Source organism: Homo sapiens, chromosome 13 (genome assembly GCF_000001405.40).
Source record: "Homo sapiens chromosome 13, GRCh38.p14 Primary Assembly".
Lineage (NCBI taxonomy): Eukaryota > Metazoa > Chordata > Mammalia > Primates > Hominidae > Homo > Homo sapiens.
Genome location: NC_000013.11, coordinates 65,828,709 through 65,900,797, shown reverse-complemented (window position 1 = coordinate 65,900,797; position 72,089 = coordinate 65,828,709). Strand labels below are relative to the sequence as shown.

At 34.9% G+C, this 72,089-nt stretch overlaps 2 long non-coding RNA genes across 2 annotated transcripts, besides 1 other annotated feature; one reads left to right on the top strand and one right to left on the bottom strand.

Moving 5' to 3' along the window:
• Positions 1-22,578: 22,578 nt before the first annotated feature.
• On the bottom strand, positions 22,579-34,751 carry LINC01052 (long intergenic non-protein coding RNA 1052). The gene is made up of 3 exons (NR_132362.1): positions 34,555-34,751; positions 25,029-25,091; positions 22,579-22,941 (listed from the first exon to the last, which is right to left on the bottom strand). It is a non-coding gene; the product is annotated as a long intergenic non-protein coding RNA 1052 (long non-coding RNA).
• A 95-nt stretch (positions 34,752-34,846) lies between these two features.
• Positions 34,847-64,910, top strand: LOC105370241 (uncharacterized). The gene is made up of 2 exons (XR_942031.1): positions 34,847-34,967; positions 64,466-64,910. It is a non-coding gene; the product is annotated as an uncharacterized LOC105370241 (long non-coding RNA).
• Positions 57,266-57,785: an enhancer, noted in NCBI's record as "H3K4me1 hESC enhancer chr13:66417145-66417664 (GRCh37/hg19 assembly coordinates)". NCBI's record gives its function as "activates a minimal SCP1, AML or CMV promoter by ChIP-STARR-seq in primed H9 embryonic stem cells {active_cell/tissue: H9 hESC(primed)}" and the evidence as "EXISTENCE:reporter gene assay evidence [ECO:0000049][PMID:30033119]".
• Positions 64,911-72,089: the final 7,179 nt, after the last annotated feature.

Sequence of the window (72,089 nt, the reverse complement as noted above, 5' to 3'; positions counted from 1 at the left end):
TGTATTAAAATCACATCAGGTAACTTCTCTTACCACAATGGTATAAATATAGAAATCAATAACAGGAGGAAATGTGGAAAGTTCACAAATACATGGAAATTAAACAGTAAGCCCCGAACAAACAATGGGTGAATGAATATATTAAAAGAGTTAGTATAATTTTTTTCAGAAAAATAAAAATGGAAAGACCACATAGAAAAACACATGGGATATAGGAGAAGCAGTTCTAAGAGTGAAGATTTAGCAATAAACATTTGCATCAAAAAAAAAAACAACAAAGATCTCAAACAACCTAATGATGCACCTCAAAAAGCTAGAAAATTAAGAACATATTGAGTCCAATGTTAGTAGAAGGAAGAAAATATTACAGCTAAGAGCAAATAAAATGAAATAGAGATGAGAAAAACAATAGGAAAGATCAAGAAAAGAGTTTTTTAAAAGATAAAAAAACAAACTTCTACTAACTAGGAATAAAGAAAAAGAATACTCAAATAAATAAATCAGAAATTAAAAAGTGGCATTGAAACTGATGCAACCAAAATGTAAAATATCATAAGACACTATTATAAAATAGTATATACCAACACATTGGATGACAATAGAAATAAATTTCTTGACACATACAACCTACCAAGACTGAATTATGGAGAAATGGAAACTATTAACAAACCAATAATGAGTAAGAAGATTGAATCAACAGTAAAATGTCTCCTATCGAAGAATAGCCAAGGAACTGATAGATTCACTGCTAAATTCCATTAAACATTTAATAACTAGTACTGATTTTCCTCAAATTCTTCCAAAAAATCAGAGAGGAAGGAATACTTTCAAACTTGTTTTACAAGGTGAGCCAATATCCCTGATAAACATAGATGCAAAAATCCTCAACAACAACAGCAAAAACTAGCAAACCAAATTCAAAAGCACATTACAAAGATCATTCACCATGGTCCAGTGGGACTCATCCCAGGAATGCAAGAACGGTTCAATATATAAAACTCAGTAAATGTGGTATATCACTTTAACAGAATGAAGAGCAAAAACCATAAAAGAATTTAAAAAAGAGTAAAACCACTTAAGCATTTCATTAGATATAGAAAAAGCATTTGACAAAATTCTACATCCCTTCATGATACAACATTTCAACATATTAGGTATAGAAAGAATAAACCTCAACATAATAAAGGCTACATCTGACAAGCCCACAGGTAACATCATGTTTAATGGGGAAAAGTTGAAAACTTTTCTTCTAAAACCTTGAACAAGACATGGATGCCCATTATTGCCATTTCTATTCAATAGAGTGTTGGAGGTTCTAGCCCGAGGGCTTAGGGGAAAGAATGCAATTAAAGACATCCAAATTGGAAGGGAAGAAGTTGAACTGTTTCTGTTTGCAGACAGGATCATATATTTTAAAAATCCCAAAGACTTCACCAGAACTCCATTAGAACTAATAGAAAAAATCAGTAAAGTTGCAAGATACCAAATCAACATACAAAAATCAGTCGCATTTCCATGATTAAAAACAATCTGAAAAAGAGATCAAGAAGTCATCCTATTTACAATTGCTAAAATAAAAATATAATACTTAGAAATAAATTTAATTGAGAAGTTGAAAGATCAGATCTCTACACTGAAAACTGTAACACATTGGTGAAAGAAATTGAAGAAGACACAAATATATGGAAAGGTACCTGGTGTTCATGAATTGGAATAATTAATACTGTTAAAATGTCCATTATACCAAAAATGATCTATAGATTCAATGTTATCTCTATCACGATATCAATTATATTCTTTACAGAAATAGACAAATAATCCTAAAATTTCTACAGAACTACAAAATTCTCCAAATAACCAAACCAATCTTAAGCAAAAGGAGCAAAACTGGAGGCATCACACTATCTCACTTCAAAATGTACTACAAAGCTCTAATAACTAAATACAAAGTACTCGCATAAAAACCAGATACATAGACAAATGTAACAGAATACAGAACCTAGAAGTAAATTTATGCATTTACAGCCAACCCTCATTTTTGACAGAGGTGTCAATCAATAATTGGTGTTGATAAAACTGGATATCTACATGCAGAAGAATTGAAATTTGGCCCTTGTCTCACACCATATACAAAAATCAACTCAAAGTGGATGAAAGACTTACTTGTATGACCTGAAATTATGAAACTGCTAGAAGAAATCATAAGGGAGAAGCACCATGATATCAATATAGGTAACAATTTTTCTGTATCACCTTGAAACCACAGGCAAAAAAATAAAGCAAATATACACATGTACAATTACATCAAGCTAAAAATCTTCTTTGCAACAAAGAAAACAATCAACAGACTGAGGATTCAATGTATAGAATGGAAGAAAACATTTGCAAACAATGCACATCTGATAAGGCGTTAATATCCAAAATATATAAGTAACTCAAACAATTTAATAGCCAGAAAAAAACCTAATGAGTTATAAAATGGGCAGAGAATCTGAATAGACATTTATAAAAAGCAGACATACAGAAGATCAACAGATATATTTAAAAATGCTTAACATTACTGATTGTCAGGGAAAAGTAAATTAAAACCATGATGAGATATAACTTCACACCTGTTAGAATGGCTGTTATCAAAAATACAAAAAATAAGTGTTGGCAAGGATGTGGAGAAAAGGGAACTTACACACTGTTGGTGGAAAGGTAAACTATACAGTCCTTTTAAAAAACAATATTCCTCAAAAATAGGTTTCTCATAAAAGTAAAAATAGAATAAAAATATGATCCAGCAATTCCACTACTGTGCATATGTGGAAAATATATCTTCATTTGCATGTTAATTGTTGGATTATTCACAATAGCAAAGATATAAAATCAACTTTCATGCCCATTTGTTAATGGATGAAAAAGGAAAATATGGTATATACACATGATTGAATAATTAAATACTATTCAGCCATAAAAAATAAGGCTACAACATGGATTAACCTAATGGACATTATTTGCTGCAATATCAATGAGCCCGGAGAGTACGTTGTTATGTTATGTTATGTTATGTTATGTTATGTTATGTTATGTTATGTTATGTTATGTTATGTTATGTTGTGTTATGTTGTGTTATGTTGTGTTATGTTGTGTTATGTTGTGTTATGTTGTTGTGTTGTGTTGTGTTGTGTTATGTTGTGTTATGTTATGTTAGGTGAAATAAGCCAGGCACAGAAAGACAAATATCACACTTAAAAAGTTGCTATCATAGACATGGAGAGTATGATGGTGGTTACCAGGGGCTGACATTGTTGGGGTTTGGGGTTTGTGGTTTAAAGAAATATTGGTGAAAAAATACAAATATTCAGTAAAGACAAATAAGTTTAAGAGATCTATTGCAAAAAATTATGACTATAGTTAACATTTACTATATTCTTGAAAAACGCTGAGAGTGGATATAAAGTGTTCTCACAACAAAAATGACAACTATGTGAAGTAAAGTATATGTTAGTTTGCTAGATTTAGCAAAAGGCTGGTATATATACACAATTGAATAATTGTGTAAGTAAATACTATACATGTTATTCATGAATTAAATACTATTTATGTTTATATCTTCACTTGCATTAATGTGCAAGTGAAGATACAAATATATTTTGCTATTTATTTAGACTAAATATATATATAGCAAATGCCATCAACATTTAAATAGTACAAAATTACTGGCATATATATGTGGATATATATCTTTATATAATATATACATACTATATACTGTATATAGTAAATACCATCAAACATTTAAATAACTAGTACAAAATAACTAGCATATATGTGTATACATATACATACATATACTTCAAGTATATATATAAATATATATATAATATACATATACTTCAAAACAGTTATGTTGTACACAATAAACACGTATACTCTTATCTGTCAATTTAAATAAACATTTTCACCATAAAAATAAATTTCCGTAGAACTCATGTAAAGGTCTTAGTACTCAAATATTATTTTGTAGCAACAAATTAGTGCAAAACCAAATGATAATCATACTATGAATATAAGCTGAATAGACATGAATACTGCTAGTTTCTCAGAAGTAAGTTTATATTAGAATTTAGTTTTTTAATTTCTCAACTACCGGGATACAGGTTCTAATGGACTCTGGTGAGGAAAAAAAAAAAGTGATTTTTATAACAGAAGCAATTAAACATGCTTTATAACTAGTTATAAATGAATTTGTAGAAAATGCACATTGTTAATAATTGGAGAATGAATTCACACATTCTTGGTAGGTCTTTTTTAACATGAACGTGTTTTAGAAGTCTTTGAGATATTACTTTGAATTTTGTTCGGGAGGCTACTACATCACAGTTATAGTTAGGACTCCAGGATCCGAAGTGAATAAATCCAGTTAAAAGCACATCATATAGAATTCTGTATCAGCAAGACATTTCTTAGGGTATGGTATAACTTATCATTCACTGTGAATTCATGGTTTCTTTTGCCCATTTCCTTTGGCAGCTGCCAAAAACAGCAACTGTGACTTCTGAGTGTAGAAAATCATATTAGTAATACATATTGTGATATTCTAGTCTAATATGCTTTTTCATTTTAATTAAAAAAGAGAGGCTAAAACAAAACACTTGGAATAATAGCCAGATCTTATTCTTCTCTATTCTCATTAATGAGCTACCCAGTTTCTTTTACAATGCATATAAGGACTTTTAAAAGATGAAACTGTATTATAATACAGTGATGTTTCATTTCATAGATGCCGTTTCCATTTCCCAGTATTTCTGACAACCAATGTGGAAAGATTATAAAATTGAAGTGATTTTAAGCCTGGTATCCACTCTATAATCTGTTTAATGATACATTTCTACTGAAAAACCAAACCATTAGTGTTTTTGAATGATATCTGAGTGCTTTTACTTTTAAAAATGGAATGATTTTTAGGAAAGAATGTATAAGTAAATGGAAAAAGGGTATTATACTGTATCAAATGTATCTGTATTATCACAGTTCTGGATCAGATACAGAAGAGCGATTTAATATTTATATCTACAGGACAGACTTATTCAGGAAGCCCTGAAAAATTATCCAGTTCCTGTTAGTCAGATGCCTTACAGGAGTGTGTCTAAGGAAGATTTGACAACCTAGAAGCCTCCACCTGATTATAGGGTGGGCTGTTTTCATTCCCTATGAATGAAACTCACTCTTGATGAATTTATGTCCTCCCAGTCAGACATTTTTTTTGTTTAAATTATAAATCCACGGAATCATTTCAAAAATCTCTGGGGAGAAGCTACACATGTTCCACATATAAATAGTCTCAGAGCATTGTGAAGTTAATGTATATTCTATATATAATCAAAATAAATGTTACTGTTATGATATCAGAATTTTGTAATACTATCCATGAACCATGATCTACTTTCTGCAATTCTGAAAAAAAGAAACTTGAAGACTATCAAACCAGTTAAGACGATAGCAAGGGTTTAGTTAGTACTCTTAAAATATTTACATGTCAACAGATCCCAGACATTATGTGGATGAAAAAAAAAATTACAGAGGGCAGAGAAAAGGAAGGGAAGTCGACTTCATATACCAATGTCATCTCTGTTTTCACCCAACTGATAACATTAATTCCAAATTATTTTCTATATTTATTATTCTTTTCTCTCTTATCTCTCTCTCTCTCTCTGTCTCTCTCTTTCTCTCTCTCTCCCTCTCCCTCTCCCTCTCCCTCTCCCTCTCCCCTCCCTAACCCCTCTGTCCACTATGGATTAAAAGATTAAAATATTCATTGCAATTGTCAATGATCAATGTTCAGATATTACAACTATGTATTGACTAGGTCAAATGATTAGCTGAAATTATTTGGCAACTGACAATTGCTCTAGAAATCTTTAGTTTTAGAGATAAAGAGCCATGTTATGAGTTCGTTTTTATTTTCTGTTCTTATTTTACATACTATATTATATATAGTGCATGCACACACAACACAAATGTATATGAACACACATACACACACATATAGATATTGCTCCCACAGAGAGTTCAGAAATAAATGTATATAAGAAGTATACCTTCCTTAATTATCAAAGCATTGATAAGACTATGTCATCTGCGCTGTGATCATTTTAGTAAACTATTAAGAAGCATACAGTTTGAATATACATTAGCCAAAATACTTGGGTCCGAAAGTGTTTCAATTTTTTTTTCAGATTTTGAAATATTTGCATTATGCTTACTGGCTCAGCATCTGTAATCCAAAAATTTAAAATCTGAAATACTCCAATAAGTATTTACCTTGAGTGTCATGGTGGCATTCCAAAAGTTTCTGGTTTTGGAGTATTTCAGATTTTGGACATTTAGATTTGGGATATTCAACACTTATACAATTTTTTGTACTGAATAAATTACATTTTATTTATAAATTTTCTTTCTCCAAGGCATGCCAAGCCAATCCTTCCTATTATAGTACCTAAGCTATTAATCACTACGTATATACTATTTTTTTACAATTGTTGACATAATTTTATGTGCCAGCAGGTTGGTTATCTATGTAGAGAATGCAATATTACACATTATTTACATAAATACTAATAGTCACAGGAACCACAAATTGAAATATAGAGCAGAAACTAAATACGTTAGTCAGTAAAAGAGCAATATTGTTAATTTTTCATTTAAGACCTACAACATATTTTGATATATGTATTGTTGTGAAATGATTCCCTCAATCAAGCTACCTAACATTTCCTCACATACTTACTTTTTCTTTTTATGAGAATTAAGATCTACTGGTCTTAGTAAATGTCAAGTATACAAGTTTATTATTAACTACATTCACCATGCTGAAACATTGCTAATTTAAAAATAAAGTGAAATATTGTACAATCCTGTACATTTTATTGTCTCTGATAAGGTTACAGGACCTGATACATTACATTTCACATTTACTTCAACTGTAGGAAGAATCTGTAAAAAGTTTGAAAATTATTTGCCATACCTTTTCTGGTTTTAGAATAGGAAGTTCAACAAGAATAGCAAAATGTAGTTAGCACTTAAATGTAAAGGATTCTAATTTTTGTTTTTGACTTACAATAAGCCCCCAGATTTTAATCAAACCCATTATTTGAGTGTCAAATAAAATTTCTGTTATTTTTCAATAACAGCTGTCAAGTATGTGTTGTCTCAGAGTATTTACTCCCAAAGGTAATCCTTTTCAACTGAGAAGGTCATTGGGGAATTAGGATCTGAGCTCCTATTAGACTAAACACGTTATCTATTTTTGCAGTATATTTTATTTGCTGTGATTATAGTGACTGCTCAGATAACATGTCTCCATTTTTATGCTCTGCTTAAACATCTATGTGTCATCTTCTCCATAGAATGTCAGTGGCTGAGCAATCAGAAACGGAGGAATAAACAATTTCCGACCGTTCTGATGTAGTATTAGTGACTGTAGAAGATTATGTTTGAACTTACTGATATGAATTCAGAGTAAGCAATAGAAAGCAGAAGATGCTGCCTTAGCTAGTGCTTTTCTAGCCTAAGATTTACACACATGGGTGGTCAAGCTGAATGTTAATGTCATACAATCCAAGATTCAGAAGTAAGGACACAGGATATGCTTAGGCTGGTACCATTAGATAAGAAAAAGTATAAAGAGAGTAGGCATCTGCTCTGTTCATTGTCCAGCTAGTTTTTTCTGCCAATATTTTTGTGAAACTTGAAGGAAACAACTTAGTATTTCCTGTAACACTTTGATTCCATGAGTCAGCTTCCATTATTGAAAGGAGAGTGACTATCATTTCCATGCTACTACATCTGTCATCATGAGGTCTCATTTTGAAAACTCAGAATGCACTATCCATGCCTTAATGTATTCATCATCAGAAAAAAAAAGTTTTAAAAAATAAAACTTTAATTTAAAACAATTGCAAATGAAAATCTTTTTTCTTGTTCTGTCAATGACAGTTGAGAAACATTTGCATGGAAATAGTAAACAATTAACCTCCCCACCACCCACCATCCATTTCACCCTGTTGCTTACAATCCTAGCTTTCTTTTCTATGTGCTTATGTGCATGTGCTTTTAGGATTATTTTATTATCCTTTCAAAATGGCCATTCTGAAAGTTTTCTCTCAGTGAACAATGAATAAAGTTTTCTTTCTTCTTTGAACAATGAAGGTGTTGTTTAGTATGACATGTAAGGATATAATTACAATGTTATATAATAGCAGTTATAGACAAATATTTAAAACAATTTAATAAATGTTGTTTCTTCTTAATAACTGAAACCATTTATATAATATAGCATCTGTAGTAGCTGGTTTGAGAACATATCTGGGCTTTTTTTTCCCCCCACTTGGAGCAATGGAAAAAATGTATGTAGTACAACCATGATTACTTTCAACTTCATGTTAAACTAGTCTATACATTAAAAATGTATAAACTACATCTTTCCCTTGAGGAAGAGATTATAGATTAGGGTTTTGTGCTATGTGGCACCTTAAATTCCTCAAGAAATCACTACTGCAAGATTTTCTACCAATTTGTAGGCTTCTGAATTTGCAGGTTAAGAGAGCCAGCTGGTTCTTTATACTTTGCTGTTTTCCGGCTCCTCCGTGCTGTGCGCATCTGTCATACTGTGCTGAGAAGAAGTGAAAGAGATAGCCCAATGGTGTGCCCACCTCTCCACATGCTTTCAGGAAAAAGGCAGGGGTCCTCCCAAACTCCCAATCTCCCTTCCTCTTTCCTCCTGTGTTTATTAGTAAAGAGATGTCCTCCAAGAGTTAAGTAAACTGGTTTCTAAGGGGGAGACACAGAACTGAAAAGTGGCTCCGTACTTTTGTATTTGTTACTATGCCAAAAAGTGGCCATTATTAGTGTAATAATTTGTGAAGAGTTTTTAGTGCAGAAAAGTTTTGTATTTGTTTATTAACTTAAAAGTTTCTTTTTTACACTCAGGTAATTTATCACCAGTAAGTACATATAGTTGAATATTATCATAGGTAGAAATGTTAGAAGAAAATAGAGAAGAAAAAACGTAGGTATAGAAGACATAGCATGTCAATATAGGAAGATAAATGTATAGGGGGTCCTGAAAAATATAGATATTTCTATATTTGCATGTATAAAATACATATAATTTTCAAAGCTCAGATAAAATGCTTCCTCTAACACTGAAATTTCCTTAATCCTTGATATTTTCTGTGCCATACCCATCTTTAACAGAGTGGAGAGAGGGAGGCAGAGGGAGAGAAAAGTAGCTTGTACTTCTCTGAATATTTACAACACTTATATTTTCTGGAATTGAAGTGAACTGTTGAATTATTATCATATTTCTGTCCAATTTGTCTTTGTGTTACTCAATGAACTTACGCCTTATTGCTCATAGCTAACGCCCATTCACTATAATAATTGTGCAACATATTTGTGAAAAATAATAAGCAAATCTTTACATTAGTGATATAAACCTTTTCTCTTAATAAATATTCAAAATATTTTTATTCTTTCAGGATTTATTTTAAACTATTATGATAAATTCTCAACTTTGCTGAAGACAGTGAATGTAATATACCTTCCCTCTCTGTGTAGTTTTCTCTCTTTCTTATCAACTTGAGAAATATTGTGGCCAATTATACACCATGGTTATATTGAGTGGGGGGAAAAGCAGGGAATCTTTTTACTTAACTCTGATTATGGAAGTTCGATCTTGGAAACTTGGAATATTTGATCTAAAAATCACCACTATACTTAGCTGTTAATGGGATGGAGTATATGAAATTATAATTTTCAAAGGAAATCCAATATGTATGTCACTATGTTTGCAATAGATGTCAACTTATCCCTCAAGGCTTCCATCATAAATAGGGGAGGCTGAGATGAAGATATGGCCACTTCACTTCAAGGTTATATGTAGTGGCATTGAATGAAAAAAATGTGCCTACAGATTATAATATCAAAATGGTATTACATTCTAATCTTGAATATGTACTAAGTGGTGGCATTTGAATGGAACTTTCACCTATTCCATTAAAACTAATGCATTTGACACATTCTGTTATATTTATTAAGTTACACTGAATATTTAGAACCCATAATTGTCCCCTAGTTCTGTCTTTTCACTGTGTAGTAGCCACTATTGGTGGTCTATCTTTGCTTTCTGAATAAAAGAATTGTGGAGTTTATTGTGGAGTTTGTTCAGATATTAGACAATAACCTCTAGAGAATGAACTCATTAATTTTACTAATGATCAGTTTAGGGATGTTCAAAAGTCCACACCTGGAAAAGAAATAGAATGCAGTTTTAACGATGGAAAATGTTAATCTACTTGATAAAAAGAGGAGATGCTCAGCAAGCTGTCTCACCACCCCTTCATATCAGTCCTTCTTTCTGGACAATTTTATGATGCTTAGCAATGCTATAAGCCATATTTTAATCATGAGAAGATCAAAAACTTTTCAGACAAGTGGGCTCAGATCCTTGACATTATTGAGCCACTGAACAAACCTTGGAGCTATCAACCTATGTCTATATATCAACCTATATGTGTGTGTGTGTGTGTATTATCCTAATGCTATATATACACACATATATACATACACATGTATACATATATGTATGTGCATATGTATATATTCATATATGTATATGTGTGTATATATATAGTTAGAATAATAAACTTTTATACTTAAAAAATTGGATTCTCTGCTATTTGTAGCCAAAACCATGATTAACATAAATTGAAATTTTAGTATGTCTTAGTCCTATAAATAATCATTGATTTAAAAGATACTTGATACTAATTGAGCTAATCTGCAGCCTCCTGGATGACAAAACTTTAGAAACAATAACTACTGTAGTACAAACAAGATATAATTGTTTATATCTTTAAATGTCAAAGCCAACTTTGTAAAATTGCTAGTTGTTATTTATGGCAGAGGATCACTTCACACTAATTCTTGATTTTCTTACCATTTTCAATAGAATTTCAAGCTCAATAGGCATGTGGTCTCTTTTCCAAGTTCGTAATGATGATGAGTTACCAAATAATTTGTCCTTATGAAATGCTTAACTTTCCAATCACTGATATCCACTTTCTCACACTGTCTACCCATTAAGCCAGTGCTGCATTTTATTTTTAAATTACAGATTCTCCCCACTGTGCTATCAACATTGATGATAGAAGACTGAACAGTCACAAAGAATTTGGAGAAAGGGATGACTCGTATCTTGCTGGTGGGAATGCATACTTGCTTAGCCATTCTGGAAAACAACATATTTGTTTCCTTAAGAACTAAATATACAACTTCTATTTAACCGAGCATCGCATCGTGGACATATATTCAAGAGAAGTTAAAACTTGCATTCACACAAAATCCTGTACATTAATGTTTATAGCAGCTTTGCACATAGTAACCACAGTGATTTTTCCAAAAACTGGAAACAACTCAGTCTTCAATGAGCACATGGTTAAACAAACAGCACTATAACCATACCCTGAAATACTACTGAGCAATGTAAAGGAACTATTAACATATACAACAACCTAGACAGATCTCCAGAGAATTATCCTAAATGAAAAGAGTCCATTTCAAAAGGTTGCATACCTGAAGTCGCAAAGACCATGTAAAACTCTTCACTTAAACTAATGACTCAGCACCACAGAAAAAACGAAAGACAATTGTTTCACATTAGAGCTTATTGTTAAAGATTTGAATCCTTTTTTCAGATTGCCTAAGGTATCCATCACAAAATTAAGAAGTGCGGAAAACATGATGTAAGGAAGCAAAAAATAATAAACCAGACTTTAAATCTATGTACAGAGAAAGACTTTGAGTAAGGTAACTGTATATAGAAAAGACATCATGAAAAAAATTATACACACCAAAGGATTTTTAAATTTGGAAATAGTTATCTATATGCAGGCAGTTGCAAACATGGTAGAAATAAGTCATATGCATTTTCATCTGGTTTGTTCCAATGGCATCTTGCATAATTATTGTGTACTCTCAAAGCCAAAATTTTGACATTAGTAAAATGTACTTGTATACTTCTATATCACTTTATCATAAATGTAGATTTGGGTAGTCACCACAATCAAAATAATAAGCTATTTCATTTTTAAATTACAGATTATTTCCAATATGCTATCAATATCGATGACAAAGCTATTCCTCATACTACCCCTTTATAGCCACACCAACCTTACTCCCTTATCACTAACAGTTGACAAACTTTGATTTGTTTTTCACCCTATAATTTCATAATTTCAAGAATGTTATATAAATAGAATCTTCAGGTATGCGACCTTTTGAAATAGACTCTTTTCATTTAGGATAATTCTCTGGAGATCTGTCTAGGATGTTGTGTGTTAATAGTTCCTTTACATTGCTCAGTAGTATTTCAGGGTATGGATATAGTGCTGTTTGTTTAACCGTGCACTCATTGAAGAATATCTGAGTTGTTTCCAGTTTTGGGAAAAATTATTGTGGTTACCATGTGCAAAGCTTCTATAAACATTAATGTACAGGATTTTGTGTGAATGTAAGTTTTAACTTCTCTTTAATATATGCCCACAATGCAATACTTGGTCAAATAGAATTTGTATATTTAGTTCTTAAGGAAACAAATATGCTGTTTTCCAGAATGGCTGTGCAAGTTCACATTCCCACCAGCCACCAGCAAGATATGAATGATTCCATTCTCCAAATTCTTAAAAGATTTTGGTGATGTCATTATTATTATTTTTATTTTTTTAAGTAGCCATCCCTACAGGTATACAATGATTTCTCATTGTGGTTTTAATCTTGCATTTCTCTAATGGCTATTAATGCTAAACATATTTCCAAGTGCTTATTTGTCATTTGCATGTGCTCCTTTGTGAAATGGTTCTTTATGTCTTTGCCCATTTCCTAATTGGATATTTTTTAACTGCTGAGTTTTGAGAATCTCTTATGTATTCTGTTTCCTTGTGCTTTGTTAACTTGTATGTGTGGCTTTCAAATATTTTCTCCCTGTGTGTAGCTTGACTTTCCATCCTCTCAACAAAGGTTTTCATAGAGCAAAAGTTTTAAATTTTGATGAAGCAAAATTATTGATTTTTTTATAGATTGTGTTTTTGGCATCAAATTTATTGTATTGTTCTCAGGACCTATACTTCCTAGCTAGTCTTTCTTCTTCTCTCCTCTTTCTTGTCTTGCAATGTGTATCTTGTAGGTAATGGACAGGGTTTTGTGCTGCACATAGTTAACAGGAGAAATAGAGAGAAGTATGTCTAGTGCGTCTTTTCAGAAGCAGAAATTAGTCTTTACCAATTTTAAGATAAATTCTCATGAAAGAAACTATATGCTTTTTTTTTTTTAAAGCCTTTGATTCTTTGGTAAACCTTAAAACGACTTGCAGAGGAGGCAGGCTAAGAAGCTACCTATTCTCCCCTGTGCCCAATTTAAATATGGACATAGAAAATAATACATGCCCAAGGTGTCAACCCAAGGATTACTAGAACTATGAAGGAGCTATTTTGTCTGGAAAAGAGTATCCATTTCTATTAATGGCATTTCAGTTTCCCTTTAGGGTGTTCCAGATGTCACGTGTATTATTTTGGGCTGATGTTATTAAGAAGTAAGCCCTACTATCCCCATGCTTGCTTACTTCTTAAATAGTGACTTTTGAAGACGCACAATAATGGAGACAGTTTGGTAAGAATCTGATTTTTGGGATTGTCTTATAGAAGGTTGCCTACCGAAAATCAGTACTGGCTGGGCACGATGGCTCATGTCTGTAATCCAGCACTTTGGAGGGCCGAGGCGGGTGGTTCACAAGGTCAGGAGTTCAAGACCAGCCTGGTCAAGATGGTAAAATCCCGTCTCTACTAAAAATACAAAAATTAGCCAGGTGTGGTGGCAGGTGCCTGTAATCCCAGCCAATGGGGAGGCTGAGGCAGAATTGCTTGAACCAAGACGGCAGAGGTTGCAGTGAGCCGAGATTGAACCACTGCACTCCAGCCTAGGCGACAGAGTGAGACTACGTTTCAAAAAAAGAAAAAAGAAAAAAAGAAAATCAGCATTGAACTGACACATGAGTGAGGAGGAAAATTCCCCTGGCATTTATATATTATAGTAGTCATCCTTATCCTAAGTATCACAATGTCTTCAGTAATTATTACAGTTAGTAGCCATTTAGTTCTAAAATTCTCTCTCTTTTTTGCTAATAAATCTGAAGCTCCAGAAAGTTGATGAGCACAGTAACAAAATAGCAAGCATAGTTTTTTAAATGTCTGATGTTTTCTGTCTCAGTAGTGTTTAAATTTTCTTGCAATGTCTTCTATTTCTTTTATAAAATAAGTAAGCTTTCTTCCCCAAAGACTATATATATGAAGCATTCGACTCACTTTTCTTAACCATGTGTGAATAATACATAAATACTAATACTAAATAGTACATAAATACTAGTAGCTAAATTAATAGGATAGAATTTTTTTAGTATGTCTCAAGAAAATACAGAATGTATTATCTTTCCTTCTAGAAAATAAAACAAATCACTGTTATTGTCTATCTAAATGTCATATCCCATACCAGTTGGCGAACCTGAAGTAAGGGAAAAGTATAACCACTCTAATCTATGGAGGGCTATTCTTGCCCAATATAGCCTGATGTTGAAATAGTTTATTTCATTCCCAGTTATTCAATATATGTGAATGGAAGCTATTTGTTTTGATATACTGGACTAATAATGTTAATATATAAATGGTGCATCTTTTATTCCTAAAATAAAGCTTCATTAATATCACCTTTGGTCATATTGTTTTAGTCTGTTTGGCTTGAGGCTTAGTGTGACAGTCCTGCATTGATTTACATAGTGAAGACTACTTTTTGCTGCTGCAGGGGACTAAAACTTCATGTTTAAACATAGGCTTTTTGCAAGGAATAAGAAAAAAAAATGAATAGGTAGATTCCATAGACTTCAAATGACTATTGGATATAAAATACGTTCATATGTATGAAGGTTTTGTCTTTGATTAAACAATACATATCAGGTGCTCCCTAATTGTCAGAGATCATCATTAAACTGACAGAGATTAAAAATTAATGTTCTTAAACTCCTTTAGGATTAGTAATATTTAACAACCAGCTCTCAGAAAGTGAAACCCAACAGAATTACTCATATGTCTTTTATAAAACGTTTCTTATGAGTAAAACATCTGTATTTAACATTAAATCATGGAAAATTTCAAACTGTGAAAAAATAGAATGACTAATATAAAAAATTCAAATTGCCATTACTTGTTAATAACAATGACCAATTCATGGCCAATCTTGTTTTATCTATATTCTCAATCATTTCTCCTTCTCCTGAACTAATTTGAAGCAAGTCTCAGATGTGAAGAAAATTTTTTAAATAAATGGCTTAAGTCGAATTATAATTATGGTGAAAAAAAGACCATTAGACATTTAAAAAGTTAAAAGTACCTATATTTATTTAAAAATACATATATTTCAGAACAATATCCAGTTGAATTTGTATACTGCTTCCCTTCCTTAGAATTTTAGTTAATTGGGAATAATTATCACTTGTCAATCTACTATAACTCTTTATCATTACTAACTTTATCCCAGCTGGGTATTAATATCATTAATATCCCAGCTGCATATTAATATCATATATATAATTAATATATTAGTATTAATATCATTAATATCATTAGTTGCAATATATTACAAGAAAACCTTTGCCCTTCTGGAAGTCCTTCTCATGGAGATATATATATATATATATATAATTTATTTTTTAAAGTGAATTATGCAACTTCTGAAAATAATTTTTAACTGAGTTTTTTTTTTTTTTTGACATTTTAAAACTGACTCCCTCGGCCAGGTGTGGTGGCTCACACCTGTAATCCCAGCACTTTGAGGGGGTCGAGGCAGGGCGGATCACTTGAGGTCAGGAGTTCAAGACCAGCCTGGCCAACATGGTGAAACCCTGTTTCTACTAAAAATACAAAAATTAGCTGGGCATGGTGGTGCACATTTGTAACCCCAGCTACTCTGGAGGCTGAGGCATGAGAATCACTTGAACCTGGGAGGTGGAGGTTGCAGTGAGCTGAGATCATGCCACTGCACTCCAGCCTCGGCGACAGAGTGAGACTCTGTCTCAAAGACAAACACCCCCAAAACTGATAACTCAATATCTGTTAATATAAGAGAACGTACAAACATGACAGAATGAAGAAGTGGTACATTAAAAATGGCTTCACATTCTTAAACACTTCTTCCAATAAAAAGTGGGGTCTGTAGCCTCTACTTTTCAATCTATTGAGGGCTCCATGACTAATTAACCAAAAAGAATACAGAGAATGTGACACTGTTTCTGGACTGATTCCACATGGTATTGACATCTTCTACTTTCTGTCTCTTAGAATACCAACTGTTGCAACTCACTCACTATCTTGTGAGGAATTTCAAGCAGCCTCATGAAGGGGCCGATGTGAAGGGGAACCCAATCCGTGCACTAGCACCAGCAAAGATTCCAGCTGGGCTGACTGCCCCAAATTACCTACAATGTGAATGAATTATCTCCTTAAATCCAAGTAGAGACACTACATCCCAAAATGAGTAAAGCTGACATGAATGCTCTTGAACTGAAGATTCAGAAGCAAAATAATTGACTTCTATTGTCTTAAGCCACTAAGTTTTGTTTGTTTATTTGAAGCCACTAAGTTAAGTATTGCATAATCTTAGAGGAATAAATCTCCTTATAATTTACTTAAGATTATAGATATCTTTTAGTGCAGAGCTATCTCTGAAGTTCACTCTTTATTCTCAATTACCATGGTCAGTAGAACATAAAAGTGCTTGTTGAATGATCTATACCTTCCTTGAGGCCTTCACTATTCAAAATACCTTATTCTTTTTCCTGTATAGCCTATATTTCTCTTGCTTTAGTGTTTAACAAAAGTCATAATATGTGGCTGTTATATTTTCAGACTCGTATAATATGGTGTGAAGTTCTCCTCTACACAGAATATACAATATTTGAAAATAAATATCATGTTTTTCATCTCTTGAAGGATAATATTTGTCACATAACCAATGTTTATTCTTGAATGAATGAATGATTTAAGCACTGCGTTTCTTAAAGCTCTTATTTGGTGAGTCTATAAAGCTTTCTTCCTACCTAAATATAGCTAACTGTCATAACTTTACGAACTCTAATCTGTCCTTTTCAAATGCAATCACTTACAAGTAGATGATAATTAAAATGATTCATTTTTGTACAAATGATATATATTGAAATAAAAACCAGTAGGGCACCTGTAAGACAGAGCTCCCTTTCCTGAGGAAAATAATACAAATCAATCCTATATTTCAGTGTTTTCTAAGAAAAACTATAAGAGCAGGTGAGTTCAGGAGAGACATAACTTCCAATTTTTATCTCCCTAGTTGCTTCCACATAACTACCAGTAGCTAGGAGCTAATAGCCTGAAATAAAAAAAAAGTATATACGGTAGGATCCAGACAGAACATCTGAGACAACTTCATTATTTTAACAGAAAATTATATATATATATGTGTGTGTATATATATGTGTATATATGTATATATGTGTATATATATACGTATATGTGTGTATATATATATACACACACACATATATATATATATATATATATATATATATAATTGGAGGAGTGAAAAGAAAAAGAAAAAAGAGAGACAGTGAGAGAACACACAGATAGTAACTGCAGGACTCAGCTACCACCACTAGGGTGGGAAGTAGTTGGAATTATTAAACCTTGACAAATTGGAGTAGGGGCTTGTGGAACTCAAGGCTGGATCTCTGAAAAAAAGGCTCAGCTTGTTCTTCTGAGGGGAAATATGGAGACTTATTCTAAAAATATAGGAGAAACCCGAATCGGAACCAACTGCCACTGTAGGAACGAACTGCCACTGTCAGGGTAAAGAAATGTTGCTGGTTCAAAGAAAATAGATTGTTTTTTTCTTTCTCTTCTAACATTTAGGTTTCCTTCAAGTGCTCTTTCTTGAGTCTAAAGGAGCATGAATAAAGGAGCTAGGGAAGTAGAAATGTGTTTTACAGCGCCCCAGCCCTAGCCTCACCTCACGCAGCAGAGTAGAGAAGGGATGTTTCGAAGCTGAGGGAAAAGAGCTTAAAAAACAAGCCAAATGAGTTAGCAATAAAAATCACGACATCGTTTTGTCCTCTTTACATTTTCATTTATCAGGGTCTCATTCTACATTTCTAGTCATTGAATGCACCTCCTTCAGAAGAAGGATTCTCACACAGGAAGGGAGTTGAATATTATTTTCCCATAAACAAAGAAAGAAGTCTGAATTACAGATTTAATGAGTAATTATTCAGTTATTCTATCTAGATTTGGCAAAATTCAGTAAGCTTGGAGTAAATTAATAAGAAATTTGGATGCAGAAATACAGATGAAACCACCTTTGCAAAAATTATAACAGAAAATTATTATGTGAAAGAGATCTCACCTCACTGACTCCATCTTGCTTCTAACCTCCAAAGTGTCCTTATCCATTCCTGGGCATATATCAAACTAACTTTGGGAGGAACCTAGTTTATAGTTTAATTCTGAAACAAGAACAATAACAGCCATTTCCCGAAACAAACCCTTTTCTTATCTGGGAACTAGGCTGCCTTTTCAGGACTAAGAAATTAGACACGAAATTAGAAATCATGGTTTAGGAGTAACTGCTATAAAACTTGCAATGGGTTTTTGAGATATTTTGCAGACTGCATTCTGAGGCACCAGCTGATGTCACCCCAATTGATAAACTGGTTCATCTGGTCTTGTGGCTCCCACCCAGGAACTGACTAACTGTAAAAGACAGCTTCAACTCCCTGTGATTTTATCTCTGACTCAATAATCACCACTCTCTACTTTCTGTCCCCCTGCCACCCAAATTATCCTTAAGAACCCTGATCCTCAAATTTTGGGGAGATTGATTTGAGGTGCAACTCTATCTCCCATGTGGTGTGGGGGGTCTCTCATCACTTGAAGTCTTTCTTTACTGCAATGTTGTGGTCTTTATTTGTGCAGCAGACAGGAGGAACCTATTGGGTGGTTACAAAGGCAGAATTATAGTTTTATGTGTATATGTTTTGTCTCGGATGAACTTGTGGCTAGAGTTTCCCCAAAAGCAGTGGTAGGGGAGTTCCCACAAGAGAGTAACCCAAATTGTCCTGAAATGGGGTCAATTTAGATTGCAAAGAAAAGCACACTGGACACCAGGGTAATCAGTCAAAGCATTTATTAAGAGAACCTACTTACAGAGTGCTGCAGCATCTCTTTGGGCAGACAACAAGAAAAAGAGATGCTCAACCTAGGGCATGTCTGCCACACGGGTGTCAGGATAGGGAGTTTATATGAGAGTTTAAGGAATTTGGCTCAGGGCTGGGGCTAGTTTCTTTCAGTGTTTTGGGAAACTACCTAAACACCTTCCTCGGTGCCCAGAAATGTTCAAGGCACTCTTTGTTTCTAGGTCAGGACAAGAGAAAAAGCCAGGGGACCTGGGAGATCCTACAACATGTGTGCTTATTTGCACTAGCTTACAATTACAGGTGGAGAAGCAATGCATAAAAAAGACAAAGGTAAAAAGTGAAATATATAAATAAAACCGTGATCAAGTAGGAATAAGAAGCAGATACAAGAAAGAAAAATTTAGATTAACAGATAAGTTAAAAAGAAAACAAGAAACCCAGTGCAGAATTGATTTGTAATCTAAGTGCAAAGCATATCCTTAGCCCAATGTAAATATATTTTAAAAAGTGAGAAGGTCTGGAAAAAGTATAATCACTCTAACTTCTTCAGGATATGTTTGGTACTCTACTTCTATTTCTCTATTCCCAGAGGCTCACTCAACTGTTTATACTTAGATTGTTGTAGCTTTGCATTCCTTCAATTTGGGCATGTATAAGTAAGAGCATGTCTTCAGTATTTTTGCTTTACAGCAAAAATCACATTACTGGTTTAGTGAAAGTTGTGTTTATTTACTTACAGAATTTTACTCAGTGTAAGAATGCAGTAGATTTGTAAATCCATTAGGTATTAGGATGTTATTAAAAAATGAGAAAGGCTAGAGCTGAGTATAGTGTAATTTCTGCAAATACCTGCCACAAATGAATAGTCCACTCTCCTACTCATCTATCTATCTATCTATCTATCTATCTATCTATCTATCTATCTATCTATCTCTATCTCTTCTATCTTCCTATCTATAGCCATCTTTATAGTTATATCAATTAAATTTATGTACAATAACTCTTCATGTCCTTTGAGGACTTTTCTGTAATTATAGTGAACTATCATAAATTCAGAAAATAATTATTTGTATTTCCTAATTAAATTTTCTAGGAAATCGACCATATGGCAGAGCATAGTCCTTAGATGCTCCTTATTCTGGTCTGGATAGTGGCTCAGGGAATAAGGGTTTGACTGGCAGGTAGTGCTAAAGCAACCTAGGTTTAAAGCAGCACATAATCTGCTTTGTAACATAACTCACTGTTTCCATTATCACTCATGAGTTTAGTTTGTCATTTGAAAAATTTGTTGCTATCCTTACTAATGTTTTTCTTAGTGTACGTTAATACCTTTCCTTATCTTAATTTTCCCACCTACAAATATTAAAATAATAATAAATCTGTGTCTCAGTTATTTTTCTTGGCCATATATACTTTGGAGTCTAGTGTCCGCCCCAAATGTGTAAAACAAGTACAATATCCCTTCTCTACTACATATTATAATTTTAGTCTATAAAGCAATTGTTGTGGTTTGAATATGTTTCAAAATTCAGATATTGTCAATGTGATTGCATTAAGAAGTGAGATGTTGAGCGGTAATTAGACCAGGAGGGCTTCTCCCTCGTGGATGTCTCAAAGGCCCTTATTAGAGAGGCTACAGGCCACCTTCAGTTAGCTTACCATTCTGTCTTCCTGGGAAGCAGATAGCAGCCCTTACCAGACAACAGAACCTACCAGCACCTTGATCTTGGACTTTTCAGCCTTCACTCTATGAAAAATACGTTTCTGCTCTTTATGAATTACCCAGTCTCAGGTGTTCTATTACAGTGGCAAAAACAGACTCAAACAGCACCCAAATAGTGTTTATGTTCTTTTGTGTTCAATTACCTTGGTACTTTGACAAGAGAGAGTAATTATTGTATCAGAAAAGTAGCCTTTTTCAACTTCAATATTTAGCCAATAGAAGTCCCCAACTTTATATAGCAGGTACTCAAATAACATTATTACATTCAGTGTCATTTTGTTATGATATTGATGAGGAAATAATTAATTCTTGGCTGAGGCTACTGTCTGAATAGAGTGCATATTCTCCCCATGTCTACCTGGGTTTTTCCAGGTACTCCAGTTTCCTCTTACATCCCAAGGTATACAAATTGGGTGAATTTGTGTGTCTAGATTGTCCCATCTGAGTGTCTGTAGGTGTATGTGTGAGTGCACCCCAAGATGAGTCAGTATCTGGTCCAGAGCTGGTGCCTGCCATGTACCCCAAGCTGCCTAGATGGGCTTAGGTGACCCTCAACCCTGAACTGGAGTAACTGGGTAAGTAATTATTATACTTGTTTTTATTAATCTTTCTTAAATGTATGTATACCTTACATTAGTTTCAATGTTTAATATTAAAAGTGTTTTGGGTCATTTTTTAGGGTTTGATGATTTTTTTGTGACCCAGATATGACATGAGAACTTAACTCTGATATATACCAATTGGCTTATGGTAAAATAGATTTTATTATAGTTTTCAAGAATCTGTCAACAATGTTAAGTGAGGAATTACTGTATTTATAATTTTAATTGGGGGAAATTCATTGTGTTAAATAGTGAAACATCATTCATAAATTTAGGCCAATTTTGCCTATTAGTTTGATATTTACAAAAAAGTATATAAAAGTATATATATTATGCACAAAATGCTCCATTACTTATCTTATTTGCATCTGAAATATTAAGATATTTCAGAAATATGAAGCTCCAAAACATTAGTTACTCCAATGAGGGAGATGAGAAAGAACCCTGAACAGGCATTTTTTTTTTTTTTTGCTTTCAAGTTTATATTTTAAATGAAAACACAAATAAACATTTGAAACACACACAAAAAAAAGAGACAGAAAAAAGAAAATGAGGCAATGGAGAAAAAAAGGAAAGGAAAGAAATAAATAGAAATAAAAAATAAGAAGACAGTGGAAGAAAGAAGAGGGAGAAGAGGTAGGGAAGGAAGAAAATTATGAGGGATTATAATAAAAATTATATTTCAATAGTGTCTAAGTTTATATGTGCCTCACTACTAAATAGAAACTCTAGAGAGTCATAGGAAACCCATTGGCTTAGAGGTAGATGTACTTCTTTTTTTATTACCGAATTTTCTAATTTTCTTAATCAGCATGTAATTTTTTGTGCATAAAGCCATTCTGGTATTTTGAAGAGCTTTATATAAGTATTTCTATTTTTTCCAGATTCTAAAATTTTACAAAAGCCTAGATTTTGCCACTTTTAAAACACTCAACACATTGTAAATTAATGCACCATTTTCTTGTTAAAATCAGCCTTGCATAAAATGATCTGTAGCTGAACAGGAGCAATAGCAAAGGTGTGAACTACTTCAAGGAAGTGCTAACTTCAGAGCCCAAATGAGAACATTTAAATGCTAAAATTTTTAGCAACAGCAAACAGATGTTTCTGCAAAATATCTTTTTTTTTCCTGTTTTCCAAACTCCTTTTTCTCCATACATTTACTTTTTCATTCTTCAAGCTTGGACTTTTCTGCCACTTTACCAATTTTCAGTGCCCATTCATCCTTGAAATGTTTCATTTTAACTTCTCCATCTCTCTTCCTCTGCAGTAATTGCAATGTAAGTTGGATGTATGGTTCTGCTCTAAAAAATGAATTCAGTATTAGTGACATGTACCAGGCTGATGGCACTGCAAACTGAAGGCCATTGTTTTAATCACAGCAACTCACACATCAAACAACACATATCACAGTTGCCTGAACAACTATTCTCAATTCTCAATGATTAACCCTTTGGCATAAAATTTAGTGTTAATTTTTAAAATGACTGCATGATATAGGTATATGCTTGACAATACATATTGTATTGATGATGACAATCAAATAGTCATTAGACACTATTGAATTTGAATGGCTCACAAAGGCAGAAGTCTACCTATTAATTGTAAATTCCAATTAAATTTGTGATTGCACAGAAATTAACTCTCAAAAAGAGCACAAACACGTGTCAAAGACAACTTAGATGATTCTAATATCATCATTAGCAAATTATATACTCTATAGCAAACATAAAGTTCTACTAATGTATCTCTTTAAATATAAATTGAAATAAAATTATCCTTTCTCATCCATAAGTGATTATTTGTATCGACAAGAAGTTAATAGAACTAAAATGGGCCTAAGTCTCAGGATGCCTGGATTTAAGTAAGGCACATCTTCTGAGTGAACTAAGTGTATGAACTTGTACAAATTTCTAAAGTTTTCTGGGCATTACTTCAGCCAACTGTAATGGTAAGGGAGGCGGAGCTTGCAGTGAGCCGAGATCGCGCCACTGCACTCCAGCCTGGGCGACAGAGCAAGACTCCGTCTCAAAACAAAAGCAAAAACAAAAACAAACACAAAACAAAACAAAACAAAAAAAGAGTGGTAAATAATCACAAAGATGCCATGCTGTCCTAATATTCTCTGACTAAAATGGCCATGGGCTTTGGTATCTGTAGCAAAATCCCTATGGATAATTAGAGAAATCTTGATAGTCTGTCTCAATATATCTTTAAAAGAATATGACCCTTTGTGAGTAGTTAGAATGAGGAACTTTCTCTGTGTTGTCATTTGATATAGCCCTGAACTGAGTCTCTTTCTAAATTATGATCACATCATAAAACTTCACCCCACCATTAGAGTTTACTTTGTACTTTAATGTGTTTTGCATATCAAGATTCTCCTTAGAAAGTAAATTACCTTAGGACATATCATACTTTATGTCCGCCATTAGCGAATATAGGAACGCAGATTGGTTTATAATCAAAACTTGCAAGATAGAACATAATATATACATAGGGCTAGAGCCTTGCCTTTAAGGAAGGGAAGGGGATCAAAGAAGGAAAGAACAATTCCTAGCTGCTAACTCAAGTGTTTGGTGGACTAAATAGATTACATTTATCAAGGATTAATGTGGTTATGAGATAACTTGAATTTTAATTATGTGAGGTAAACAATGACTGAAGGGAGATTTAATTTGAAGGGAAAAATAGTAGAGAATGGAGCTTGATATCATTAAATATTAGAATAACTATCATGAGATTGAGGGATTAATATCTAAGGATTATAATCGACACAAATGGGTAGAAATTACAGGAGGGAATTACAATGAAATGTTGGCATAAACTTCTTTATAGTTATTTGAAGACAGACTAGTGTTTATAAAGATAGCAGTGTCTTCATTCTTAGAAATTTTATATAAAGTTTGAAAAGTCATTGTCAGAATTTTTTGTAGACAAGATGCTTGCCTGAAATGAGCATTTCGATTAATATTCCATAAAAATAGTTTTTAACCTGGATCAAACTAATCATAACCCTTATTGGAGTATGATGTGGTAATTATAATTTAACATACTTTTACCTTTAATTTATAGTATTTTTTGCTAAACCATATCTCATAAATGAATTCCCAGCTTACCTATATGAAATACTGACTTTACCTTTATAGAAAGTTAAATTTAGTACAACCTTTGTCAGGAAAGCAATGTTCCTATTATAAATAAATATGAACTCTACTTGAATTATAGCAATTAATTATTTTAACAAACATAAGGGTGTACTATCATTGTTATTTTACAGATGAGAAAATATAGCATCAGAATTGAAATAACTTATCCAAGACTACAAATTTAGAAAACAGTTGTAGCCCAGTCTTTTATAACTTTAGAATCTTTGTCTGAAAATTCTTACCATTTCTTTCCTTATGATGTCAAATATGCATGGTGTTTCTTGAGCAAACTTTCAAGCAAAGATCTTTAAAAATAGAAGAGACAACAAGCTATCTAAAAGATTCAGTTACTTTTTTATATAAAAACACTGGGGTGGATAAATTATCCCTGAAATTTCTTTCTGCCTTTATGATGGTGAGATAAACTGAAAAAAAAATTAAATACAATGAAGAAATTTGCACACTGTTATTCGATGAAAAGGTTCTTGCAGTAACTTGTTATAGAAGTCTGTGAAAAGCAGAATTGATTTTTATCAGACTGATATTGCTCAGAGGAAATAGTCACTGCTTAACACAGAAGAATGAGCTAAATTGCCTCTAAGCTGCCTTCATCTATATGAATATAGAAGCCAAATTTTAACTACTTTTCCTGGAAAAGATACATATGATGAACATTAAAATAAAATACACATGGTCTTTTCAGAAATTTAACAATTTTCTTCAAGCCAGCAACTCTGCCAATTTGCTAAGAAACAAGAATTTTAAGAAATGTTAAGTTCTAAATACAAGGCTATGAGAAAAAGTCTAGCATTACCATACATATCTCAAGATGGTTTTGGATTGAGTATTTTAATTTTTTGAAATAGCCAACAGCTTGTTGGGAGATAACCTAAATTAAGAGTTGCTGCCATGAGAATAATTGCATTTTCCCACTCATTGACATTGTCTAACATTAAATCTGCATTCAATATGGACCAGTGAGATATGCAGTTTTAGTTATTTTTTTCTGATTATAGAAAAATAGTAGAAACTATTAAATGTAGACAGAAAAATTATACCCTCAATGGAATGAAGCACTAATAAATCACAGAGTAGTGTAGGCCTAGTTTCATCCACTTTTCAAATTTTTTGTTCTTTCACTAGTAGCTATTTCATATAAACCTTATGCTGTAATCACATTCAATAGAGTTTGGGGGACTATTGGATTAACTCAAGCTGTCTTTTCCAAAAAGTAAAACATAAAAATGCAGTGTCCATGGTCTTTAATAATTATGTGGTCAGATTCCACAAGTTAGGCCACTGAATTTCTCTTTCAATTTTCTTTGGTTTTCCTTTATATTATTGGAGAAAGTTCATATTGGCTTATAAATATGATTTGCAGGCACTGCAAAGCTCTTCAGTTTATTAAGGCTTTCTGGTAAATGCTCATGACTGACACTGGAAACTCATCATGTTGCTTCTTTCTGCTGCCTGAGTTCATGGAGATGTTCTGAGAGCATGGCATATACTTTCTGAACATTCCTAAGTGAAAGCTGCCTAAGCACCCTGAAGAAATACTTCCAAAATATTTTCTTTGTATGCTCTTCTTTCCTCCATTACTTTGTTTTGCATCTTAGAAATAGAACCAGTAAGTTGAAGCAGGAGAAAAAAATTGGAGATAACAATTTATATCACTCCTCTTCAAACTATGTAATGTGAATATTTAATATTTCCAGAATTCCTTAAAGTTAGAAAAAAATTAACTGGACAATCATATTATTGAAAAATCAGATAACTTCTTCCATCCTGCTTTAGTCACATTCAATAATAACTGAATACCTTCTTTTTCAAAATCTACAGTTTGAACTGAGATATTATGTCATTTAGGGGGTCAAGGCTGCAGTGAGCCGTGATCATGCCACTGCACTCCAACCAGGTCAACAGAGGACGACCCTGTCTCAAAAAAATGAATAAAATATAAAAATAAATAAATAAATATAAACAATGTTTTAATATATAATACATATTTGAATGTACCTTAGTGTTTTTCTTAGAATAAATATCAAATGATAATGCACAGTCTATAAATACATGACTGAATGCAGATAATGATAGTAATATCTTGATGGAGAAGAAATCACATTTTCTTTAAGCTTAACGTTTAAAAAACACAATTGTCCATCTAAAATTTAGAGAAAATAGAAACACTAGATAAATGTATACCATTAGAAGCTAAAGTCACTCTTTGGCTACTTAAAACAATGCCATAGATTCCAATAGCTGGACACATGTCAACAGAGACAAGGAACAGTTGATAATAGATGAGTCTCTCTATCCAGTTGTTTAGCATGTTAGATGAGAGCCACTTCATTGTAGGATATCATCTCTTGTTTATGTCATTCCTTCCTTCCTTTTTCCCTCAGTGCCTTTTCCCTTCCTTCTTTCCTTCCTTCCTTTCCTTCTTCATTGATGATAGCTATTTTATTACTAGGCCTTATACTAAGAAGCAAGATACAGTGGCAAATGCAATAGTTGTGACTCTGTTCTTCACAGAATTTAGAGTCTAAAGTGGGAGGCAGACAGCTATCAAATTTGCATACAAAAAACTCTACAATTTTGTACATTGTAAATTATATAATATTATGGTAAGTACGACAGAGCCAATGGCCAAATATTTTGAAATAGATTAATAGTAATAGCAAATACAGTAACAGCATTAGATAGGGTAAAAAAGGCTTCTCTAAGAAAGTAGCACTTAAATTGATACTTGAATAATGATGAATAGACATCCATAAAAAAGAATGTGGGTATGGGGGAGAATGATTCACGCAAGAGGACAACATAAACAAACAGAATCAAATACTCCAATAAGTGAAAGATGAGCAGTGTGGATAGATGGTTGTAAGAAGAAGAGTGAAATGACTTGAAGTTGCAGAAATAGGCATAGGCCCTATCAGGCAAGTCTTGCAATCTAAATTAAAGCATTTGAATTCTAGTCTAAGTGCAATGGAGAACAACTGAAATGCTAGGAAAAGGAGTTATAAGATCTATTTTATATTCATTTTAAATATCAATAAGTTTTGTACGGAAAGTGAGCAAGAATGAAAGGGAGAGACTAATTAGTGGCCTATTCAACTCATCCAGGTTGGTATCGGTGGCCAGGACTAGTAAAGCAGAGAGGAAACTGTGAAGAATGCAAGATCCATTTTAGAGGCACTTTGGCAGGATTAGTGATAAATGATATGGGTGTTTTTTTAAGAAGAAAGAGTAAATTCTTCAGTATGTAGCTTGTGTAACTCAGCAAAGCCATTCACTAAAATGAGGATGCCTGGTTGGGAGAGAGGCAAGTTGAACAGGGAAAATTAAAAATTTATTGTTGAGTATGTCAAATTTTAACATAGTTTTTTTGTTTCTTGGATTGTCTATACATTAAAAGGGAGACTTACATTGATGATATGCATTTAATTGGAATATAGTCTTGGGAAGGAAATGTTACTCTGTTAGCTTTCTTGGGCTGCCATAATAAATTACTATAAACTAGGGGACTCTAAAGAAACAGAAATTTATTCCCTCCCATCTTTGGAGGCTACATGTCCAAATTCAAGGAATTGGCAAGGCTGTGCTTCCTCTGAAGCCTCAAGTAGAAAGTCTTTCTTCCAGCTTCTGGTAGCACTAGATGTCCCTTGGTTTGTGGTAGCTTAACTACAATTTATTCCTCCATTCTTACATGGTCTGTGTGTTTCTGTGTCTTCATGTGACATTCTGCTCTATGTGTGTGTGTCTCTTTCCTTTTCTTGTGAGGACAGCACTAATATTGGATTAAGAGCCCACCTTACTCCAGTATGACCCCATCTTAATTATTAACATCGGCAGTGACACTACAGTGATGTTTCATTTAGTGATAGGGATACATTCTTAGAAATACAGTATTAGGTGATTTTTGTCATTGTGTGAACATGTTAAGTTCAGTATACAGTAACAGCATTAGATAGGGTAGTTAAAGAAGGCTTCTCTAAGAAAGTAGCACTTAAATTGAATACTTGAATAATGATGACAAGACATCCATGAAAAAGAATGATTGTGGGTATGGGGGAGAATGATTCACTCAAGAGAACAGCATAAACAAACAGAATCAAATACTCCAATATGTGAAAGATGAGCAGTGTGGATAGATGGTAGTGAGTAAGTAGAAGAGTGAATTGGCTCTTCTACAGTATAGTAGACTATAACGTCTATGTAGAGTCTACTTACATAGATGGTATAGTCTACTGCACACCTAGGCTGTATGGTATAGCCTATTGCTCCCAGGCTACAAACTTGTACAGCATGTTATTGTGCTGAATTCTGTAAGCAATTGTAACACAATGGTATTTGTGTCTCTAAACATAGGAAACATACAGTAAAAACATGGTATTATAATCTTAATGGACCACTGTTCTATATGAGATCTGTCATTGACCAAAATGTTGTTATGTGGTACACGATTTTATTTCCAAATAAGGCCACATTCTGAGGTACTGAGAGTCAGGGCTTCAACATTCTTTTCTGTGAGACACAATTCAACTCATAATAGAGCCACCTATCAAGAGAGCACAGAGAGAAAAGAAACAGAGCTTGGAAATGCACATTTGTGGAATTTCAATATATGGATTTCTTTTGGTGGAGACACTGATAAAGGTTGTGGAGTGTTAGCTAGAAGAAAGTCAGCCTGTATTTCCACCACATTAAAATAAGAGAATGATTTAAGGTAGGAATGGTAAAGAGCTTCAAGTCTATTGCAAGGAGTAAGAGGAAGGCAGTAATAGTCCTCAGCAAGAAATGTAACTCAACATTATTCAATAAAGCAAGAAAATGTGAAGTCTTTTAAAAAGATTAACAAAAAAATTATTATTAAAAATATTGTTATGTAATTTAGGTGTTGGTGTGCTCTGGACACTCAATAATGAGTAACAGCCGATTTCTAAGATTAAAGGGATCCTCTCTGGCTAATTAGTGCTCTGTTTTCTATGTATACTTTGGAATGGGGAAAGCCTCCATCCAGCTCACTCTGGAAGGAAATAAATTTGAACTTTGATTTTACATTATGAACAAAAATAAATTCTATCATCCCTAGTGACATAAATGTAGAAAATAAAGCAAATAAAAATGTGAAAATATAATATAAAAGCTTAACTTTATAATCTAGAGATTGAGGATTAAAAAAATACTGAAATGTTGAAAATTATATAAGAAAATATGGAAATATTTGAATATGTAAAAGGTATCCAAAATATGGCAAGAGATGTAAACAGCATCAAGAGTCAAAAAATTTGCCTTAGTATTTCTAATGCTAAAACTTACAATACATAAGAATTTCTACTAAACTAATTTTACAGTGATAAAAAATGAAAGGCTTAGAGCAGGAGTGGTATAAGGCCGAGAAAACAAGACAAATATGTATATTTTAAAAGTAATATCACGTTATTTTATATAAGTAAAAGCGTGTGTGTAGTATACATGCATATATATCTATAGAAAGAGAAACAGACAATTATAGTCTATGAATAGTACTTAATTTAGGGCAATAAGAACTTAAGTTTACTTTCTTTAACATATTAATATATGCAATTTGAAAATAAAGCAGAGAAAAGCAATACATGTTTTGTTGTGAAAAACTGAGCAGATCTAGCTTTTCCAGGTATTTTGTGGGGTGTTCAGTTCACTCTATCTTGTACTAGTTTTTTTTAATCTGCTAAACATTCATGACCATTCTCTGAGCTAGGGTTTAAAAATGAAAACTTTACTTGCTCTTATGAGACTTGTATTCTAATGGATAAAATAGATGGGAAAACAAACGCATTATTTTCTACTGTAATAAGCACCATAGGCCGGGTGCGGTGGCTCATGCCTGTAATCCCAGCACTTTGGGAGGCTGAGGCGGGCGGATCACCTAAGGTCAGGAGATCGAGACCATCCTGGCTAGCATGGTGAAACCCCCTCTCTACTAAAAATACAGAAAATTAGCCGGGCGTGGTGGCAGGCAACTACAAGTTGCTTGTAGTCCCAGCAACTTGGAGGTTGAGGCAGGAGAATGGCGTGAACCCGGGAGGCAGAGCTTGCAGTGAGCCGAGATTGTGCCACTGCTCTCCAGCCTGGGTGACAGAGAGAAACTCCATCTCAAAAAAAAATAAATAAAATAAATTAAAAAAAACCACCATAATGTGAATCAAGAACTTTAAAGATAAAGATTTTTTTATAACTCTCTTCTATCTTTTTTCAACTCACACACATTTTGGTCCTAGACAATTTTTATTTCTAAACTGCAAATCTTGTCTTAAAGTTAATAAAACAGGGAAATGTACAGGATATTTAAAGCTTGGATTAATAAATGAAAGCAGTAATAAGAATTAACTTTCATAAACGTGAATAAAACATGGAGATCACAAAAAGGTACGTATTTTAATTAATATATGCATTTTTCACTGTATTAAAAATGTAACTCCATGTTTCTCATGGTAGTGCATAAATATGGCTCAATTTAGTAATGATAAGATGTAACTCATTATAAGACAGGTCAGTGCAATGTTCTATGGAACCCAAGTTACAGTGTATGTCATTTATGTGCCTTGTTTGGGAGAGGAATAGCTCAAATTAGTTCCATAAGCAAATTGGGAAATTTCTCTAGCTCTCCAAAACTACCAAATGAAGAACGATATTCTACAGCATTGCTTTCTCTGTATTATATGCAATGAAATAAGCATAAAATTAATAAAAAACCATGACAAATATGGTTTCACGTTTATTCGGTATAGTTCTAAAATACTCCACAAGAAGATCTATGGAACTGAGGAAGTGGAAAATATTCTCCCATCACGTTCTTGCACTCTCTACATAAAGCTGGTTTGAAGGAGGAATTGCTCAGTAAATAGTTTCTACAGAAGCAGTTTAACCAGTTTCCTAGGGAGCATAGTTGCTTAGGAAACTCAGATATACTATGGCACAGAGGCTGTGACAAGACACCTGCTGGTGTACACAGTTTCAAGCTGCCATTTTTACCCATTTCTTCTCTCTCTCCTGGCTGTGCTCTCATATGGCAGAAGCGCAAAGTTGGGAAACCAGTGCAATTCTTGGCGCTGGGTGGCAGAAATAAAATTGCTCATCGGTTTACTATAAAGACCACCTTTGGTGGATAAATTTGTTTTTGAGAGTAGATTAGGCAACATGTTTTCTACCCTGCAAACACTTTCCATTGATCATTGGGATAATCTCTGAGGAATCAGCATAATTATATTCTTTGGAAGCCCTGGCACATTAAGAAATGGTAATTGAATTTCATGAGAGCCATTTTCAAATCTCTGCTCATTTGAGAAAATAAAATCAAGGGCGTAGGTATATAAGGTATATGATAAACCTCAGGCTAGTCAACTAAAAAGAAACATGTGTTTCCTTTGAAATATATAAGTCATAAATATAAAATATATGTCAGGGTACTCCTTTGAGATATTTCAGCCAACAAATAATTCTGGTGTTAAGTAACTTTTTATTTTTATATAAAATAAAAGTTGCGTAAGCATCAAGTTTTATATGTTTTTATCCTTCTATCTATATAAATAAATGGGCTTTATAATGGCTTTTGTAGATTGGCACCTCATTTTTAGCTGATATCCTTTTAAAATGTGAAATAATGATGGTAATGTGAGAACGTGTGCTGGAAACGTGACTTGTGGTCTCTGACACCAGGCTGCCACATTTAGCAGCTGTTCAGTAGACATGAGGAACTAAGCAACAGAACACAAGCCATTGGACTGGGGACCCCTAGATGACACAGCATTATAAAAAGAGACAAAAAAATAAACTTTTCAATTAACCAAGGGCAATCCCTTAGGTCTGAGGCTCAGCGTTATCCATGGCTTCTGCATTCTGTCTGTGAAGCTCTTAGAGACAGGCAATCACAACTTTGTCTGGCAAATGTTCTATGGTAGCAGATTATAGTAAAATTAGTGATATTTCAGCAGTCAACAATCTCAGATATTGAGAGAGTAGAAGAGAGAGAAAGAGTGGCCTAAAAACTGAGTTCACATTACTACAGAGTTAAAGTGGAGTTTAAATAGTTTTACTTAATGTTTAAATTTCCAATTAATTTTGTGTGCTTTGAAAGTTAATGGAATCCTGAGACCCTATTGTTACCACACTACTTGATTAGGATCCCATCAAACTTCTGATTTGCGTCTTCTTTTTATATTGAGGTTTCCCTGCACATAAAACACTCATGGGCATTTCCATCTTTCTAAAAAAAAAAAGCAAAGTTCTTACAGTGGCCTACATGCCCCTCGGCAATCTGGCCTCTCTTTCCCACCTCCCCTTTGCACCCTGCCCTGGCCTCCGCACTCTTTCCTTGTGTGCTCTGCGTGTTCCTGCCTCAGATCCTTTGCCTTTTTATTCTTTCTGTCTTGAAAACTCATCCCCAAATAGTTGATGGTTCACTTCCTCAGTTCCTTCAGGATGGTGTTGAAATGTCATCTTCTTAAGAATGCCTTTTTTTATTCCCTTGTCTAGATGCCAGTCCTCAGCCCTTTTTTTATCCCTTTTATCTCCCTTTACCTTTCTAATCATTTTCTTCTTAGCATGCATCATTACATGACATACACGCTTATTATTTTGTTCAATTTACCAAACAGAATATAAGTTGCAAGAAGTCAGAGGCTCTTTATCTTATCCACTGCTGTACTCTAAACATCCAGAAAACTTCCTGGAACCTAGCAGATGATCAAAATATTAGTGGTTTGGATGAATGAAGAGATCTCTATAAGTAACAAGCAGGATATTGTTCATAATCCTCTGGAGTTACCTTAGATAACCTACTTACTTTCTCAGATTTTCTTGCTGTCTCTTTTCATGAAAGAGAGCAGAGAACCGACTTCAAAGTATTCCTCAATAACAGATATTCATCTTTCAAGTGACCCCCCCATTGTATTAAAAAAGACAGTTTATCGATCCTTCTTGAGTACTTTAAAATTAAACATATGCAACTCTTTGTCTTATTAATTGACATCGAGGCCTTAAGGGAAAAAAGTGCTGAAAATAACCAAAGCATGCTAATCTATGTGTAATAGTCTATGCTATGGGACACGGTCTGCTTTGGTTGTTTGCTACTTTTAAAAATCAGTTGTTAGAAACAAATATATTACTCTTGTAATGATTTAAACAATACTAAATATGAGGTGGGGGGCGGAGGATAAAGTTTCTTGTCTTAGCTTGAATTTCCTCAAACATAGACTTGAGATGAGGCATTGTGTGCAAATAGTTTGAGAAGGGATGCCAGGGTGCAGAAGGGAAGAACTAGGGAGAGTGAGGCAGGGAGGAAGGAAACAACAATACCAACGTGCATTTTTTAATTTACTGTTATGGGCAACAGATGCTTCTAGGAAGCATATAGGATGCTTTTCAAGATTGTCCAATCCAATAATTTATTCATTAGCTTTCACTTCAATTGATCAAAAATTGCTTCTTCAGAGTGTTTATTCCTGTCTTTTTGAGTTGCACTTTCTGTGGGCCCTTCCTGCTTTGTCCTTGGCGGAAATCATGGGGGAGGGATGGAGGATGGACAGCTGGGATATTAGTAATAAAGGGATGAAAAGCGCACCCTGAACTCAATCCATATGCACCCTGCATTAAATCTTCTCAGTTACTTAGTCTTCATGGTCTCTACAAATGACGTAATATGCAGCGGTCAGCGAAATAAGCTACAGAAGCTACAATCATCTTTACTCCAACTAGCCCCCAGGTTGTTAGTGATATTTTTCAACTCACATTTCTACCACCAATTCTAGATATGCCAGCCCTTCAAGCAGCATTTCATCTGGTCTTCGTTGCTTGCCTGATGGAGTGATCCAGATCTTCATCTCTGAGAAGTCCAAGCCCTTGAGATCCTTAACCCTAACTTCAATTGCTCCAGCTGTTTTTCCCTATGATGCTAGGCATGGAAGACGACCAGAGGCCCAAGAGGATGTTCCCATGTCAACACATACTCCCTGCCACTATTATGTAATAGAGAACCCTGTTCTACTGTGTTCCCTACTACAAATGTTCTCACCTCTCATGCCTCAGAAACCAAGACATCTAATCCATCAGAGCCTAAGATTTCAGAGGAAGGAAGCATAAATTCCTCACAGGTGACTGGCAGTGGTGGTGAGAAAGGCCATTCTTCTTTCATCAATGAGCTTGTATGTTCTACCATTTGATTCAAATTTCATATTTCAAGAAATCATTTCAATGCATACACTGTATTCTTGCAGACAACACTGCAACCCTGAGGAGTGTTGGACATGGTACCATAGTTGAGTCTTTAATAAGACGTCCCATTATACCATTAGCCTGGTAATTCTGGATAATATGACCTGGGATAGAATCAGTGGATCTCATAATCATGTTCTCATTGTCACCCTGTCTTTTATATAAAATGGATCTTTTAAACTGAAATGTTGTCACATGTTATAAATCTTAGATGTTGGTGTTGTCAGTAAAACTATAGGCAGGGAAGGAAAATCAGTAATAAAGTAAGAGCTAATTCTGTTTTGGATGAAATGCTTCCCTCCAGGATACAAGGACTGGAAATAATTACCTTCTCATGAGCAACTGAATTAGTCTCCTTGGAGCCATTAGCACCATTTCACGGGCTCAGCATTGATATCTGTTTTGTAAACTTCAGACTTTCAAACATGAGTGGAAGATAGATCTTGTTTTCCGAAAAGAAGCTTAAACCACTGGACCCATGCATAGCTTTTCTTTCTACTGTCACACTTATTGTATTCATGGCTTCTTCCACAAACACTGGTAGTCAAGAACATAAGATGGCTGATGCCCACTTAATGGGCCATCCTGTCTATATGGTGTTTTTTTTTTGTTTTTTTTTTTAGATGAAATCTTGCTCTTGTTCCCCAGGATGGAGTGCAATGGCGTGATCTCGGCTCACTGCAACCTCCGCCTCCTGAGTTCAAGTGCTTCTCCTGCCTCAGCCTCCCGAGTAGCTGGGATTACAGGTGCTTGCCACCACATCTGGCTAATTTTTGTATTTTTAGTAGAGATGGGGTTTCACCATGTTGGCCAGGCTGGTCTCATACTCCTGACCTCAGGTGATCCACCCACCTCAGCCTCCCAAAGTGCTGTGATTACAGGCATGAGCCACCGCACCCTGCCAGTCTATATGGTTTTTGAATGTGTCCTGTGTGATGTATAAACTGTAGTGGTCATTAACCTGAGGCACAAAAATCTTTTTTTTTTTTTTTTGAGATGGAGTCTTGCTCTAATGCCTAGGCTAGTGTGCAGTGGCGCAATCTCGGCTCACTGCAACCTCTGCCTCCTAGGTTCGAGCAATTCTCCTGCCTCAGCCTCCCATATAGCTGGGAATACAGGCATGTGCCACCACGTCTGGCTAATTTTTGTGTTTTTAGTAGAGACAGGGTCTTGCCATGTTGGCCAGGCTTGTCTTGAACTTGTGACCTCAGGTGATCCGCCCCCCCTTGGCCTCCCAAAGTGTTAGGATTACAGGCATAAGCCACTGCTTCCAGCCTTGAGGCACAAAAATCTTAACCAGCATAAATCTGAGTACCGCTCCTCCAGGCCTCTTTGATTGTAAATTCCTCATCTCATTCCTTTCAAGGCCCTCACCAATTGGCTAGACAATTGAGTGACCAAGTTACTCCTCCAAGGTCTGCTCACAATGAGGATTCCCCTTGACACCAGCCTTTAGTGTCACTTCTTGTTGTGTGTTGAATTGTGTCTCCCCAAATTATTAGCTTGGTGCAAAAGTTATTGCAGTTTTTTCAATTACTTTCAATGACAAAAACCACAATTACTTTTGCACCAACCTATATATGCTGAAGTTGTAACTCTTGGGACCTGTGAATGTGACCCTAATCCAGTAACTGGTGTCTTTATAAAAGAAAGGAAAGAAAGGGTTGGATATGGAGACACACACAGGTATAACGCCATGTGACAACAGAGGCAGAGATTGGAGCAATGTAGCTGTAAGACAAGACATGCCAAGGATTTCTGACAGCCTCCAGAAGCCAGGATGAGGCAAGGAACCCTTGTTTTCTACAGATTTCAGAGGGAGAATGGCCCTGCTGATTACTTGATTTCAGAGATCTGGCTTCCAGAACAGTGAGAAAATAAATTTCTGCTGTTTCAAACCACCCAGACTATGGTACATTTTTACAAAAGCACTAGCAAACAAATAAACTCCTCATTGTTCTGTCTTGACGTGGTTTTACATTTTCAGCTTGTATTAATTTATCAGGCCAACCCATTTGTGAACTAAGCTTCTGTCAGCCATAAGGCCAGAGATATGAGCTGAGAAAGAGACTTTGTTCAACAGTACTGGGCTACCTGCTTATGTAACTTACTTGTGCCCTCTAGATGTTCTCTGGCCAGTTCCAGAAAGTATCATTTTAATTGCACAATGGATTACCTCTATGGCCACCTTACCTTATGATTTGGTAATGTTATAATACCAAGATAATGATGGGGATAGTCAAGTCATTGCCCAATATCTGGTGTTGGGCAGGGTTGCAGCCAATAGTCTGATTACATACTCACTTGCTTTTTCGTGATCAGGAATTTATTCACACAGCAGGAACTATTTTAAACACAAAGAATAATTATCTGTGACTGAAGACACGGCCTTGCTACAGTACGCTAGCATGAGTTGCAGCCTCAAATTGGAGCTTTCCAGAGACCTTATATAGCTTCTCTGTCTAATATAGATACCTTTAGCATCATTGCAAATACTGAGTCATGCAACCAAACTCAGGGCATCTTGTACAATATCTTAAAACTGTTTGCAAAGCCTTCTCTGCTTCTTGAGCTAAATTTTACTAAAAAGGATTTTTTTTAATCCTTTAAAGTCAAGAATTTATTCTTTTTCTAGAGCTCCATGCCTCTATATAGAAAACAGACCTATGAAAAGCTTCATTCATTGGGCAGTTTGGATTTTCAGGGTTAAGTTTCTTTCTCCCATTTTTCTAATTTTGCAGGCATGTGGGTCTATTCAAGTCAGGGCCTTCTTTGTAGATTACGCTATCTGTAGCCATTAGTTGTCTGATCACAGGTGTCCCAAAATACTGCTGAGAGATAGGGGACATTTTGCTGATTAGGAGTCCCATTCAACTTTTGATCATAATTCAGGAGCTCCGGTCAGACTTTTTCTGAATTTGTTGTTATACAGAGTATGTAAAAGCTGTTAATAAAGTGGTAGCTTAATTCATTCTCTGTAAATATTCCTTTTGAGTAAATCTCCATCCAGAGAAAGATGTTCTTGCATCTATGGACATAAACACCATAAAATCCCAAGAAAAGTGAAACTTTATCTTTAACAATGGAGTTCTATCTTCTCTTTCAAGATAAGTAAATGTCTAAAGTACTCTAAAGAGATGTATATGGTTTCCTGCAACAACTAGTTTTTTATCATGTAAATATATATATCATGTATAATCTGTATGTATATATATCATATATAATCATATATAATCTGTATATGTATATGAGGCAAATATTACATATTTGGTATCATTTCTCAGAAGAAAACCTTGAGGACTTTTTTTATAATTAGTTTTGAATTTGTAGTATATTAAATGCATTCATTTTGGCGACATGTTTTCCAAAAATTTCTGAAGTAATGATGAATAATTAAGTTCATATATGTATATGTTGGCATGGTTCCACTCTGAAAGGCAAATATGTATGACATGGAGGTTATATATATAAATGTACATATATATGTATACAATGTATACAAATATATGTATACAATGTATACAAATATATGTATACAATGTATACAAATATATGTGTACAATGTATACAAATATATGTATACATATATGTATATGTGTAAAAATAAATATATATTTATATTTATAATCCTTCATTAATCTACTAATTTGCCATTTAATGTCCCAGGGGTATTAGTTTAAATTCTCTAGCCCTAAGCAAATTTGCAGAAAAGGCTTCATTTCCTTTTATTAAGAAAAAGCATTTTTTTAAATTCCCATTTAATTCTTAGTCTTTTCATTCATATCTGCCCCAGCACAGTGCAACCCTCATGTCATATGTGCTTGCTGTTCAGAGTGGAATTATGCCAACAAATACTTATATGGACTTAAAGTTTCATCATTACTTCAGAGATTTTTGGGAAACATGCCCCCAAAATGAATGCATTTGGTATAATACAAAGTCAAAACTAATTATGAAAAAATTTTTCCTCAAGGTTTTTTTCTGAGAAATGATACCAAAAAATGCAATATTTGCTTCCAATCTATTTCTGCATATCACATTAAAATGCAAAACAAATATGTCTGTCATTTGTTAGTAAGAATCCCATGTTTTCTTCTAGAGTATGTAGGCAGTAGTTGGGCAAGGTGTGATGTTTCTAGAGTTTAAAAATAATGTTGCAAAAATTTCATGATGTAAGCTTTTAGGTTGAAAAAAGTATGAGCCTTCAATTTGGTTTTTAAATCATAATGAAGTATAGTTTCTTTTTGAATACTTTTCTCAATAATTTTCTATATAAATTGTATATATTTTAGCATTTTGGTTTTAGGTCACTTTCTTCATGTTTATTTTTCATCTCTTTTTATCTTTATTGCTGTCACCAGAAAATGTATTTCAAGTAGAGGGAAGGGTGTGGGGTACTTTTTGTCTTCAAATTCTCACCTTTGTCTTCCTTTCTCTCTCCCTTTACTTCCACCCCCCTTCATTTCTCTATTTAATTCTCTTAAAACACTATTTTTTATTGATTTTCATTTTTGTGCTATCTAGGTACCACTCAAAGACCAAAAGCCTTCTCAACCAAACTCAACATCTTTTTCTTACCACGTCAAATATTTTTTAAACCAAATTCCTCTTTGCTCATTAATTTAAAAATAGAACATTAGTTTGTTTTTATCCTAAGGACACACGACACCTATACATACTGCTTGCTTTACTTATAGCTATATATTTTGAATGTAATAAAATATGCTTTTACATGTTTCTGATTCTCAGTTCCAGAGATCCAACTCATTTACACCCAAGAGTTCCATTAAGATCTTTAGAACAGTTTACTTGGTATATTCCAAGGAAATTGCTATAACCACATGTTCATCCACACACACAGGTACACTGCTAATATATGTAACTACAAATTGCATTTTCTAGCTTGCTATTACTAACTTGACTGTAATAGGCAAGATTCTCTAATGGCCTCCCAAATTTTCATCCCTGGGCATCTTGTATAGTCCCCTTCCCTTGAGTATGGACTTAACTGATGGATGAGATATCTCTCCCTTCATAAAGCTACTAATTAATTGATTTTGAGTTAATCAAAAGGAAAATAATCTTGGATGGGGTCAACATAGCCAGGTAAGACTTTAAAAAAAAGGTGAGACATTAGAGAGATGCTTCCCTGCTGCCTTTGAATACACAGCCTCCATGAGTTCTGCAGCTGTGAGGAGTTGAATTCTTTTAACAATCAGAAAACTGGAAGAGGACCCTGAGCCTCGGATAAGCCCCCAATCTTGGCTGAAACCTTGATGCAGCTGTTTGGGAAACAAAGTAGAGAATACCACAAAGCCTTGCAAAAACTTCCAACATACAGAACTTTGAGATGTGAAAGGATGTTGTTTTAAGCCGCTCAATTTGTGGCAATTTGTTATACATCAATGAAAAATGAGCACACTGAACTGTGGAAGGAAGAAGCTCACAGATACATATGACTATATTTTTTCAACATTCTAACTAAATTGATTTCCGTTAAAAAAGCAATTATTAAAATATTAATCGCAGTTAAAGTATTAATAGTAATAGCAGTTGTAATATATGGAATGCATTAGTTTTTTATATATGTTGCCTCATATAATTGCTACAAAAACTCTATGAGGGAGGCATTAGACATCTAAATCTATAAGCCGTACAGGGAGGCTTAGGGAATTTAGGCGTCTTATTAAAAGTGGCAAAGCTAGTGTGTGGCTTGCTGACTGGGAGGTGTGTGGAAAATCCCTCAGACAGACAAAAACCCTTTTCTGTGGTTTCCAAGTCCATAGTATTTCCACTTGAGTACATTACATTTCATTATTTATAGGAAATTACATACAAGTTGTCCTCTCTTGCACTGAGTTGCTAAGATCAATAAAGTAGTTACCTATAATGAAAGACCTTAAAATTGAGTAGAGGAAGCAGATATGAATTCAATAATATTTTCCAAGGTCTAAAATGAAGTAAATGCTATATTTTGGGGTTATATGCTGGTGGGATTAGAAACTACTTAGAGAAGCCATGGCAACTGAGTTAAGCCTTAAATACTCCGAATGATATTTCAGGTAGGAAAAATTGGAGCAGCGATCATTTGGGTGAAGAAATGAAATGCTGCATTAGAAATGATGAATGTACAGAATATGTTCACAGAATGTTCAGTAGACAGGAGCAGAGGGGAGTCAAAGATAGAAATGAGCTTTATTTCCTCAATGCTTGCTTCCTGCATTGTTTACATGTTCTCTTCATTTGCCTTGCTGTTTCTCTCTTTCAATCTTCTTGCTCATTATTCTAACTGTCTTTTTGCATAGTAATCTGAAAATTTTTGAAACTTGTGTCAGCATAGCATTTTAGAAAGTGCCTAAGTGAAATCTTTATTTTAAGATCCAGTTGCACACACACATTTTTTACTTTACTGTCAGACTCATAGCTGATGCTCAACACATATGTCATTTATTTTCCTTTTGTCCTTGATATGTAAAGGTAGTTTTTGAGTGTTTTTCTTGATTCTTAGTGGTACAAGGCATACTTCTAGTATAAGAAAAAAGAAATAAACAAGTTTGGCAAGGATACTGATCTTGTATGGAAATGATGGTAGTTGGGGGCAAAACCTGAAAAAAATATATGTATCGGGAAAAAGTAAGTGAAGAAAATGTGCCAAATAATAGTAAATCCTAGACAGAGAATGAAACAGAGTGATATACTAAGAAGTAACTGAGGAGACAATGTCAGAGCAGGTAGTTAGAGAAGGGCTTTTTAAAAAGATAGCCCCTGAGAATGTACGTGGCCATTTCTCTGATCCACCAAACATATAGACTAGAAGGAGCTGTCTCTGGTCAGAAAGATCTTTTGTTTAATTAAGTAAAGCTTTTAATAGAAGGAAAATATTATAGGAAAACCCTACTTCTAAGAAAAAAATTATTTCTAATATTATATAAGAAATATAGTATTTCTAATAATATAATGTACTATTTCAAATATGTAATAAGAGAAAGCTAAAGATAAAATGTTACAGAAGTCCCTGTTAATACATTATAGAAAGAAAAGCTTCCTAAAATAAATATATGATCATAGACAAGCAGAGGAAATTTATCGAATTCATTTTCCTGTTGTATTCATATTATCAATAACAAATAAACTAGAGGTGAACTGAAAGGCACCTATGAAATTTTCCAAAATTATTGTCCAGAGATTTGTATAATTCAAACACTTTATATGGAGGAGGTGTCATTTTTGCACAGAGTTTAATTTTACAAACTCAGTCATGTATCCTTTTTATGTTTTTTTTTCTTTTTTATCCTTAGTAGAAAAAAAATGAAAGAGTAAAATGCCCCTCACAAGACAGTTAATCACTTCACTTGTGGGAAAAGTCAGAGTACTACACATCTTGTGGCAACTGAGAAGAATGCAGGATAGGCTATTTTTGTGCTCACTAGAGAAATATAAATCTTTTGAAATTTTCCCACTTATCATTTCTTGTATTCTATCTATTTGGTATATTAAATTCATATATAATAAACTTGAAAACCACTCATTTTACATGAAACTAATTATGCTCTGTAAAGACCCAGAGGACAGATTCACCCTGACAGAGTACTTTCTATACCATTTACTTGTAGCTTGCACATAGAGTGCAATGTCTCAGCTGGAATCACATGTGCAGCTAGTGACTGACACTAACTCACCAGCTGCTATTTCTTAGGTTGATGTTTATTTAATCCTTTTTCAAGATGTATGAAAAATGCTTCTCAGTTTTATACGGATTAAAGGAAGCATAGATTTAAAAATGATAATTTATATACCCTCAGAATAATAACTGATTTCACAGTTCATTAATTCAATTGATGAACAACAATAAAAGAGAAATGCTGCAAAAGACAAATGTGTGAAAGGTGGGAGAGAGAGTATATAATTTTACTCACTCAATACTCAAAAGAAATACATGATTAAATGCACCTTAAATAAAATGGCAAATTCACTGTAGAAAATAATTAACATTAATTAAGATTCCATTTAAAAAACTTACTTCAGATATGAAATTGAATAGGTAGTTTTTTGGAAGGATGGAATTCTAATATAATTTCAGATGTAAATTTTGTTGTTGAAAATAAAATCTGTTTTATGTAATCAATTACACAGAGTTTGTTTTCCTTCTGTGTTTGTCTTTGATAGTTTCAGAAAAGAAAAATGACATATGAACTATATGCTTTTGGATTTTATAATCAGAATGACAGCATTTAGTCAAAATGCTTAAATGTTTATTTCTCTATGTGTCCCCTTCAGTGAAATTTTTAAAAATCTAGTTTATATTAATGGAGGATATGGCACATTTTTCAAAAACTGTTGTCCAAATAAAACATTTTTCATTATATATATGTATAAATATATATATATATACATATGATGAATACACATATATATGTGTGTGTATGTGCGTATCATAGTTAGAATAGAGAAAATATATGTTAAATAATTTCTGCATGTCATTGCTTTATTGTTTTGTAAATCATCACTAGTCTAAACAAATCTAATGGTATTGGTGGATTTAATTGTATGTGGTATACATGTATATACGGTAATTATTAAGTATCATATTTGAGAATGCCATATGATTTTAGTTTTGTTTGTTGACAAAGTATTAAAAATTCCTTTTGTTAAGTTGCATGTGAATATGTAAATAAAATTCCTACTCTAATAGACCCAGAAAAATGAAATAAAAGGAATATTCCTATTTTTCTCATCATGAGAAGAAAATTTTGAAATTACTTTGCAAACGCCAGCCAAAAAGGAGCCACATATAAGGTAGTCCAACATATGATTATCTTATCATTACTCTACATTAAGAAAAGCAGTCTCATAATCAGATCTTTATTATTTCCAAATGAATGTTTAAAAGCATAAAATGAGTTTATTTTGAAGGTTAACTATACATAAGTCTGAACGTTTGTTGTACACAAACAGAGATTAAAGATGGAGGCTCTGCCCCACCAAGGCTTCGGAATTAATATAACATGACCAGTGTAGTAGCAGATCCAATGAGTCACTGCCTACTCTGAATAAATGCTCAAAGCAGCTAAAGAGAAACTGCCAAGGTCAAAGCTCAGTGCTATTTCAGACAGATGTTATTCTCTATACAGCAGTCACTCTCTCTTTCTGCTTCCAAAAGGAACTGGTGCACTGCAGGCACTCAGGATGAATCTGCCAGATTTAATAATGATCAAGAACACTCTTAAATAAATGTCTCCAGAAAGAGAAGCAATTGGAAAATTTAAAAGTAAGGACTACTTGAACTGTGGCTCACTGCAGAAAGTGCACCTTTCTTGTCTCATTTCAGAACAAAAGTACCAAAGAAGAATATAGAAAAAGTACATGGAGATACCCTCCTTGAAGCCGAAGGATCAACACTCACCTGCAGAAACCATACAGAAAATGTTCTGGGGAAATGCAAACGTGGATAGAAGCAAGTTTCTTTGGGTCAATATTCATTGGTGGAGATTTCTTTTCATTTTGGTACAACTATAAAGCACATATTACAGTATTCTAAAATTTAGAGTGAAACATTTAACAAAGCTACGATGTTGAAGGGAAAGTAGGAGACAAATATATTTAGTACAAGATTTGAGTACTTTATAGTACTAATGTTTGCAATTTTTTTTTGTTACTATGTTCTTATCTTCTTTTGAGATTGTAAGGTGTATTCTTATCTTTGGCTCTCTTTTAGCCTTTACATAAAACGTTTTCAAGTGAAAAATGTGGCACTTCATGCATTTGAGGGCTATAAATAAAATATTTCATTGCAACAGAATTAATGGAATTTAAAAAAAAAACTTCTCAAGCAGTGAAAGTTAATCAGGAAACACCCTAAGTGTAGGCAACAAAGTTAACACCTCGCTACTTTTCATTACCACAAAAGCTACCACTTCTCAGAGTGATTTTCATGCAACATTATTAATTTAACAGTGTCCGCGATAGATGTAAATATTTTATCAAGTACAATTTTAATCACATCAGTCATTTGTAGCTTACAAGATATTTATAAACTAATTAAAAAGTAAAATCACAGGCATCTGAAACAATAGGCATGTTGTAGTTCGTCTTTATGTGTAACAAATCATCCCAGAATTGTGTAACGCGCATTGACTTTTCATTGAATGCAGGTTGACCATAAAAATGGGTCATGGCTTTGAACATAGTGGCTCTCTTCTAAAAGGAAATTTCCACGTAGGCAATCAGATGAGAGCTGTCAGCTTCCCACAACCCAGCAGCTGTGGGAATGATTGCTTCATTTTTGAAAGGGGTGGGAGTCGATCAGGGTGTTGCACAACAGTATCTTCTTTCACTTCATCTTAAATTCATTTCAAATCCCTCTGCTTCTCTTCAGTCTCACCCCACCATTCTAATCACATCTCACCTGATTATTGCAAGGGCTCTCTATTGTTCTCAGTCTATTTTTTAACATTGCATTGAGTGTTAATCTTGTAAATAAAAACTGTTTTCCTATCTTACACATTCTTCATCCCTCCAATATATTCTCATTGCTCATATGTAAAGTAAAATATTCTATGACTTTCTATTAACAAGACTCATAATGGCATTGCCCTTTTTTTTTTTTAACTATTACATACTCTTCTTTACTCTCACACTTTTCCTTACTCTTTATCTCCAACTGAATGGGTTGTTAAAAGTTCTTCTAACAGACCTTGAGATTTTCACATCAGGGGTTTTAGATTTTCTGTTTCTTCAGTGTAAACACTTTCCAACTTCTACTTTCCTCCTCTTTTGCATAGTAAATGCTGACTAATCTTTGGAAATCCACTTAAATAATGCTTCCAGATTTGCTTGGGTATGCATAACATATTTTTCTACAGCCAGGTCATCAGTAGAATGTTGAACATTATAATACTAAAGATAGAGCCATGAAAAACTTTCTGCAAATTGATATTGATATATAATCTCACATTGTTTTTGACCCCAATGCCAGGTACTGTGCCCGACATCATGTAAATTTTCAATAAATATTTATGAGTAAGTTAATAGGCCAGATAACAATGAACTTACTTTTAAGAAATCTTCAGTTTATATCTGTTCATTTTATCTCAGTAACATAATAACAGATGTCATCAAATGCCTGGAAAATTTTCACATATCTTGTATCTGAGATAAGGGTTCTCAACCATATGCATGATTTTTCTCCCGAGGGGAGAAAAAAAAAAACAGGTTTTCACAAATCAATTAGAGAGGTAAGGAGGGAAGGACTGAGGCCAAGCAGCAGCTTAACATCCGACAGTATGCAGGCAGACCCCTCCCACCAACAAAAAATTATCCAGCCCAAGATTTCTACAATGACAATATTGAGAAAAGTGAAACTCTATCACTGCCCCAATTAACTAATTTGACAAGTACAGAAAAGAAGGAAAGAAGGAAGGAAGGAAGGAAGGAAGAAAAAATGAAAGAAAGCAAGGAAAAAAGAAAATGACATGTGCTTATTGAGATTTGTTCTTTGCGATTTATACATATATATATATATAAAATATATATATATTTTATTATACTTTAATTTCTAGGTTACATTTTATCCTGGCTCTTAACAACGGCTTCCTCCTTCCTTTTTCTAAATTCTTACAGGTATTTACTTCATAAAACCTTCTTAAACCACGTCTGCTGTTTTCCACAAATATGTCAGCCTGACAGATTTTAGGACTGTGTTATTTTCAATATAGTTCTTCAGACATCATTAGCTGCAGTTCAGTGATATCAGTGCACATCTTACTGTACTTCTGTAAGTAATTTGTCTGACTCGAGACTCCCAAAGTTATGTAGATTACTTAGGTGCTCACTTGTTATCTCCTAGTGTATTTTGGACTTTGATTATCTTCTATCAAAGATGGTTCTGCCCTCTCTCATCTGATAATGATTAGACTTGAAAGGGAAGTCAGAAGAGGTGAATTTCTCATTGATTTCTGAATTTGATGGACACTTTCAAGTATCTGTACTTGTCTATGTTGTTTCTTCAGATTTCAAAGATATTTCTTCTTACTTATTATAAAGGTACTTCCTTACCATACAGTCTTCCTTAACCATAAAACGATTACTCTTAATTCTATATCCAAGCACCATATTGTATTCTGGATTTTATTTCTCACACAGCCAAACACAGTTTCTTACACAGTATTTTATAGTATTACCAGAATCAAGGAAGCAAAGAATCAGAGACTCTAAAGAAAATTTACCTATATATATTTTGAGTTTGTGAATATGTCTAATCATACTTTATTTGTACTTTATTATTTCCAACTGTTAGTTCCCTTTAAAACAATAAAATATAATTTAATTATATTCTTATGATTTCTTCATTTTATTTAGTAAATTATTTGACTTTTTATTCATATTTATTCTATTAATGTGAAATATTTTATAAGCAGTGATTTATTTATGCTTCTTAAATATGTAATTCTCCTCTTTTTATCTTAAAAATCTCAGTTATATTCTCTTGAAATTTTACTTCCTTTATTGGATAACAGCTCCTGTGATTACATACAATTTTGTCCCATAGAATGGTATAATAAACTCTCGTTTTAGTATATTTGATGTATATCTTACTATTTAGGTTAACATATAATTTGCTGTGTATTCTAATTTTGAATATTTTTCAATATTTACATATTAACCAAATTTTTCTATTCTGCATTTGAAAATATTCTGTGTATTATTCTGAATGTAATATCCTGTGCCCTAAGGAAGAGATACTGAAAGGTATCCTGGTGTCATTCTTCGTAGAAAACATCCGTTTCGTTCCAATACTCAGAATGTAGTTGGAAAAGAGAAGTGAGTGAATCCAAACGTTAGTGCTTATAAGTCAGAGGCTTACCTCATCACATTGCTCTGAGGACTAAATCAGGTCTTACAGGATGTATTAGAATGGAAAGATGTAATGGTCAGTGTGGAGCCAGTATAGATCATAAATAGTATAAATTGTATAGTAAAAGACACAATAGTTTTGCCTTGAAGATGGCAGAGGTAGGAGGTTAACCAATGGAAGCAATGACATGCCACAAGGAAAAGAGCAGCTGGATTTTTTTTTTAAGAACAAATAGCCAGGAAAAAAAAAAGAAAGACAAAAAATGTGTGTTCTTGAGAGTTACAGTAACAAAATTGCAAATGGCAATAAGAAGTAAACAGTGTAAGCTAATGATACACATAATTGTGCAGGAGCCTAGAAAAGGCCATGTAAAATTGGCAGCAGCCACAAGGCCAACTGTAGCAGCAGCTGAGAAATATTTATAATAATGATTGGAAAACTTACTGTAATTTTTGTGGTCATGTTTAGCAAAGTAAAAGTCATTACCAGAAGTCTAATAAAGAATTGTTTTTAACTTGTGAAATCATTTATACGAACAGTCTTGCAAATAGTTTAAGAAATTTTGTTAAGTAATTTATAAAATTACATAAAATTGAGTAGGCCACAATGGTCCCCACTGTATGATTAGTTTAATTATAGCAGCAGGACATTGAGAATCTGCAAAGGAAATCTTTCTGACACTGAGTTAATGGATGAGCATATTCATCATCCAGTGATAGAATAAGGAATTACATTACAGACATAAATGGAACTTGGTCCCAAACAAGGAATTTTTTATTAAAAATAGCAATTAGTAGTGGTTTCCTTTGCAGTATTTTGAAAAATTAAGTCTTGCATAAGTTTAGGGAATAAACAAATCCAGAATGAAAAAATGCCATTAGTATTGTAAAAGCATATGAAAATTAAGTTTTGAGAAGCTAATTTTAAACCACCTCCTTACCAGAGCTCTTACACCGTTGAGTAAAATCTGGTATTCATATTGTTAGATAACGTCCATTCACTCACACATTTTAAAGTTGATTAAATGGACCCAATTAAAAAGAAAAAAAAAACTCCTAAAACCTGTCAAAAATTATATCAGTGTCCTCATGACTCACCCTAATGGAATTAAATTTTTTAAAAATCCAAACACCTAGATAATCTGTACATACATTTAAGTATTATTACATGAAGTAGACAGTAACTTGTTTCCATTTCTATGCCAGTGAAAAGGAACTTAAACAAATACAATATATTTTTCAAAAAGAGTTTTACTGTCACATTGAATGAAATTGACTTTAAGCCGTAAGATCCCTAAATGAGGTAACAACTAATAAGAATAAATTCAGTATTTAAAAAAATTAAATGTACATATTATTAGATAAATAATAGATAATTTAATATGGTTATGTACAGTAAATAAAATATTCTAAGAGAATTCATAGCTCTTTTACATACTGACATTCCCAGTATTTGACTAACAATTTGGTGGAATAAGTATTCACTTCAGTGGATTATTAGGTTGGTGCAAAAGAGATTGCAGTTTTTGCATTGTTGGAATTTGCCACTTGATATTGGAATGCATTCTTATTTAAATGTGGTTATGTTATACTTCATTTTAATGGGCATTTCTCACTTTACGTTTTTGCTAATGACTTATTACTTGCTGTTTATTTTATATTTATTGTAGACTATGGAAACGATGTTAGACAAAAAGCAAATTCAAGTGATTTTCTTATTCGAGTTCAAAATAGGACATAAGGTAGTGGAGACAACTTGCAATGTCCGCAATGCTTTTGGCCCAGGAACTGCTAATGAACATATAATGCAGTGGTGGTTCAAGGAGTTTTGCAAAGGAGACGAGAACCTTGAAGATGAGGAGTGTAGTGGCCGGCCATTGGAAGTTGACAATGACTAACTGAGACCAATCATCGAAGCTGATCCTCTTACAACTACACAAGAAGTTGCCTGAGGACTCAACATTGATCATTCTGTGGTCATTTGGCATTTGAAGCAAATTGGAAAGGAGAAAAAGCTCAATAATTGGGTGCCTCATGAGCTGAGAGACAATTTTAAAAATCTGCATTTTGAAGTGTTGTCATCTCTTATTCCACAAAACAATGAAAAGTTTCTTGATTGGATTGTGATGCGTGACAGAACATTGATTTTATACGACAACTAATGATGACCAGCTCAGTGACTGGACTGAGAAGAAGCTCCAAAGCACTTCTCAAAGCCAAACTTGCACCAAAAAAAGGTTATGGTCACTGTTCAGCGGTCTGCTGCCAGTCTGATCCACTACAGCTTTCTGAATCCCAGTGAAACCATTACAGCAAATCCATGAGCTGCACTGAAAATTGCAATGCCTGCAGCTGGCATTGGTCAACAGAAAGACCCTAATTCTTCTCCACAAAGCCTGATTGCATGTCACACAGCCAATGCTTCAAAAGTTGAATGAACTGGGCTGTGAAGTTTTGCCTCATCTGCTATATCCACCTGACCTCTCGTCAACCAACCACCACTTCTTCAAGCATCTCAATAACTTTTTGCAGGGAAAACGCTTCCACAACCAGCAGAGTGCAGAAAATGCTTTCCAAGAGTTCATTAAATCCCGAAGCATGGATTTTTATGCCATAGGAATAAACAAACTTATTTCTCATTGGCAAAAATGTGTTGATTGTAATGGTTCCTATTTTGATTAAAAAAGATGTGTTTGAGCCTATTATAATGATTTAAATTTCATGGTTCGAAACCACAATTATGTTTGCACCACAACCTAGTATTCAAACACATATCTAACTCTGTCTTCTTAGTATAGTATCAAGGCCAGAGTGTCCACTATTAAACATTTATTTATCATGAATTTAAAAGTTTCAATCTCTAAAATTTTCCCAATTAAAATACAAGTATAATTTAAATGTGAAAATCTTTGTCATCCCTTAACCCATTAGATTTATTAGAAAATAATCAATGAGTTAAGGAATGAAGGACACATATACTAGGAAATTTCTGAAAGAAAAAAATATACAGAGGAAGCAAAGTGTGACTATGCACATTTATCTGCTAAATTATTTGGTCAAAAACTTACGTGTTTTTAGACATCTCCAACTTAGTTAACAAAAATTGTGTGTGTGTGTGTGTGTGTGTGTGTGTGTGTGTGTTTTTAGGGAAGAGTCCAAAATGTGGTGGAGGGAAAACACAGGGTGTGAGGCTTTGAAGAAACTTTATTTTCTGTTACCTATCCTGGGGCAATATGTACTTTTCCTGAATGAGAATTTTATGTTTTTAAATATAAATGTCTTATTCTAAAACAACAACAACAACAAAAGCATTTGATATAGCATATTTAAAGTGGTAGGAAAAAACTGGAGGAAACACAATTGGAATAATTCTGTATATTGTTACTATGAATACCTAGGATTTAAAGTATATTTTAAAAACGTATAAGACCATAAAATAGACATTTCGAAGGCAGATTCCAGTCCTGACCTGTCATGTTTTCTCTGGCAATAGCATGTCAATTCATTTTGCCCTTGGATTCATCTGTTTAAGTTGTATAAGGAGGAATAGAAGAGAAAATAATGCATTAAATAGAGCAGGAAACAGTATAATTTCACATGGCCAATTTCTGTGTTCTGCTCAGCTCACTTATTTGGAGGACACAGTTACTAATCCTATTTCATCCATTGCCTTGCAATATTTACACTATGTCTAAAAACAGCTGGCTCAATTTTCCTGACATATTTCCTGATTTCATTTCTTTCTGTCTGTTTTTATACCATCTTAAAATTTACCCCCAAGGTGGATAGACATTTTGACTTATTTAGGGCTAGTCAAGACTGAAAGAGGCAAATTTTCACTCTGTAGCCCACCTGTGGCTTTTGCTCTCAATTCTGGTTGATGTCTGAGATTCAAGCCTTAAAAATGGATTCTAGGCAACAAGAATGACTTAACTTCTTTGTGAGGCCTCATTATCCTAACACAATGAAAGTCCTTGTTCCAAGGAGCAGGTTTAACAGTGACATTTTAATACAATGTAATAAAGTGATATGTGTATTACTTAAGACATCTTAAGTTGCAAATAACAGAAAATAAACTCAACCTAGCTTAATAAAAAATGATTATATTGGCTTAGAGTATATTCCTCAATTATTTAAATTAATACATATACACACACATACTTATATTTATATTTAACAAATATAGATAAGAAAGACACTAATGGAGGTTGACTTCAAAGAACAGCAAGGAGAATCTTAAACTCTACCTTTCTTATCTCTGCTTCACTTTGAATATTGTTCCATCACTTTGTACTGCAGATTCATTTTGTTCACAAGGCCAGAAACATAGTTAACCAGAGTTAGTGCATTCCTAAGACTGACATTCAAAGAAAACGTTATTTTCTTTCTCTCTTCCTTTTTCTTTCTTTCTTTTCCTTCCTTCCTTCCATCTTTCCTTCCTTCCATCTTTCCTTCCTTCCTTCCTTCCTTCCATCTTTCCTTCCTTCCATCTTTCCTTCCTTCCTTCCTTCCTTCCATATTTCCTTCCTTCCTCTCTTTCTCTCTCTCTTTCTCTCACTTTCTTTTTTTCTTTCTTCTTTTTTTTTTGGCCTAGCCTGGGCCAATCAAATATGAAGGATTAATTTGTGGAAGAAAACAACAACTTCAGTACAAACAATAAAGAATAGGTAGCCAAAAGATAATGCCAAGAAGGATGATTTGCTTTCTGCAAAAAGGGGCAATTTTGGAGAGAGAAACAAGAGAGATTTATTGATATTTTTCAAGTAAGGAATAGGAAACCTTAGCCCCATAGTAGTTGGCCAACATTATAAAATAATTTTGCTGAAAGGAATTATAAAACATGCATATAAAAGTTTAACTTCCCTTAAAATTTGAGAATGGAGTCAAAATGTACGGGGATATATATTTATGACCAGATTTATGAAAAGACAGTTTCAATACAGATATCATAACATTTTAATATTATACATATATAGTGGATCAAATATTGCTTGTATTCTTCAAGTTTTAACTAGGAATATGCAATCACTCAATGAATGCAAAGCACAGAAAACTTAATGAATAGGATTGGTTGTACTGGCGATGGAAAAGCTCAGCAAGAAAATAAAAACAGTGAGATAATGCAAATATCAGCAACCATGGGGAGTGGCCAATTCATTTTAGCTAGAGCTAAAAAGGAAAGAGGCCATCCCATTCTGCTAAGAGGTTTGTCTGCAATAGCCGGATTTAGGCAATCCTGTTTAGTGGGCGTCAGACCACAGAGAACATGTAAGCATTTCTAGAGAGGTCACTCTGGCAGAGTGCTAGAAATGTGCAGGAAGAAGAAGAAATAACTCTGCTGCTTCTTTTCTTTCATTCTCCTGTCTCCCACCAAGGCCTCCCATTGGCCAACTCCAGTCAGATGTTTCCTGACTTGAGAGCTTGGGAAATAAACCCATACGGTCAGGAACCCTATCATATAAGCAGAGAAAGCAATAGTGGGTAATGGGTCTTACGAGACTGCGTTTCTGCTCTCCTTATCAGGCTGGGTAGTTTGTGATTAAATGGCTTTACTACTTGTTTTGTTTTTCATATAGCTCGTTTTTATTGAGATCTGACTAACTTTGTAACACTACCCTAGGTATTGTTAATTTTTTTTGGACTTCTGTGCAAATGAAATCTAGTTTCTAAATGTTGTAAATATTGAAACAGTCAAGTTATATAAATCCGCTTTAGATTTGTTCAAATTATATTTATTTTCAGTATTTGCATCATATTATTATTTCAGAAAAAGCAGTTGTCCTTGGTATACTTAAGATTCTAGAAGTTTACAATGGCAGCAATACAAAAAATAAACAGACTGAATGTGTACAAGACATAAAGACTTGTACTGAAAGGCAACATACAAAGAAATGGGTACTGAAAACATGACAGTCCTTGAGGATAGTAGAAGGATCCAAACAGCAACCCTGTTGTATTTGATGATATTTGTTTCCTCTGCCTGGGGCTGAATAATTTTCCTGCTGATGTGTTCAGTGAAAAAGACAACAATAATCTTTCCAGGATTTTCTCATTTATAATACAGAATGTTTGCTTACCAGTTATTTCCTATCTAAATTGCTCTGATATGAGAAATGCATGTCACAGCAATCATTTTGCTTTAAACATAGGTTCAATTTAATCTCTGTCCTACTTTTCAGCAAAATATTTTGTACTAACCTTGGTTGCTTAATGAGGCAAGGATCTGTTCCTTTTCTTTCTTGTCTTATATTTTTGTTATTTATTTATTTATTTTTTACTTCATGGAGGACCAATGACCAGCAATAGTGAAAGCCTTTTCTTTTTCACATTTTGAAAAGTGCAAGCACTTTGTCCTCCTGAGCTGAGGCAAAGATCTTTCTGAACTGGGGAAAGCAGCCATTTGCATTTTCCTAATAAAGTTTTCTTAATACCTCAGTTTCCCATTGCCTTCCAGAGACATCTAGATGCTGTTCTAAAGAAAAGTACTCTCTTCCTTTTAACCTGCCCACCTCCCTATCTCTTCACCATGTTTTATTTCTTCATAGAGCTTAATACTATCTACTTTATCTTGTTCATTTGCTTATGTTCCATTTCTATCTTGTCGCACTGAATGTGAGCTCCTTGAGGGCAGGAAATTTTTCTTGTTTATTCATGCTGTCTCCAAGGCCTAAAATAGTGTCTAACACATTCCATGTGCTTTTTAAATATTTGTTGATTGGGTGATGAGAAAATTAACATACATGTGATTTGTTAGTTCCACATATAGCAAGAGCTAGACATTAATCTTTCATTTAACTCCTTTAACATTCAGAAACTACATATTCTACTACTTATTCTTAAAAATAAGGACTTGGTTTCAATCAATTGCATAATGTAAGCAGGAACAAGCATAGTGACTGACATATAATGTAATGGGTATTCATCAGATGCTTACTGAATGAGAGAACGCATGAATGAGTAACAACCTACTAAGCCACTTCCAAACATTCATTGATTCAATGATTGATTTATTCAGCAAATATTAGAATGAACACTATGAGCCCGCAAGTGCCTAGAAACAAGGGCTACATCAATTAATAAAATACATTATCTGTTCTTATGTATCTTACAAATAGGCTTTCGAAGAAAAAACAGCAACTAGATTTTTTAATAATATCATAATTGTCCTATGAATTGATGAGCAAATGGTAGTAGTTCATGGGCATTTTAACCTCTGCATTTTAACCTCTGCTGGGAGGTATGAGAATGTATTTAAACCTTGGTCAGAGGTCTCAAATCTTGAGGCCAAAGACTTTGGCAGCCTGTTGAGCAGCCATTATCTTTTGGGTAAATGTTTTCCTAAGTGAAACATGACTAGCCAGTTAGAGCGTTGTTTCTCAGATTGTGGATCATGATCCCTTCAGTAAGTTGTAAATCCATTTTATTTTATTTTGATCAGCCCTTTTAGGTGAAATAATAAGAAATACTAGAATAAAACAGAACAGAATAGAAAATTTAGAGTGCTTACACTTGACAATTCAATTGACAAATTCACTTGCCAAGAGTTAGTATTGTTTTATGAATCCTGTATTAAATGTGTGTGTATGTGTGTTTTATCCTGGCTTATTAGGGTATACATTATATTTATTGTAGGCTGAAGATAGAAACAAAACAGATTGAAAGTTATTAGGTGCTAAAGAAACAAGAACAGAGTCCAGACTGTAGGATAAAGAATGTGGAGGAAAGTAAAGGAGGGCACAGGGAGGGATTGCTGAACATGGGGGTGGCTCTGGCTTGAGTAAGTCTCTCATCCACCAAGCACACACAAAATCTAAATGCAAGGAAGTGAGGCAGAGATGATGAAAAGGCAGCTAGTCCTATGAATGAGGGAAACAAGATGATACCTAAATGTATTATGTGTGTGTGGGCAAGTGTACAATCAAGGTGATAGACTGAGGTGTGGGGAAACACGTCCATCTCCAGAGTAGCCAGTTTACAAAGGAGTAATAAAGGATGGGTAACTATCTGTATAAGGTAGGGTCTATGAGGATATTCAGGCCTTGCTCTAGACAAGGTGAATCTGTCATGGGATCCTTAGGGTGTTACTTCACCAGCCAGCAACTTCTGTGGCCACCGGTGGCTCTGCTTGGGTTTTGCTTGCACCTGCTGGGCTTGTTCTGACGACCTGGCCCGGCAGGCTGCACTCGGCTCATGCTACCAGCCTTGATCCCGTGCCTGCCAAGGGCGAGCCAGGTGCAGAGGGGTGAGGTATGTGTGAGCGAGTGAGCGCAGGATCCGGCCACTGTGCACAGCCGGGTACGTCGGCTGTGGCAGGGCAGGCAGCTCCACGCATCGGCACAGGTGCCTGCACCATGCGAGGCTGCAGCTGGACCAGCTGTACACAGCTTCTACTGCAGGCACACACATCTCTACGAGAGGACCGCGGTGGCATCTTGAAGCCTGGAGATGCCAGGAACCACAGAGTCCCAAAGAGGGTGTCACAGCCTTGGCTCAAGGAGCCCCTGGGTCTGGGCTCCCCAAAGGTCCCCAGCTCTTCTCTCCTTCTCGTCACCCGCAACATGGCAAGTGGCGGAGCATGTTTCAGCCCTGTTTGTGTTACAGCTCTTTCAGTCCCGCCATTCAGTGGGTTCCAAGTTCTTGTGCCGCATCCAGGAACAATGAGGTTTGCAGACAACTGGAGGTTGAGCATGGCAGAGAGTACCTTCACTGAGCAACAGAACAGTTCTCAGGAGACCTGCAGTGGGTAGCTCCTTTCCATAGGCAGGTCGTCCTGGTGAGAGTCTAGCTCTCAGTGGAGAGGAGATCTACAGTGGGTAGCTCCTTTCCATAGGCAGGTTGTCCTGGTGAGAGTCTAGCTCTCAGTGGAGAGGAGACCTACAGTGGGTAGCTCCTTTCCACAGGCAGGTTGTCCCAACGTCTGTGTGAATCTAGATGAGTCTGCGGTCTTTATAAGCTCTGGAAGGAAGAAGTGTGTGCTGATTGGTCCGTGGGTGTCCTTGGGCAGGCCTGGAAAAAGCACCTTGAGTTTTCACTCCGGACTTCAACTCCCCGACCCAGAACTGGCAACCCTGCCCCCAGGCTTTAGGCAGTCACCTTCCTGGCTTGAAGATGGCATTTCACCAGGGACCTGTCCCTTTCTGACCAAAAACCTGTCTGCTCCCTGCCATCAACATGCTGTCCATGGTGCCCATGCTGTTAGTGCCAAGGGGTGCCTGCAGGCCCACACGAAGCTGCATTCAGCCGCCAACCTCTGTCTCCCTTCCATGATCACGGGTGCCCAAAGTTCGGAGGGGGTGGAGGAGGCAGGGGGGCTGGTATGTCAGCGCCGCCACAAGTGCACGGACAGCTGGCTGGATCACAACAGCACCCGGGCTTGGCCACAACTTTGCTCTGCACCGAAGCAAATGCCAGGAGCCAGGAGAGGTCAGACAGTGGGAACAGGCACTTCTGAGCCTGCAGGAGCAGGGGCTGCCCAAGCCTCCGAGAGGGCAGGGATGCCAGGTCCAGAGCTGTGGTTGGGAAGCTGCAGCTGTGCCTGGGAGCACGGGGCTCCCACCTTGCGAACTCAGTAGGGGGCGGGGCTCCTTGCTGTTCTCAGCTCCCAACGCCCGGCAGACCGCATAACCCCAGTCACACATCTTCCTGCTGCAGCCAGCGTCTTCACAGTGGCTGCTGTAGACAGGCCACCGCTGCCATCAAATCTGAGTGTCAATTATCTAAAAACAGGAGACGGATGATAGAATAAGCTGGCATAGAAACCTTATTAGAAAAAAAGCAAAGCAAAGTTCTACCATATTTGTTTTGAAATGGAGGTTAAGAATTGTCAATGGGTGGCAATCGACTCAGAAACTGGTTGGCAGGGAAGATCTGGGCTTTCTACCTTTGTAGAAAAGGTTTCTCTGTGTATTTCATTTAGAATGGCTGGATAATCCCGAGAAGCTCGAAACAAGTTTGGGACTGGCAATTCACAAATTGTTACCAAGTAATTCACTAACACTGCAAGTGAAAACAAGAATGCTGACTTACCTACCTCCAGGACTTCCAAGAGCATCAGATGATATAACATATGTACAAAGAACTGGTTGTTTTAGGAGTAGATATTGACATTATTATTATTGCTTTTTCCCTTTGTTTGGATGATGGGTGAGCTGGCATACAGCAAAGATTGGGTAAATAGCAGTAGGAGATTATAAAGCTCTAATTTGAGACAAGATGATAGAGTGGAAAGCTTGCAGTAGAACAAGCTTTCAGCACTAAAACTGTGTTAGAAGGAACAATAATAATGGTAACATCAGAGGAAGAGAACATTTAATTGAAGGAAATTCTTTGTTATTTTTTGGTAAGTGCTTCAGGTCCTTGACAAAAAGTATAGATAAGTGATCTGTGGGAATATTTTTTGTATTTTGGGAATAAATTATAATTCACTATCTTTATATCAGTCTAAATTCATCAACTCAGTTTCTTGGCTTTTCTAAGCTTGGTTACTTTCACATTAATTTTATAATTTTTATATTGTATCATTATCATCATTTAGAAAGTGAAAAAATATTTTTCTATGAAATATATTATTTTCTTATATATTTTTTCTTTTAAGTACTCAAGAGAGAATACTGGCAATTGTTTTAGTCAGTCTGGACTGCTATAACAGAATATCATAGACTGGATGGCTTATAAACAACAGAAATTTATTTCTCATAGTTCTGAAGGCTGGAAGTCTGAGGTCAGAGTGCCAGCAAGCTCTGGTTCTGATGAGGGATCTCTTCCAGGTTGCAAACTGCCGAATTCTTATTCCTCACATTGCAGAAAAAGGGCAAGAGACCTTTCTGAGTTGTCTTTTTTAAGGGCATTAATCTGTTTCATGAGGGCTCCTCTGTCATGACCTAATTACCTCCCAAAGGCCCCATCCTCCAGCATCAATCCCTTGGCGGGTTAGGATTTCAAGATATGAATTTTGGGAGAGACACAAGCATTCAGTTCATGACAGCAACGGTAGTGTTTATTTTGAAGTTTCCTTACCACATGCAGAAACAACTTTTAGCCTCACAGAAGATGGAGTGACTTTTCTTAAAAACTTATGATGTGCTTTATCTTAAAAGTGGTGTCAGTGTCTATGTAAAGATCCAGGTGAAGAGCCTCTTGTAACCTGTGATTTGAATGTTGGTAATGCACCAGCACGTACTAGTAAAAACATAAAACTCTGAATTTGTCCTTGTCTTTCTTTAAGCTATCTTAGGATGGGCATATCATTTAGTCATCTTTTTAATTATATGCCCTGCCTAAGGGAATTAGTTGCAATTAATAAATACCTGTTAAATTGAATTACATGGATGTGGCAAAACAGTCTTAGTAGGACTTCATAGGTTTATTAGGACTAAAGTAGGTTTTAAAATTTGTAGTTTTCTTCTAAAGAAATCAAAATCAGAATAATACTTTTCGATATTTATGCTTAATAAATAAAACCTTGGCCTCCTTGGTTCACATTCCATAGACATTAATAAAATACTTTTAAACTAAAAGTTGGACCACAAAGCCAGGCTCCATTTATCAAGTAAATATTTGGCAAGTATGACTTTCACCCATGCAGAGATTAACACCGACCTTTTTACCGTGCTAATTCTTTCAATTCTAGTTGATGTGCTGCCAAAGGTAGCTAAACTCTACATCCAGTTGGACAAATTTTATTATAGTTGGAATAAATTACATTAAAATAGTCCTTTACTATTATCTACAAAGTAATAGAACAACAATGACAACAACAACAGCAACAAAAACTCATAGTTTCATCTTCTAAATTTGAAGTTAGTAAAAGCAGTTTAAATGTTACTTTTGTGAATTGCTAAGAATAACCTTCTAAAGTTGGGTTTCTTAGGTCTTAACACTTCTTTTGCTGTGATTAATGTACATGTTTAAGAGTTATTTCTTTGGAAAACGTCTAGTCCTTTTTAAATTCTATTAATTTCCTAAATAGAAATTTGTAGAGGCATCATATTACCAATGTATTTTCATTAAACAAAACTCCCCAAAGATTTAAAACCAACTGAAACTTCAAAATTTCCATTATGAAGAGGAGAACATCCTGGGCCCTCAGTGAAGCACATTTATTCAGATCTTCAGCAGAACACATATATTCACTTTATTATATAAATCATCACCCGGAAGGGTAGTTCTTTCATAATATCCCATTGATACAAAATAAAGAACTTAATTTTGAAGAGTCACAAGACTTCTTCAGAGCTGCATCACATTTGTGAACTCCTGATAGAGATCTGGATAACATTTCCTCTCAGTAGTCTACAGCGGCAGCACGTTTATGTGGGTCTCCTAAATTGTCATCGTCTGCTGAACTCTAAGAAGTTTAGGTTCCAGCAGTGATCCCATTAAAAGTTCTTTTTTCCCCTGAGGATTTTCAATTCTGGGAAAAATAAAAAATCACCCCATGATTTTGCACACAGGACAACAACTTGAGGAAAATTTAATTTAAACCATTCTCCATGCAGCTCTGTGCACAATGTTAGGTTATTTATATCTTGTAGAAAGTACCAGAAAAAATATCTCATATGTTTTTGTTTTTTTTCCAATATGTGGAAAAATGTTGCTAATATGTAGGGTAATTGTTTCTTGAAAAATATTATCTAGTAAATGTTTTATTATTTAAATTACATATATTCAACAGGAAATAAAAATAAACTGATGAGGATTTCAACCATTGGACACTTCAAAGTTAAAACTATATGTCAAAATACAATAATATTTTATTAAAATGAAGAGCAATTTATAGTTTAAAAACCATACATAATTTCATAATTTATTTCTTACTAAATGATACACATTTGTATTAGAATAACTAAACACAAAGTTATGAAGTTGAATGACCAATAATTTTCTTACATTAAAAATATATCTGGCAGAATAATATTTTAGGATATTACACTAGCTTGTTTTCCATATTTCCAGGTACCTCATGACCTTTTCCAAAATACTCCGTTTCAAAACCCAAGGCAAACTATTGGATTCAAAAAGTATCATTGATTTTATAAACAATAGATTAAGAGGAATAGATTAACAGCTTAAACTGAACTACAGATGCTCTGAATTGAGAAAATAATTGAATCAGAAGCTAAGAAGGATTTTTTCCAACTGAACTCCAAGGAATGTTGACGTTAGAATACCCAGATAGGATGGCCAATTGAATAAAGAATCCTCTGCTTAAGCCTTTTGTCCCCCAAGTGACCAAGTGTTCCTGCACCAGTGTGGCAGGAAGTGAGCAGAAATATCTTTGTGAAGTGTCTGCATAGATGGGTCTGAGGCAGCCTATAGCGTATTCTCTGGCTTTAGTGTGCTTTCCATTACCTAGGAATATCAGTAACAGGGTACCAGGAGCCAATGTACTCAACATGTGTTGCTGTCTAGATGAGGAGAAAATGGCCATCAAATTTGTGGAGCTTTAGAGACCAGTTGCAAAAGTAGCTTTCAGTAAGTGAATCAGTACGACTAGATGATTAGAGATTGAATAAAAAATATGATAGTCTTTTAATGCCTCAGGCCCTTAAAACTTTTACTTAACTTTAGAAAACTGAAGCAAGGAGGAAGAAGGAGGGATGGAAAAAAAGTTGAATTGACTAACAATAAACATCTACTGTGTAGATAAGACAAAGCAATTCACATTATTGAAGGATGACAATACATTTCTTATACATGAATTTATGAAATATGATGTTTATTGGTTACATATGTGTGAACTATAGTTAACTCTATTCATTTTAAACTACATATTACATGCAGAAATGTATCATTTTATTTAGCTACATCAAATATTGTCATGTATCACATTATAATTACAGTATGTGGATGTGGCTAAGTTGTGTGGGGTACAAGTAGGAAAATGGCTGTGGCTAAATAAAAAATGATACTTTGGGGCTATTCAAAAAACAACAGACTAGGGTCCTTGTTTTGTCATTATCTAAGCATTTGAAAATGTCATCTATAACCTGCCTTAGTTTCCTCAGGCAATTACCTCTGACAAAGAGAAAAGTAGACATCAACAGCTGGAAGATGCTCTGACACTATCATTTATGCCTTGGTGTTGCTAGGAGCTGGCTCAGCACTCACAGCCAGGCCATGGTGCTTTATTCTACTGCTTGACAAAAACAACTTCAAAGTACATTCACATCAGAAAAGGATGTTGAGATTATGAAGGAGGAATAAGACAAGTCCCCTCCATAATTATACCTGAGCACAGAATAAGCCAAGAACAATGTCCAAAACTAAAAACTGACCAAATGCATCATCTATTCTGGCTAATATCTATAATTGCTGTTCCTAGCCTCTATTTGCTCCTCTCACCTTGTAGGTTAAGAATGATTAAGATATCAAATCAGTAAATTACCTGCTTTAGTGGCATTATTGAATCCAGGGCAGACCTCACTTCTTCAAAACCTCCCTAAAATCACCCAATTCAAGCAAAAACTCTTACAGTGATATGGTTTGGGTCTGTGTCCTTGTCCAAATCTCATGTCCAACTGGAATCTCCAACACTGGAGGTGGGACCTGAGGGGAAGTCATTGGATCACAGGGCCAGATTTCCCCTTTGGTGCCATTCTCCTGATAGTGAGTGAGTTATCATGTGATCCGATTATTTAAAAGTATGTAGCAGCTTCTCTCTCTCTTCCTCCTGCTCTGGCCATGTGAAGACGTGCCTGATTTCCTTTGCCTTCCACCATGGTTGTAAGTTTCCTGAGGCCTCCTTAGCCATGCTTCCTATACAGCCTGTGGCACTGTGAGCCAATTAAATCTCTTTTCTTCATAAATTACCCAGTCTCAAGTATTTATTTATAGCAGTGCAAGAATGAACTAATACATGCAGTAAGAGCTTTTTACACCCTCTTAAAAAAAATACTCTAAAATTTTCAATGGTGTGCAGTCTTCCTCAATGCAAGTAAATAAGCCCAACTTTGCTTGACTACCAGTGTGTTCCTTGTAAGTTTTGTCTGGAGGGCACTGACAACTCCATAAGGGAGGTAAAATCCTTTGATCACCATTATATCTCCAGCATCTTTGCAGTCTCTTGGAACATAGTAGTTATCCCGCAAATACCTGTTATAATTAATGAATAAACATATGTTACTAATTTTATATATCTATTATAAAAATATAGAATTGATTTTTATAAGAAGCTCTGCAATAGATGACAGATCATAATTTTTAAGCTTCCAATAAACTAGTGGATATTTGGAAGTGTCTTCTCCAATACTGCAGATTCTGCAAGATGTATAAATTCATGATATCCAGGCACAAAAGAAATAGAACTCTTCAAAATGCCAACTACAAAGTCTGAGTTATTGGTGAATTAAATCTTTATTAAAAATAAAATGTATTTATAATAAATCTTTAATAGATATTTAATTCGCCAATACTTCAGACTTCACTATAGTATAGCTTAGAGAAAAATGACAGTTATTTCACAAAATATGGATGTCCGGAATGCAATTTCACTGATTCCTACAGATCCTGACCACCATTAAAAATAAAGCAAAACAAAACAAATGAATTTAAAAGAAAACAAACTGCAGTTACCACAGTGTATTTCTCTTTAGTATAGATTTAGACGCAGATGCAGAATTAAATATGTCCTATCAATGATAAATGAGGATTCACTTTATGACAAAAAGCTATACGATGTACTCTAAGTGATATATTCCATACCAGTATGATCTGCCTAATACTGTCAGTAAATTTGTAACTCTATCTATTTTCTTCATAATTTCCTTCTGGCAGTACTTCTTCTCATAGTACTTGCGTATGATCCACTTAAGTTTCTAACATAGCAATATTAATCTCATTCTGGTTTTATTACCACATCTTATCATATAAGAAAACCAATAATGTTTATTATTTACTGAATATGAAAGGGAAATGCTAATGATCGCACGTTATGTATGCGACCATTTCATGTTAACTATAATTTATGAGTATTTTATGTGAAAGTGTGTGGAAACTGAATATTAAGTTAGCTGGAATCATTTATGCATCACGGCCACTGAAAAATACTATTTTTTTTTAATTTTTGCTATGTTTGGAGTTCGAAATAATATATAGGCCAGTATCATAAGCATATTAGTGACTAGATACACATTTTTATTAATATCAGGTATCTTTTTGGTAGCTTTTCAAAATATTTCCTGATATTTCGAATAATTTTTTCTATCTTAAAGAAGGTTTAGGAGAATATTTGTGGGTTTACCTTACTTTTTTGCATTGCATAATTGGTGTTCATTATCTTTTGCACAATGGCTCATAAAATTTCTGAATTGACCAGAGATTGTTGATTAATACGTAAGATATTATTTAGTCTGTAAGTTGAAAGTAACTGCAGTGGTTGTTCTTTTTTTTTTTTTTAATATATTAACACAGCTCTATTTAAATCCTGCTAAAAGCAGTATGTTATCAAACTAAACATTTGAATAACTTGATTAATAAGACAGATTATGTAGAGTATAAAGGTACATAGATGTTTACTAATATGCCATAACAAAAAAATGAGCAAAATATTGATCATTATGTTTAACCTTGATTTTAGTTAGCATCACAAGTAGAAACATATTCACCAACAGGAAGTCCTGGAACACAGCCAGTGCAACAGCAGTGAAGTTATTCTTTGCTACAATACTGCTCCACTGGACTAAACAAGTATAAAAAATGGATGACAGCAGGAGGACACCTGGCCAGCTGTTGTATGGTGAGCTGAACTGAGGAGATCTCAAATAGGGCAGGCTGAAGGAACATGCCACAGACACATTGAAGAACAATTTCAAGTAATGGAAGCATGGCTGCAGAAGACTGGGAAATAATATCAGGAGGAAGACTGACCCAATGTGGAGCAATTGGAGCAGCAAAGGTGTGCAGCCAGGTGAAGCTGCAGCATTTCAGCTTGCAACAGCTTTTGTAAAGAGCAGTCCCTCTCCCAATCAAAGAGCCCCATCCACCTGTATTATCTGAGTAAACATGGCAGATTTCTTACCATACGTTTTAGTAGTATTTCAATTTTTTAAATATATTTTTATGAAAAAAATCTCAGTCAGTGCTATGTTCAAATAGTTTCAAGTTTCCAAAAGTTCTTGCATAATGACTAGTACCATACACAAATTAAACATATAGTAGGTTTGGAAGCAGGTGTGTCCATACAGAAAATAATTGTGTTAAGGAACTTGCACATATCTGTTTTCCTTCACAGCTTTTCTGGAAGGTCAGTTAATCTGTGGCAGTCGGGATATAGTGAAGTAGTTAAAAGCAGTTTTAGGAGTCAGGCCATCCACGAGTTAAAATCACGTCCACAGCAATTAACACAATTTTAGCCCTGGGCAAATTGCACACCTCTCTTTCCTTCCATTAGAATATTTATATAAAGAGGCACTCATAGGGCTATTGGAAGTATAATCTTCAGAAAATGCTCAGCTCTGTGCCTGACTACATAGTTATTACCAGGGGACCTATATTTTTTCTGAATAGTCCATATAAAATAAACAAGAATTCAGTCGTTCTCATACACAATATTGGTGTTTCAAGGAAATGTATAGAATCTGTGCAAAATGGAGTGTGGGTTCTATTCAATATTATAGTACCTTTTTATGTGAAAGGAAACTAAATGATAATGAAAAATATTAGTTTCTGAAGGAATACTTTAAGAAGTGGATAAAATACATTTATGAATTATATTTGAAACTGACTTTCAATTGAACTGTATGCGGTCTTTGCATTTTCCATTTTTATCTGTCTGTTTACTATCATAGTGCCTGAGAGAATGACTCAATAGCTAAGTGGTTGTAGAATGCATGAATGTAGTGTGCACTTAAATCAACTCCAGAGCCTTGATTTAGTTGCTAATACACATTGCTTATTTTTCATAAATCTTTAGTAGGAAATGATGTCTTCTTGCCTTCAAATATCAAAAGATGTGTTGTTATAATGAGATGAACAAACTTTTTTTGGCCCCGGATAATTAAAGAAAACTTAGCCTTATTTTTAAATTATGTATCTGAAGCACAGTACTATTTAAAATAATCAAATTATTCCCACTTTTTTCTTTACTTTGGGTGGAATATAACTATAGTATTTTGTTACCATTTATCTCTTTCAGCAATTTTCTTTATGTCCTTGAAAGATCCATCTTTGATCAGATCAAATTATTTCCATTTTTATTTCTTTGTATTTGTATTATTAAAATATCTAATTACCTTATTCATATTTATTATTTAGATATTATATAATGTATAATTTTTAATTTTTAACATTAACATAACAATGTCTATGGCCCCTTAGCCGCTATTTATAAATTTTCATAATTTTTACATAAATACCACTGAAATTTAAAACCTGATTCAAGTAGATGATTAGAATAATGATCTCTCTCTGCTAGACAGTAACTTTTTATAGAGCTATATTTTGAGTTGTACCTCTTGTTGTATAATACACCTTCCATCTGATGTTTAGAAACTATGAGAAATTTGATCATGGAGATTAAATAATTCACTTTAAATTTTTTTTATGTTTGTTCTGTGTGTTCTAATTTATCATGTTAAATTATGTGTGCTCATTGCAAATGAAGACTTTCAATCTTTGACTACGTGATTTCCACTTTTCTTACAAGGGGCTCCAGATGCCCTTGGGTAGACAGAAAGATCAAGTTCAAGGACTGTTATTGAAAATGCCAGTTATCTGGAGACTAGCAGCCCATAGAAAACTTTTAGGTAATAAGGTTGAAAGCAAATGTAATGATTGGAAGAAATGTCTAGTCCAAATAAGGGCTCTCCTATCCTTTCCACTAATATTGCTAAACTTTATTTAAAGATATTTAGTGACTTTGCCGTATCTACCTCATTAATAAAATGTTTCTACACTTTGATTGACCTTACTGTCAAAAAGTTTGGTAAATATCTAAAATAAATATAACTTTCTTCAACGTAAGTCCAGCATGTCTAGTTTAACATTAGCATCTAATGTTAATATTTCTCCATTTTACCAGATTCTTATAATGTCACCAAGAACCTTAATTAACTAATCATATTTTGTTTCTGAGTTGATTTTCTGATTTTTAAAAATGAAAAATCTTTGTAGCTTTATGTATTTTTAATTATCTTTTAATTGGTTTCTATTTTACTGAATTCAACTTTGCAATGACTTATAATGATTCAAATTTCACAGTAGGTATGTCTTTCAGAGAGCTTAGTGGTTATTGCAAAAATCATCCTATAGGTCTTTACTACTTTACAGTGAAGGAAAGAAACATTTAAAAAGCACAGAGCCATGTAGAAACATAACGTAAAATTTGAATTCCAAACTACGTACGGAAAACAGATTTTCAAGCCTTCATAGATTTCTTAGGGTTGCACTTTCATTTATCAATCTTTATATCCGATAAAATTTACTTTATCCATGGAAATGAAGCATTTTTATGAATATTTGAGTTAACTGTTATCTTTCATATTTCAATATTATATAATATTTAGGCATTATATTTTAATATAAATAATAACTACCTCTCAGATTTAAAGAGTCTAGAAAACAGGTCCTTATCATTTTTTCTAAGCAATTTAGGATGCCGGTGCACCCTGACTTAGGCAAGATGATTAAACAGGTTTGGTAGAAAACAATATTCACAGTTATTTTGGAATGCTGTGGAAAAGTACAGATTATACACATTTGGTAACCAAATTATATTAGTCTATTTTCTAGGATACATATATTAAAATAATTTTGTTTAATATGTGTCAAGACATTCTAGTCTTTCGTTTTGTTTTGTTTTGTTTGTTTTTTTGTTTGTTTTTGAGACAGAGTTTCACTTGTGTCGCCCAGGCTGGAGTGCAGCGGCACAATCTCAGCTCACTGCAACCTCTGCCTCCCGGGTTCAAGGATTCTCTTGCCTCAGCCTCCCGAGTAGCTGGGACTAAAGGCATGCCCCACCAGACCCGGCTAAATTTTTTGTGTTTTTAGTAGAGATGGGGTTTCACCATGTAGGCCATGCTGGTCTTGAACTCCTGACCTCAAGTGATCCATCTGTCTTGGCCTCCCAAAGTGCTGGGATTACAGGCATAAGCCACCATGCCTAGTCTATTCTCAGTCTTTTTAACAGAGTTAATATGTGACTTTTAATTTTTTTCTATTAATAAAATATAATGTATACTTTTTAATAACAGCCAGGAATTTTAGGTCTGCATCCATGTTAAGAAATTCCTTTGGTGTTCTTTATCATGGAAATTGTCAATTATTCTACCCATAAATCATTTCTGCATTTACTAACAGCTATAAGAAAACTGGAGGCCGGGTTGGTGGCTCACGCCTGTAATTCCAACACTTCGGGAGGCCAACGCAGGCAGTTCACAAGGTCAGGAAATCGAGACCATCCTGGCTAACATGGTAAACCCCGTATCAACTAAAAATACAAAAAAATTAGCCAGGCATGGTGGCACACGCTTATAGTCCCAGCTACTCAGGAGGCTGAGGCAGGAGAATGGCTTGAGCCCAGGAGACAGAGATTGCAGTGAGCCAAGATTGTGCCACTACACTCCAGCCTGAGCAACAGAGTGAGATTTCATCTCAAAAAACAAACAAACAAACAAAAATAAACAAACAAAAAAAAGAAAAAAGAAAGCAAAAAAAGAAAAAGATAAAAAGAAAACTGGAGGTGGAGGGGTGGGGGCGTGAGGGACGGGAGTGAAGGAATAAAAAAATCCAAGGAAATACAACCTACCAAAATAGTTTACCATACAGTAATTCTCCTTTAAATGAGAAATAACTGTTAAACTGTTTGAAATTGAATTTTGGTGATAGCAGTCTTATTCACTGAATTCTTATTTTTATTTCCACTTAAACTCCTTCTACTCCCTTAATTCTAAGCATTTTGGAGGTTTTATCTTGCTTTTAATTCCTTTGTCTACAATCCACATTGCTCACCAATTGGTCCTAAATACCCATCTCCAACTTTGGCTGATTTCCTGAGTAATACTCTTTAGTTTTCAATTGTCTACTACAATTTTACATAAGTGCCTTATTCAATATCAATCTGAAAAATATTTTTTGAGAATGTAGAATTCAACAGGTGAAGTTTGGGGCACGGCGGATAGGTTGAAATTTAATTGAAAATAATCTTGTCTTTTTGAAGATAATATTCCAATGAAGGAAGAACTTAAAATAAATATATTTAGCAAGTAATTTATATTATATAATACAAAATAAAAATTATCATTTTAAAAAAATCGAGGTAGGGAGCTTCAGAGCATTGTGGTAAGCCTTACTGAGAATTTGACATATGATCAAAAACAAAAAAAGGCAGCCTGTGCATATATCTGCAGGGAGAATGTTCCAGGCATAGGTAACAGCCAGTGCAAAGGACCTGTTGCATGAGTATTCCTGGCATAATTAAATAACAGCAAAAGTGTCCAGGGGAGTAGTAGAAGAGGAGATATATAAAAGAAGATCACAATGTATAAATCTTTAGAAGGTATTGTAAGAAAATAGCTTTACTGTGAAAGAAAAATGATGGTACCATTAGAAGTTTCTGAGAAAAGTGATGCAATCGTCTTCTTCATGTCTTAAGACAATCTCTCCAATGCCTTTATTAATTCTTAAAAATATACAAACACCCAGAAATTGAATTAGAGTGGGTTAGACCAAGGTGGTAGCAGTGGTGCAATAGTGGGAAGTGGTTGGATTCTGAAGTATTTCTATCACAGCATCAGTAAAAAAGAATGCACAGATTATTTCGTGATCTTTGGGCTGGGAATACTGAAGGATGCAGTAGGCATTAGCTAAGATGGAGATGACTATAGGAGGAAAGGATGTGATGAGGGAAGCAGGAGTGTGGGCACTGTAATTATAAATGTCCAAGTGAAATGTATCTCCTGTCATCCTGCTGTTTCTTTCTTTCCCTATCTTGATTTATTTGTCTCATGGACCTCTGCTAATCCTATTTAATGTTTCTTTTTTACATCCCTACTGTAATTGCCTACCGTTATTGTCATTGCTCAGACAAGTCATATTATTCTATAGCAAGTCTTTTTTTATGATGATTTCCAACATACATAATTAACCACTATGTACGTGTCATGGGATCTTTGGGGTGTTGCTTTGCCAGCCAGAAATCTCTATGGCTGGGGGTGTCTTCTGTCTGAGTATTGCTTGTGGCCACTGGGCTTGTTCCACACACTCGGCCCTGCAGGCTGCACTTGGCTCGTGCTACCAGCTCAGATTTCATACCTCCCAAGGGCACACCAGGCACAGAGCAGTGCGAGGTGTATAGGCAAGCAAGGGTGGGGACTGGCCATTGTCCACAGCCAGGCACGGTGCTTGTTGTGGTGGGGCAGGCTGCTCAAGGCACTGGCACAGGTGCCGGCTCTGTACAAAGCTGTAGCTGGACCAAATGTACCACACGTGGTTTCTGCTGTGGGCACCGTGTCTGGAAAAGGAAAATGCATTGGCATCTGGAAGCTTGCAGAAGCCAGTTACTGCAAAGCCCCAAGGAGGGTGTCACAACCCTGGCTCAGGGACCCCCTAGGTCTGGGCTCCCTGAAGAACTGCAGCTCTTCTCTCCTTCTCATCTTCTGCAACATGGTGAGCAGAGAGATGTGTTTCAGCTCTGTTTGTATTACAGCTCTTTCAGTCTCACCATTTAGTGTGTCCCGAGTTCTTATCCCACCTCCAGGAAGAATGAGGTACATGAACAACTGAAGGGAGAACAAGGCAGAGAGGAACTTCATTGAGCCACAGAACAGCTCTCAGGAGACCCGCAGTGGGTAGCTCCTTGCTGCAGGCAGATGTCCCGACATCTGTCCAGCTCTTAGTGGAGAGCAGACCTGCAGTGGTTAGTTTCTTTTTACAGACAAGTCCTCCCGACATCTGTGCGAGTCTGGCTGAAACTGGGGTTGGTATGGGCTCAGAAGGGAGGAAGTATGTGCTGACTGCTCCATGGGCAGCCATGGGCGGGCTTGGAAAAAGCACTGTAAGTTCTCACTCTGGGCGACGCGGACTCCACCTGGAACTGGCAGCTCCGCCCTCAGGCTTCAGGTTGTCGTTGGCTTGAAAGTGGGGTTTTATCAAGGGCCGGCCCCTATCTGCCCAGTAACATGTCTGCCTCCTGCCATCAACAGGCTGTCCACCGTGCCTAGGATGTTTGTGCTGAGGGGCACCTGCAGGCTCAGGCTGAGCCACCCTTATCCCCCCCCATTAACTTCCTCCCATGCTCATCAGTGCCCAAAGTCTAGAGGGGGCCGAGGAGGCAGGGGTCTGGCATGTCAGTGCCACCCAGAGTATGTACACACCCAGCCAGGTCAACATAGCAACCGTGCTTGGCAACAATTTTTCTTCACACCAGACTGGCTACTGGGAGTGGGGAGAAGCCAGACACTGGGAGCAGGCACTTCCGAGCCTAGGCGGCAGAGGATTACCAGGCCCCCGAGAGCACAGGGATGCCAGGAATCGGAGCCACAACTGGGCAGCTGCAGCTGCACCCAGGAGCATGGAGCACACAACCCTGGCCATGCCCACCCCGCTGCAGCTGGCATCTTCACAGCGGCCACTCCAGATGGGTCACCACTACCATCATATGTGTGCCTCAGCTTGGATCAACAAAAATTGACAGTTCTACTAGCTTCATCTATACCTTTCTCCAGCATTCCCTTTCTTTTCTTTCCTTTCCTTTTCTTTAAAAAAAAATTAGGGTATTTGTTTCTATATGTGTTTCAAAAAGAGGATGTTTTTCTTAAATAACTATAATGCTATTATTGCATCTCAAAAATTAAGAATAATTATTTAATATCTTCTAATACCTTCTCCATAATAAAAGTCCTGATTATTTTAAAAAAATAGTTTACTTGAAATAGAGTTCAAATGAGGTCCAATTATTGTAATAATGTTAATGAATTATCTTTTAATTCTGATGAAGTAATGTTAGAATACTTTTTTTTTTTTCTACTTTTTTCTTCACGAAAATAAAAACTTCGCTAAAGAAAACAGGTTAGATGGCCTGAAGACTATACCTCATTTTGGATTTGGCTGATTGTATCTTGTTGGTGTTGATCAGTTTATCTCTCCTTCCCCCGCACTTTCTATTGACTTCCTGTTCAATGATAGCTCAATGTAGGGTCGATGATAGTCAAGTTCAATATGCATGCGTGCCCGGGGTGAGTGAGCATGTTGTGTGCATGTGTGCT